The following is a 72,089-nucleotide window of genomic DNA, read 5'->3' as shown; positions in this document are numbered from 1 at the left end:
CGTGTTCCCATATGATATACCCAGAATTCTAGGTCCTGTCCAAAACTTTGTATTTCTCGCCTATATTTTTCTCTTTTGATAGTTGGTCATGTGAAGAAAAAAAAAAAAAGAATTTTATGTTTCTCTAAGCAGAATGATTTTTCCAATGAATAAAATCGTAGTCCAATGTTCCCAATTTAGAGCCTGAACAAGTAATCTTCTTGGTATGTTGCAGAACTTCAAGATCTCCTATGGATAGAATTTCCTGACAAATGTAGCAAAATGACTGCTCTACTTTTCAGGGTTTTTTCTTTTTAAATGGTGGACTTGAAACTACCAAATCTGATTTCCTTTCTTTTGGGCTATCTTTATTATAATGCATATTTTAAAACCTTAAGCTCTGTCGTTATTAACCAGGTCATTACTTCTGAGGTTACCTTTTAGGCAAATGGTATTCATTTAAATTTGGGTTCTGTGAATTTTTGATTTTACAAGAACCCTTTGGCTTCGGAAGGAGAATGAGAACATCTCTGGATTCTTTCACCCCTCTTTAACTGTGGGGCTCAATATACTTTCCACTGAAGGAGGGAGCATTGTCAAGTAGTTAACATAAGTGATTGGAAAAATCCCTGAACTTTGCATGGGCAGAATAATTGCACACAAATGCATTCTGGAATCCTATGGAAAATATAGTGCTGTTAACTGGCATGGTTACAGCACAATTTAGCAAGTATGTTAGAACAAATTACCCCCTTTAACCGTAAGCCATTCGGTTTCACGCTTTTTAATGAAGGTCTGTGCCACACACCAGAATACTTCTCACCTCATTACTACTCATAAAAAGCAATGATCCATTCAAAGATTCCTCATATCTCCCATATGAGTGGTAAAGATCTTCGCCTCTCATTCTGGCTCCGAAGACAAGGAAGCTTCTTCCCATCTTGTCTTTGAAGTTGATCATTAGAATGTTTACTAGATAAAAGAACTCAGAGATTTATCTGTGGAATCTCACTGTTGTCATGTGTTAATGTTCTACCCTTCTTTCAAAAACAAAACAAAACAAAACAAACAAAACAAAATAAAACCGGAAGACAGCTCTGTTCTTGTTTAGAGAATCCACGAGATTTGTGAGACTGTTGGTGAAAACTTTTCTCCTTCAGTCTTCACAAGATATTTTCAAAGAAACTCTAAAAAGCAGGAAGAATTTCACAGGCCACTGAAATTCAAAGTATGGATTCAATAAAAAGGCAGGCAGAGAAGAAAGCTGGTAGGCCAGTTTAGGAGGAACAGTTCAATTTTTAAATTATTTTTCCTCTCCCCAGAGGATCACCCCCCCCAAAAAAAAGTTGATTATCCTTGGAAACGCACTATCTTTATATGTGTTACTGATGAACAGATTTCACCTAGACTGGAATGTTGTCCCCACCGCCCCCCCTTAATTTCAGGGACAATATATAGTACTATTTAAGATACATTGGGTATGTTCAATTAAATTTGAGGTGAATGCACCGTTTTGGGATGGGGGTGTGAGTAGGGAAGGATACATTTTTTTAATAATTTTTTTTCAAGGACGTGGTAGGGCAAATCCAACTACAAAATTTTGTACTTTTTTTTTTTTAAACTCTGTGTAATAGGGGTGAAGAAGCCTACGTAGAAGAGAAAGAACACATCCACAGATTTTGTTTGTACAACATTACTGTAGTTCAACCAGCAAGAGACATAGCTGTTCATCTTTATTACATAAGAATTTCCAGTTTGGCCATTAGCTTAAGAGAATACAACAGAGTAACAACATTTGCAATTCAAGCAAAAGCCCACACCAGCACTAAAATAATTTGAAAGCAGAGAACCAGCAACTAAAGGCCATCATGTAACAAAACACTGCAATCTGGCACGTGTTATAAATTTAAATGATGTTTAAAATCAATTCCTCGGCAGGAAAAATACATTTAACGTAAACTTTTTGGTGACATTTCCAACTTTCTTTGTGGTATCTCTGAAAATATATCTGATCACCTGATGCAGTGCTGTCAAACCCTACCAAACACTTAAGCTGAGCAGTTTCTAAATTAAATTGGTATTCTCCAGGCGCTTTCCCAGAAACACAAGCTCAGGTCGGATCACACTCACAAAGCTACAAGAGGGAGATGTTGGTACTGTACTTTAATAGGCTTGAGGAAGCACGTGCTTGCGGAGACCAGTCGACCCCTACAATAGTAACTGCACAGCTTTGTTTCATTTGAAAACATAAATCTGTACACACATACTTAGGTAGACATATATCCATGTATATAGAAAAAAGTTCAGCTAATAATAAAAGAAAGGATGAACATTGGCACTGTAGATGTTGACAGCATTATGCAAACTTTTCAATATTCCCTTGCATGCTCAACTTTAACTTTTGTTTATAAAGTCCACTTAGACATAATTTACAACTTCTGTTAACTTAAGCTGGGTTCTGTAAAATCTGTCTAAAAAAATCAGCACAGAGTGCTTTTGAGATGTTACAAATATATCTAGATATCAAACACTGAGCCAATGCAAATTATATCCATTTTGGAAACTCTGGGTTTGTATTTATGTACGTAATATATTTTAGCTCTGATGTTTTAAAATGATGAAGCAAGCCTTGCTTTTTTCTTTTTTCTCCTCCGGCTTTTTCCAACTATTGCTGTAGTATCTATGAGAGACACTTAGGAGCCCAAGAAAAATAAAAGGAGAGATCCTGGAGGTTGTCACTATTTGACAAATTACTGGAGTTCACATTTTGTAAGGTGATTTGGGGAGAAAAATAAAAAGGTCAAGACAAAACTTCTTGCAAATTAAACTTCTTGCAAATTACCTGAAGTTTGTAATTTTATTGTAGCATAAAGATTTCAATACTTAAAAATGTTTTAAAACTGTATCTGTGGGGCGCCTGAGTAGCTCAGTCGTTAAGCGTCTGCCTTCAGCTCAGGTCATGATCCCAGGGTCCTGACCCCCCACATCGGGCTCCCTGCTCAACGAAGAGCCTGCTTCTCCCTCTCCCACGTCCCCTGCTTGTGTTCCCTCTCTTGCTTTGTCTCTCTCTGTCAAATAAATAAACAAAAAATCTTTAAAAAAAAACGTATCTGTTATTTCGTCCATGTACCACGTTTGCAGAAATCTGACCTTCTCATCCTCCTTCAGGACTAGTTAGAAATGTCAGGCAATTGAGATTAAAAGAACAGGGTAGGGGGATGGGTTAGCCTGGTGATGGGTATTGAGGAGGGCACGTTCTGCATGGAGCACTGAGTGTTATGAACAAACAATGAATCATGGAACACTGCATCAAAAACTAATGATGTAATATATGGTGATTAACATAACAATAAAAAAATTTAAAAAAAAAAGAACAGGGTAAATCCCACCTCTTGATTTGCTCTTCCAATTTCCAGTGCTTTCGAGACCAAAGAGATTGAAGCTCATCTTAACGTCCCCATTTTACACTAGCAGAAGAACAAAGCGCTCAGCTTCAGGTTTTGCTTTCCTTGCTTTCACTGAGACAAGAGCCTATTGAGATACCCTGAGTGGTGCCCCTTTGCCAATATGGTGAAAAAAGGAGAGCATCCTTAGTAGGCAGTACAAATTTTCAACAGGCTTTGGTCAAAGTGAAATATTTCGGACTCAGGATGAGAACTGAAGGGATTAAAAGAGAAGTAAAATAGTAGAGAATAAAATAACTTGATTATATATATATGTGTGTATACACACACACACACACATATTATTGAAGTATAATGAACATACAGTGTTATATCAGTTTCAGGTATACAACATAATGATTCAACAATTGTATAAAATACTCAGTGCTCACCATGATAAGTGTAGTCATCGACTATCACCAAACAATGTTTTTATCATCTTACTGACTGTATAATCTTATTGACTATATTCCCTGTGCTCTACTTTTCATTTTTGTGACTTATTTATTTTATAACTGGAAGTTTGTAACCCTTGATCACCTTTATCTATTTCATCCATCCTCCCACCCACCTTATAATATTTTAATGCAATTATACTTTTTGACTATGAAAATACGGATGTAAATCAATTGTTAATATAAAAGGGGGGGCAATTCCATATCAATATTCAGTTGGATACACACATGGAGACCATCTTAGGGGAAAGGTACATTGATATTTAACTTTGGCCAATAGGAGGTGCTAGAGAGAGATGGGAGAAGAGATAAAAGACCTGCTCCTTTTTGTTTTTTCTTGATTATACACCAATAGCGCTTTACTCTTGAAGCAGTGGGTTCTAGCCTCTAGCCTTTTCCCCATTCCCCAGAACCAGTCTCAGTATGTCCTCTCTGGTATAATTGGTGTCTGCTGGCCAGTCTCTTCCTCTGAGACCCGGATTCCAGCTCTGACCTCTCCTCAGAGCTCCCCGGTTCCACATACCCTACCTTCTTCCTTTTGTTCTCCCAACCTTAAGGGTCCCTGCCGTCTGCAGTTACTATCTCTCCTCGCCCAAAACTTGTGAAGCAGTTCTCAGTTCTCTTTGTTAGAACAACCAGTTTGGTTTCTGTTTTCTTTCTGGACCCTGGCTGATACACTCTCTTTACTCCAGAGAGATTTCTTAAATTGCTCAGTTTACGAAAGTTCTACTCCTGACTTCCCACATTCAGCTCTCTCTGCTAGGAATTTTTCCTGTTCCTGTCATCCTTCCATCCCTCTTTTACCACTTACTATCAGTTTTTGCCCAGGTAACTCCTCCTTGAAATATCACCTCCTCAGGGAACCTTCCCTGAGCCTAGAACAGATCGAATCTCCATTGTCTCCCTTTTCTAAGACCAGTTATATCACGTTGTTGCCCAATGTCCATCTTCCCTCCTGCTTCCATGCAAGGAGAGATCAGGAAACATACCACTTTCCTACTCAGTATCAAGCATGCTGGAGGCAATCAATAAAGATTGATTGATTACTGATTAAATTAATTTCTCATAATTAAAAAATTTTTTTTAAATTTTTCAGTTAAGTTATAATTTTAGATTTTTATTCTCTTTCCCTTTTAGTGATTGCAGGTATATGGGCAAAGAAATGTAAGATTTTCTTTTCCTTCTTTCCTTCCTTCCTTCCTCCCTCCCTCCCTCCCTCCCTCCCTCCCTCCCTCTTTCTTTCTTTCTTTCTTTCTTTCTTTCTTTCTTTCTTTCTTTCTTTCTTTCTTTCTTTCTTTCTTTCTTTCTTTCTTTCTTTCTTTCTTTCTCTCTCTCTCTCTCTCTCTCTCTCTCTCTCTCTCTCTCTCTCTTTCTTTCTTTCTTTCTTTCTTTCTTTCTTCTTCTTTCTAGAGGATTAAGTTCCCTCATAATCGCCATTAAGGCTCCCTCCCATTCCTGGTGTCAAGTTGCCCTAAATAAATATATTCTTTAAGTAAAAGCTGTGTGCTTGCTAAGTGAATATTGTGTTAAGGAAAGTCCTCTAATTTCCCTTCCAACCTGATGACTACCCCAAGCCTCTTCTCTGTAGACATTCTGGAGCTGCTACAGCTTTTGCTTTCAGACTTTAATTTTCTGTCTGGCTGCTATTTACTTTATCTGCTATTTCAGGGATGCTGGTTCCTACATTTTTTTTTTTTCTAGAGACCTACAAGGACATAGAAGAGCTACTTTTAGCTCAATTGATGCCATTCTTCCTGGTAACTAACCACCTCAGCCACTCAAGAAGAGGCCAAGTAAAAATATTCACCAAGTCATTGACATTTCTATATTAAGGAGAATATCCAAGAAAATATTCTTTGTGGCTCAAAAAATAGTGCCTTTATAATTGTGGCCAGTACTGTTTTCATACAAAACTGCAAAATGAAATAGTTTTGTTTATACAGTTCCCTTTCTCTCTCCCCCCCTCCACCACTAGCCCATGGCTGCAGTACGCCCAAGTGCATCATTGCCTCCTACTGCTGGGATGGCTCTCCCAGGTAGTAGCTGTCCAGGTAAGAGTAGCTCTTTCCCCATGCCCACCATTGGTCACCTGTCCCTGGCCCCTGCTTCTCTCAGGAACACTAAATGAAAAGCTAATTCATTCTAATGAGTTAGTAGGTACTGATGGTTAAGGAAATCAATTTTAGGTAGAATATGCTTTTGAATTTTCTAAAGTCACTATTCTTAGATTGTGCCTTTTGAATATGACTCAGTAACAAAATAACAGATATTTGATATCTCTCTTTTCTTTATTACATGTTGTGTTGTAACAGACTGCAGGGGATTTGCAGTACTTCTGAAGATCCTGTACTTGATGGTGAGCAAATAGAGCTTCAGAGGCTCAGATTTAATTTGCGTGGCCTGAACCCAAAGGAGAAGCCCAATGATGGTTTTTAGATATTTGGGGACAGAGGTAGCCTCTGGGACTAATACAAATCCCTGTCTACTGTGTTTTGAATAAAGTCTGCCCAGAAAGAGAATATTAAAAAAAATAAAGACTTTATTTATTTATTTGACAGAGAGAGAGAGAGAGAGAGAGACAGCAAGAGAAGGAACACAAGCAGGGAGAGTGGGAGAGGGAGAAGCAGGTTCCCCACTGAGCAGGGAGCCCAATGCGGAGCTCTATCCCAGGATCCTGTGATCATGACCTGAGCCAAAGGCAGACGCTGAATGACTGAGCCACCCAGGCGCCCCCAGAAAAAGAATCTTGTGGGTGTTACAAATATTTTTCCTCTAATGGGTTCCTACCTTTGTGTCCACTCATCTGGGTGACAGAAAGGAATATGTTTTCATAATACTGTCACTTATTGATCTGCTATTTTGTGCCAGGTAATCCATATGTACTCTCTTACATAATCTTGATAGCATTGTAAACTACGTATTGTAATCTCTAGCTTATTGTTGAGGAGATGGAAGCTTAGAGTAGTTAAGTAATTTTCCAAAGTTACATGGTTGGTTCAGCGGCTTGACCGGAATTTAGACCCAAGCTCACTTTAACTCCCACTCTCTCCTCTCCTGCTCCTTCTCCACTATGTCTCTGTCTCATTGTTTTTCAGGTATATAGCTTGATTCCCCAACTAATTATATGACTTTGTTTGTAAGTATCTTTAACTTAACTTTCGGACAGGGTTCAAGATCACTTAATGGAATTTCGGCCAGACTCTGATCTACAAATCCAAGTATCTTGCTTACATTCTTGAAGATGGGGCGTTGGTAATTTTATAGGCTCTGGTGTTTTATACCATAAATAAATTTTGTTCTGAGTGTTTTCAATGAGACTAAGCAGACTATTTGACTGCTACTTCTGTTCCGATGACTGTAATTGTTACGGAAACAAAGAACAGAAAACCTTTAAACCTATATAAGATGTAAACCTGCATAAACCCTCTATTGTTCTTCCCTGATGTGTAAACAAATATACATGGGTATAAGGAGTTTATAATGTTCGCAAATTAGCTTTCAAAGCACTTGCCAAATTTAGGACTTATTTACTAAATGGTATATTCTTAGATGAAGTTAAAAGAAGTTCTCTTCTGGTATTTCCAGCAATCTTGTACCTAGGCAAGAATTTAGATTCATGAAACTGTGACAAAATGCTAGTATTCAACCTCCCAGTCATTTTGAACAGGGGGTAGTGATGTGTGGGAGTTTGCTCATACTGGCTCACAAGAGCGGACTGTTAGATATCGAAGAATTTTGTGAGGTGCTTTTTAAACACAGCCATTATTAAAAATTGGGTTATATAAACTTACAATTAAATAAACTATGTTAAAAACAAAGGCAGTAAATACTCAAAATTTATCACCTCCCTATTAGTTTACCGTATTGTACTATCACCTCTGCTCTTGACATAATTTATGTCTATTGTATCTGGATGGTGGAAACACCATATAATGGAGTGCTCCTGTAGATTTCTCCCCAACGCTGCCTCAGGGATGCATGTTGGTAGCTTGAATTCCATCATTGTGAAAGCTCTTAAACCACAGAAACTGGCAAACGCTATGAGTAATGGCTTTATTTATAGGTTTGGTTTTTTTTGATGGCCTAGACTTCCAAAAATGATGGAAGAAGTGTTAATAATGCAGATCACATTGAAAAGTGTGTTATATCTGTAGTTGTTACATTGTGCATAGTGCAAAATTTGATGACACATTTTTTTGGTATTTGCAAATGATTATGAAATGCAGCAAAGGAAATACCCATGTTATTGGCAATGAGTGAACTTCCAAATTATTTCTTCAGGGTTTTTGCCTTTATCTTTTGTGTTAAGGCAAATAAAAAATATTAACCAATGTTCATTTTGGAACTATATTCATTCATCAGTTGTAACCAGAGATCAATTGTGGATTTAGGATTTTGGCAAAGTCAACATAAGCCTACTGTGAGCATCAATCAGCTATATGAAATTTGAAAAAAAAACAGCTTTGAAATGTTATTACTATCGGTAATTTCTGTGCTACACAGTCTTTATATCAATAAAATTTATCATAAACAGTAAACATGCACATACACCTTTTTTTCTTCTAGAGAACCTATTGTTAAACATGCACCAGAACCCTACTGACAAGAGTCACATGCAAGCCTTATTCAGATGCCAGTTTATTTTCTCTCAGTTGTAAGGTTTATTGTCTGCCTCTACAGGGCTGAGGATTGTCCTTCCCCGCCAGTGCCAACTAGAGTATTAGTACAGGTAGTGGAAGAAAAGGAAGTCCTACAAAGGCTATCATGGCATATTTAAAAGTCTTCTAAATGTTAATGGATGATTTGCCCAGAATGGATAAACATCTAATCTTGCTAATCTTTGGCAAACTTCCCCCCAGAATGAGTACAGTGTGTGGGGTGTCTATGACATGCAGGAGAGCTTTAAAATTCCTGTTGAATTTTGTTTCCCTCTGGATATAGTTAGTGAACTAAAGAGTATGTGAAGGGGGAGCCTGGGCAGCTCAGTCGGTTAAGCGTCCGACTCTTGATTTCGGCTCAGGTCATGATCTCAGGGTTATAAGATCGAGCACCGTATCTGGCTCCACGTTGGGCATGGAGACTGCTTAAAAATTCTCTCTTTCCCCCTGTCTTTGCTCTTCCTCCTCCCGTGTTCATTCTCTCTCTCTCTCAAACAAATAAAGAAATAAACAAATAGCTTGTGAAGTTTTCAAAATACTACTCAATCCTTAGAAACTTTAGTCTCCAACTGTCAATTTTGAAAGTCTTGAGTGGTAGAATCTAGAAGAGATGTTTTCTCATTATTTTCAAAATGTTAAATTTCTATCTCTTTCTTTCATTTCTTCTCTCTGATCTCCTAGCTTCTCTCTCTCTTTTTTTTTTTTGTATTTAAAATTTTCATTCATTTAATTGAGGGAACAGAGGTATTGATGATTCAGAGAAACATAAGAATATATGGAAATGTACAAAAAAACAGAGAAAGCAAGGCATAATTTTAAAAATTGTTATTTTAGATATTTACTATGAAGGGAATTGTAAAATGACATCTGAGTAATTATTTTTGAAGCCTTTCTAACTTGTTTGTGTACTCAGAACCTCTATCACTTTAAACACTGTAGGCAACCTATGAAAAAGCAGGAGTTGTTTCTAATATGAGAATGATGGATGGTTTAAAGGGCCCATCCTATTCAAGATTTCAGCTCCTACATGTTCCCATGCTTATTTGTCCAAGGGTTAATAAGGTATTTTTTGCAGAAACTATTAGGCCATGTTTTTCATTTCTAAGACAGGTTCTGTGTGTGTGTGTGTGTGTGTGTGTGTGTGTGTGTGTGTGTGTGCGTGCGCACAAGCACTTATAATAACTATCTTGAGAATCCTCAAGTCTGATCTCCTTCCTGGCTATTTGTGAAATGTTTTGTTACGTTATACAATGGGAAGAAATTTAAAACGACAGTCCATATTTGTTTAAAGCAAATGGTCCTCATCATGTGGTCAGTAAGGCAAAAACCACATTTATTTATTTGGTTTTATGAATCTAAATTCTTATGATTGTCCTAAGACCTGAGTAGTTAAACAACAGTCTTTGTTTTCCTAACAGCAGAATTGTTCTCTCAAGGATAAAAAGCTAAGTTATCCCACAGTTGTAAAGAGATAGTCTAAAGTAATCATCAAAAGAATGAAAAGTACTATAATTAAACAATTGAACCACCTTGACTAGTAAGATGTTTGGTATGTGACATCCAACAGCAAAATGAATTTAAAGAGAAATTAATTTACTACAATAATATTCAGAAGACATTCTAATGTGGTTCTAGAAAAATTTCCTGCTATGAGAATATTTCTGAGAATAAAATCTCTCTTTTTAAAATTTTTCTTGCATCTTAAGTTCTAAAAGCAGTACTAATTTTTGCTAGAAAATATATTTCAGTTTATTTTGAATCATTCTTCAGTATATATTCTCTTCATACTTTCTTTAGAAAAAACCTATTAGATGAAGGTTAGCAGGTTTTAGGTTGAGGCTTGAAACTGAAATTAATTTCTCCACAGAAGCATTTGTCTCTCTCTTACTTCATTGATAACAGTGAAAAGAAAAATGTGAAAAATTGTTCACCTTTCCATTGATCTAAGTTTCATGTTTGCTTATTTTTTTACTTATTCTACCTTTAGACCTTGCTGGTTTTGAGACCTGTGACATCGGAACTTAACTAGTTCTTTTATCTTCTAAAGAGAAGATGAAACTTGTCCTTTTGCTTTCTCTCACAACACTAGTGGCAGGTCCAACATAAGCCAGAATGCCAGTTCTTGAGGGAAATGTTGCTTATGAGTCTTTCTACTGGATTTATCTGAGATAGGCTTTTAGTATTATATGATTGTTTGTATTTCTCAATTTGGATCTTATTTCTCATATATTAAAGGAATCTCATGATTGCCAGGCATCCTAACATCCCACAAACCCAAACACTTCTTTCTTTAATAAAGAAACTGGTGTCTAAAGATCTTAAGTGACTTGCCAACATCATGAAAATAATTTGGAGCACAGTAGAAAATAGAATACAGATTTTCAAACTTCTGTTTCTGTGTTATTTCTATTTCATGTGGTCTCTTCTGAGGCCTAAATCATCTTATTTGTGATTCCTCCTTAGAAATTAACTAAATGCAAACCAGGAAATTTCAGTATTTTTAATATTCATTTGATAGTCTTAGCTATTGGATTGTTAGAACCTTCTACAATCCATAGGTGCAGGTGGATAAGGTTATCATCTATGGCAACGACTACTGACTTACTGAGCCCCAAATAACCAACCTTTTATGGGAAGAATACAAATAATTATTATTTTCCCTAGATAGAATTAACTGTACATTACAAGTTCCTAAGGTAAAGAGGCATTTTGGTTCAATCTGGTTTTTCTCTGTCTCCCTTCCTCTCTCTCTTTTCATTCCAGTTGAGGTTCTGCCACCAAAACACTCAGTCCTTGAATGATAAGCCCCTTCAACTCCAAAGGGAGTGAGTGAGCTTGAGTTTATGGCTTTGTAAAGACTCTCAGAACACTAGAAATGGAAAGTGCTTTGGAGATCATCACATCCACAACTTTCACTTTACTGACAAGATCCAGAGAGTTGAGCTGGCTTGTTAAGACCACAGATATTAACGGAGCCAGAGCTAGAACCTGGGATTCCTACTTCGTAATCCACTTCTCTTTCCACCACTCCATGATATAATGAGATAGTTAATACACACAGATGGTCTCTGACTTGCGATTAGACTTATGATTTTTTAAGTTTAGGATGGTGAGAAAGTGATAACGTTCAGTAAAAAAATACTTTGGAATTTGAATTTTGATCTCTTCCTGTGTTAGTGATACGTGGGGCCATCTTCTTGTGTGATGCGGGGCAGTGGCAGCGAGCCAGGGCTCCCCGTCAACCACACGATCTCGAGGGTCAACAACGGACCCATTCACAACCATTCTGGACCCATACAATCATTCTGTTTTTCACTTTCAGTATAGTATTCAATCAATTACATGATATACTCAGTACTTTAATATTAAATAGGCTTTGGTAGATGGTTTTGGCCAACTGTGGGCTAAGGTCAGTGTTCTGAGCACATCTAAAGTAGGCTAAGCAAGTTAATGATGTTTGATAGGTTAGGTGTCTTAAATGTATTTTGGACTAATGATTATTTTGAACTTCTGATGGGTTTATCAGGATATAACCCCATCGTAAGCCAAAGAATAGCTGTACTTCTTTTGTCCTGGGTAAGAAGTAGAAATTAAAAAAACAAAACAAAACATGATAGCCTGTACCATACTGCAGGCATTTTTTGTTTGAATTTATTTAGAAACATAGATGTAGATATCTATAATTTCATTTCATTTATACACATGGATGCAGACATGGAAAGATCCTGAGTTTCATTTAATTTGCTGAATCATTTCTTTAGCGTTTTTCAATTATCACAGAAGTTTAATGTGCTCCTTCCATAATTATAATAGGTACAACGGAAAGTTTTTGGCATAGAAAACATCTCTGTTATTAAATTAGTTATGATTTAATGATAAGAAAAGTATAATCAATTAATTTATACTTCACCTTGTTCCAAGAACTTTGAAGCAACTAAAATCCATGTGAATACCAAAGGAAAATGATGAAGTGTATGTTGTTTTCAGGGTCACTGTGTCAGAGACAGTTGTATGTGCTCATTTGTTGCCTTTTCTTCCTTAGTACACAGCGTTAAGTACATCTCCCAGCCTTCCCTGCCTATAGATGGGGCCAGGATATTGAGTTTTGGTCAAAAGATGCGAGCAGAAGCAATATATACTTTGAGACCCGGTGCCTGGTAACCAGTCTTGTGATCCCCACACTCTCTATTTCTGCTTGTCTCGCAGCTAGATGCAGAGAATGCAGTGGAGTAATATGAGGCCTTATAAAGATGGCAAAAACCATAGAAATCAAAGACAATCTATATTATTGAAAGACATTGGTCTCTAGTTTTCTTTTTCGTGGGGTTTTTATCTGGTTTTAATATTAGTGGATGTCTCCCTTAAACTGCAAATGACTTATCTTCTGCTGTATTAAGATATTAGGTTGTTAGTTTGCATAACCGTCATGTAATGGTGGAACCTTTACTTCCTGGAAGAGTTTGTGAGTAATTAGTATCATTTCTTCCTTAAATGTTTAGTAGAATTACTAGTGAATCCTTCTTCTTCCTTTTTACTTCTTCTTCTTCCTCTTCCTCTTTGTATTCTTCTTCCTCCCTCCCTCCTTCCTCCTCCTCCTCCTTCTTTAAATAACCGTGGTACTTTTATGGTTATTTTTTAATTGAGTGAGATTTGGTAGTTTGTGTCTTTCATTAAAACTGTATGTCATTTCAGTTGCTTATTTACTTGTTTGTGTTCCCCGTTAGACTGTTATAGACGCCTTGAGAAAAGGGAAACTGCCTTCTATGTTTAAGATTCTGGATCTGAGCATGGTGTCAGGCATATGGCAAATATTCAGTAAATATTTCTTATCAGGCACAGGGTAAATATTCGATAAATATTTCTTGAATAAATGAAGAAGTGGATGAATCATTTAGTGGGGATCATAGTGGGACCATGAGGAATTTCAGAGGGGAAAACCAGAGGTGGATCAAGAGGGGTTAAGATGAAAGAAGAAGAAGCAGCCCACAAAGAAAGGCCAGCACAAACGTAATCAGGAGGAGACAAGGGCAGGGCACGTTGTGGAATGACAGAGTATATATCTTGGGGTATTGAAGTAGAAGTTAAGCTGGATTAAGATAAGCCAGAACTAAGCCACAGGGCTTACTGAACAGAGGAGCTTGGATATTAGTCTGTATACATTGAGAAGTTATTGAAGGTCTTTGAAAAGGGGAGTTCTAAGAACGATTCTGTGATTAAAAAGATGTTTCTGGTGGCACAATGTGGGACTGATTAGAGAATGTGGAGATGAGAGGCAATGAAAGCAGTTAGGAGGCTGCTGAAATACTACTTCAGCGAGAATAATGGGGACTCAAACTTGGCCGTGCTATGAGTGTAAGAAAAAAAAGATTTTTTTCTTTCAAAAGTAGGATTCTTAAGATCTTTTTCACTCAGATCGGTGGTAAATGAAGAGATGATGGGTAATCCTGAGTTTGGGTGGACAAGTAATGCCATTAACTAAGACACAATTACAAGTGAAAGGGCAGGTTGGCTGCAAAGAGGAGCATAACCACCGCCAAGGAGCAGGTTCTAGAACTCAAGAAAATTGATGAAGATGGTGGAGCCACATGTGTAGTAGTAGAAGCCAAAGCCGCTGAAATAAATGAGAACTGCGGATGGGAAGAAGCGCTGGAACAGAGGCAATACTTCACATACGTAGAGAAAAAAAGAGAAAGCTGGTGAAGTTCTGGCAGAAGAGGGAGGAGAGATGAGAAAGCCCAGAGATGTGATTGTCTTTCAAGAAAGCATTTCCCTGAAATGCTGCTGAGTGGGAGGCGGTATAGCAGAGCCCGGAAGAGGCTAGAGTCAGGGTTCAGAAGGATTTCCTACTGAATCTCTGCTTTAACATTTGTTCGTTGCAAGACTGTGCACAAGTTATACCACTTTTACCTGGACAGTGAAGGCAATCTTATGACTTGTAAGGCAGTTGCAAAGAATGAATGAGAAATAATACATTTCAAGTGCTTCTTACTTCGTGTGGCATGTAGTTAGCTATTAATATTATCGACTATTATCAATAACCGAAGATGCTGCAGAGAGGTTGAAAAGAATGAGGGAGAGAAACAGAGGAAAGTTTTGCTTCTCTGGAAGGCAAGACCGATTACAAACCTGTAGGGACTACTCTTACTCAGACATGGGGTTTTCAGGTCTTTTTGTAATACAGATACCTTTGTAATTCTTACCTGCAGGATGTTTGGACAGTGTGTGTGTGTGTGCGTGTGTGTGTGTGTGTGTGTGTGTACACACCTGAATAAAAATAGTTAATTCTAAATAGGTCTGACAATTTATATGAAAAGAGGTTACAAGGAAGATATTGAGAAGTTTACTATTTCTCTATTTTCTTCTGGAAAGATATATGAAGAAATGCATCAGAGAAATGAATCAAAGGCAGATATATTCTAATTTAGCTTTATTTCTTTTCTGAAAATTGGTTATTTTATCACAGCGTATTACACTTTTTCTTATTCCTTTATGTTTGTATGTATGCATGTAAGTATGTATTTATTTAGTAGGCTCCATTCTGGGCATAGAGCCCAATGAGGGGCTTGAACTCATGACTCCGAGATCAAGACCTGAGCTGAGATCAAGAGTTGGACGCTCAACGGACTGAGCCACCCAGGTACCCCTCTTCTTATTTTTTCAAAGCAAATAAAAAATTTAGACTTTGATCATGATTTGAACTTCAGCCACTTGGCTTATGAAACGAGCCAGTAAATCAACAAAAGCCAGATGTCTCTGAATTCTAATGTTCAAATAGAATCTTTAGAATTAAAGCTCATTAAGCATTTTGACCTATCATTTGATAGTCTAATCAGATTAATATCCAGACATTTTTCTATGGAGTTTGCAAGGGAGATTGCGAAATGTGAGATAGAATCTCAGAAGTTGGAGCGTGGTTTTGAAAAATGTATTTTAAATGTCACTGAAAGTAAGGAAGGTCGTTTGGGTCAGAATAGAGTAGCAGGCGCACTCGTGTACGTCATCCTGCAAGCACGTAATTTACACACATGCATCATGGGCACTGGCTGAGTTTCAGGGTGAAATGTGCACACAGCGTCCTTACCCAGAAGAGAGCTTTAAAGCTCTTCCATCTTATTGTGATTTCTGTAAAGGAAACACAACTGCTTGCTTGCCTTTTTCTTCAGTTCCACATTGATTTCCGTTGAGCTCAGTGACTGACTCTCCTCCGCGGCCCCGACACAATGCGTCCAGAGCCGAAATCCCTAGCTTCATTCTGCGGGATAAAAAAAGATCAAACCAAGAGCTGTCTTTGTTAACTTTCTTCTCTGCTAACCTATGAAGGCACAAGAGCAGACCGTACCTTTGATTACTGATGCGGGTCTACTGTGGTCATCAAATATTATACAATAAACTGTTTACATAGCAGCCCTTTCTACAGGTTTTAAATCTTCGCAAGCTGCCGGTTTCTGAAGGTGAGTCGGCCAGGTGGCAGACAGAGAGGTGCTTGTGTGCTAGTTCGATGGAGGTAATTAACAGCCCAAACTGTCACAAGGTGACAGCCGGCAAAAAGTTCTTGCCCTGGGGTCACAGCTGGACTCCAACCACTTGCTCCTGATTTACCAGTAAAACTAATAATGTAAGTAATATTGGTATTAAATTATAAAATCAAGGGTCAAACTAAAATTCTGGTTTGTACCACACATTCACTAGCTGCAAATTAGCGATAATGTCTCGTAGTGACTCTGCCCTCTTGAGCGACCCCGGGGAAAAATCAGCAAGTGCCCATTTAGGTAACAGTATGTGGAGTTTGGTACACTTAAAGAAGCAAAGTGGTGTCTTTCACTTTGATTTCTTTCCATAAATGTAGTCATTAACAGGATATAGTTTAATGTTTAAGAAAATAAAACCCCCAGATATTAACAGATCATGCTTAGAGCAGGTTTGTTTGTTTACGATAAAGCATTTAGGGTTTTGTTGTTTTTTTTTTTTTTTAGGATTTGTTTATTTAAGAGAGAGAGGGTGAGGGCAGGGGGAAGGGCAGAGAGAGAATCTTAAGCAGACCGCACTGAGCCCTGAGCAAGGAGCCGAAGTTGGGCTCCGTCTCTGGACCCTGAGATCATGACCTGAGCCGAAAGGAAGATTAAACCACTGAACCACCAACGTGCCCCTAGAATTTAGTTTTTATTGTTGTGTGTTTGACTGAGTGCAGATAATAGATGATAAGCATCCGAGTATCCTCACGCTTAATTTTGCTTTGCAGATCACATTGAGCAACACTTTTATTCACAGTGTTATATTTTCCTTAGGTGAGCCTAGGTGAGAGGTCGGTGGGTAGCGAAAAGGAGAGAGTAGATGCATGAATAGATACACAGATAGATTGATAGATTCAGATACATACCCTAAGCTTATCTTTTAAAGTGATTTCAGTTTTTAGGGTGTAATCATTATTATGAGAAACTTCGGAAATTTTAAGAGAAAAATGCAGGGGTCTTGCTATTTTGAGTGAAAGCTTAACTTCCCAAATTTGATTATACCTTTTTAGCAAAGGTCACTTCTGGTGTTACAAGAGAAATGAGCGATTACAACTTCATGGAAACATTTTCTTTCATATATCTGTAAATTCCAAGATATTGTGTACCATTGCGAACTTATGACTCATCTGAAAAACAACTGTTAGACTTGTTTCTTTGTAAAATCAATGAAAATAACTTTTTAGACTTCTCAAAGAAATTACGTCAACAAGAAAATGTAACTTTTCTGAAAATGAGTGGCAATGTGCTCAGTGCCACGCAGAGATTTTAAAATGCATTTAGAAACATAGGGGCTCCTTTGAATTACGGTTCCACCTTTAGCCTCAGACATGTGGGAGGCTGAATGTAGAAACCTAGAAGAAGAAACCTAACAGGTTCTCTTTAGTTTCCTTATCTTTGGCACCTGAATAAAGCAAAGTAGTAAGCTGAATGAAATGAGCAAGCCTTTTTAAAATCTAATTAATTGTTTACTACATATTATAACCCTGTGTTAAGAATTCTAGAGAGAAAAACAACTTTAAGATCGTGACCTGAGCTCAGTCAGGTCACGATCTCAGGATCCTGGTATTGAGCCCAGCCAGGGGCTCCACCCTCAGCTGGGAGCCTGCTTAGGATTCTGTCTCTTCCTCTGCCCCTCCCTCTGCTCGGCTTTCTCTCTCTCTAAAATAAATAAATCAATCTTAAAAAAAAAAAAAAGAAAAGATGTGGTTTCTACTGTTTAAGAAGTGTAGTGTCCAGGTGGGAATAGACAGAATAAAATCATAAAAATGAACAAGAATGTAATAATCTAAGATGTGCCACAAGGCTGGATGAAAAGGCCGAGGTTGATAAGGTAAGTTTGCCTGGAGTGGACGGCCATGAATTTTAATCTACAGACATTGAGAAGCTATTAAAAGTGTTTCAAAAAGAGTACAGTGATAAGGTTCTTAGAAATTAATTTTGCTGTCAAGTGCAGAGCAGACTTTATTGAGCAACAATAAGAGGGAGAGAAATGGTCAGAAAGCTTCAATAACAGTTGTGGAGAAAGGAGATGAAAAGATAAAGATAGATATATATATTTAATTATATATTTATATATAGCTACACAAAATGTAGGGTCATTTGTTAATCATTTTATATTTCTCTTTGGCAAGTTACTTTTTTTTTTTTTATTAGAGGTTTTAAATAAACCTCTAAGCCTTTGAAGACATTTTATTGCCATTCTAGGAAAAGATTTGAAACCCACCACTGAGTCCCCATCCAGGAAACAGCACTGGCTCTACGGAAGCTCAAATGTGTGGGTCTACAAAGGTCTTGGTTTAGATGACTGCTAAAAAGTCCAGCTTGATATGCGTGAAGTGGTTAAGAACCATTCTGATACATCTAACACAGACTGAGATTTAGGAAGTTCATTGTCTCACTCAGAAGACATCTGCCCAAATACAGCTAGCCCTTCATGAAACAAAACATATTAGATAAAATTCCCAGCCTTTTATAGAAACTAGTAATTTCAATCCAAAGTGAAGATTAGAACACTAATAGAGACTCTTCTTAGAAATTATAACATTGAGGGCGCCTGGGTGGCTCAGTTGGTTAGGCAACTGCCTTCGGCTCAGGTCATGATCCCGGAGTCCCGGGATCGAGTCCCGCATCGGGCTCCCTGCTCAGCAGCGAGTCTGCTTCTCCCTCTGACCTTCTCCCCCTCTCATGCTGTTTCTCTCTCTCTCTATCAAATAAATAAATAAAACCTTTTAAAAAATAAAAAAATAAAAAAAGAGAAATTATAACATTGATAAACACTGGAGTTCAATTAGTCTAAACCTTCAAATGTGTAAATTTTCTTTCTCCCAAGCACTTCAAAAAGCTTTTTTACTATGGAAATTTTTACACATAAAAAATAGGGAGACCAGTAGAATGAATCTCTGTGTATCCATTGCATAGCTTCAATACCTACCATTTTGTCAATCTTACTTATCTTCCAATTTTTGTGGGAAAATTTTTTTAAATTTTTAAAAATCAAACCTTAAACATCATATCCTTTCATCTGAAAATCCTTCAGACAGGAAAAAGGCTCTATTCTTCCATTTTACTTATCAGTTATTTTATTTTTATTTTATTTATTTGACAGAGAGAGAGAGAGAGAGCACAAGTAGGCAGAGTGGCAGGCAGAGGGAGAGGGAGAAGCAGGCTCCCCCACTGAGCAGGGAGCCCGACGCGGGGCTCGATCCCAGGACCCTGGGACCATGACCTGAGCCGAAGGCAGACACTTAACCGATTGAGCCGTCAAGGCACCCCATTTACTTATCAATTTTTAACACACATCTTAGGAATAATAAATCTTTGCCTATGATATAAGTAGGATTTTTAAAACATATTATGGTTTTTAAATGTTTATGTTTTTATTTTGGTCATGCAACACTTGTGTGTGTTTTCAAAATTATCATCCTTTCCCTTTTGTTGCTTCTTAGGCTATAAAGTAGTTTACCCATGTGTTTTTCTATTACCTGTATGGCTTCATATCCTACACTGGATCTGATTATTTTGGAATTTATTCTGTGAAAAAAATCCAGTCTTAAGTATTTGCATATGATTATCCACTGGACAATCGGGAATCCTTTTGATGAATTCTTTACCCTCAGGTTCATCCAACTTTATAGAACCCTTATTTCTGCCACTTTTCTTCGCTTAGTATCTTTCGTCGGTCACTATGCCATAAGACTTGATTATACAGGTCCCATATTAAGCAACTGGGATACAGAGAAAGGAGTAGCTGTAGATCTTATAATCCCTGTGGGGATATAGACAACTAGACAAGCAATTGTGATATGGCACACCAGGTCCTACAGTATGAACTACTTTGTGAGTACATAGACAGACTCAGCCTAGACCAGGGTGGGTGTGGGTGAGGAAAAGCTTCCAGAAGGATGTTCAATTTCACTAATTTTTTTTTTTAAGATTCTATTTATTTTGAGAGAGAAAGAGAATGCGCGTGTGCGCATGAGTTGGGGGAGGAGCAGAGGGACAAGCAGACTCCCTGCCGAGCTCCGGAGCCTGATGCGGGGCTCCATTCCAAGACCCTGAGATCATGACCTGAGCCGAAATCAAGAGTCACCTGCTTAACCTCCTGACCCACGCAGGTGCCCCCAATCTCACTAATTTTTAAGGATAAAAGTGGAAATAAATTAGGGAAAGTAGTATTGAGGTTGTAGGGAAAGGACTCTGGATTCCAGTAAAAGGAAGCAGCATGTATAAAGGGCAGAAACAAGAGACAGAATAATACCTTCAGAGAATTACCAGCACTTCCTTATAACTGTAGAGAACACAAGTCTAGAGACATAGCAGCTTATTTTTATGGAGAGTTTACTGTGTACCAGCCATTGGACTAAGGACTTTACAAGCATCACTTCTTTTCATCCCTACAAACATGCTAATGTGACAGTACTATTACATTCATTATTTTGCAGGATGTGAAATTGGGAACCAGAGACATGAAGTAACTTCCTAGAATCACAGAGCTAGTAGTGGTAGAGCCAGGATTTGAATCCACATTGTCTGGATCCAGGGCCCAAGTTCTTAATGGCTCCACTGTTTTATATTAGAGAATCTGGTGAGTCACCAAATGGTCTTCAGCAGAAGGATGTATTTAACTTTTTAGAGGTACCTCCGGAGGAGAATGTGTTAGAAAGGCCTTGATAGATGTGTGGAGATCATTTCGGAGCTTAATGCAGGCTGGATGGGAAATAATAGTTCTAGACTTCACCTGAGCGGTTGTAATGGGGGGGGTACAAGGATGAAGATATTAAAGAGGTGGGATTTACTCTCTCACTGGATGTGGAAAGGAAAACTGGAAAAATGGGTTTGGGCTTGGGCAGCTGAGTGGATTGGGGTTAATTACTGAATTAAGTAACTAATGAACTCATTAATTACTGAATAAGCCAACTGATGGTAATTTATAGAAAAAGCCACAACATAAAAGTTGGGGTATCTTGATGAAATGAATGGTCTATATGATTATTTGGGCAGCAGTTGGGAACCAATGTAGTTTAATTATAAGATGATAACATTTAGTACATAACTCTGTCAGGTAATGAAGTTGATTTTGGCCTGCGATGTTTTCCTCAACAGTGTTCATTACTAATAGAACATGTGGGCAATGACCAAACATGACCAAACACAGATGTCCACTAGAATTCCACAGCCTGCTGAACTGTGTTTTATAGGGCTAATCTCTTAAAGCATTTTTGGCTTATAATCCTTAATAAATAATACCTTTCCCTGGAGGATATCTAGTGAAAGATTGTTGGGGATTATTTTTGCAGAATTAGAATTGCCCAATATTTTCTTAATGTACTGTTTGACAAACATGTCAAAATAAAAATCAGCTTTTACAATTAGGCTAAAGAGGCAGTTTTTTTTAATTTAAAAAACTTGCTTTTCAGTCACCATTTACTGGCACTTACCAAATACGGTATTTGTTTGGAACATACTTTTCTTTGAACATTCATGTCTTCCTGACTCAGTCTAGACTGTTATAATTTGCTCCTTATTAGGCTTCTTGAGAAAATGTAGTGGGTAAAGAAGATAACTGTTCAGCTGTTTAATGTGCTTTCATATAGAACAGTAGTTCTAAACCGTTCTAAAATAAGGCTTCTTTATATTACTTTTTATAGTAATGCTCTAGGCATTTCAAGTTTTTTTTTTTAATTATACTGTACTTCATTATCGAGGTGTAACATTTTCTTAAATTTCATATCAGGGTTTCTGATCAATATGAAATAACCAGTGTTGCCCAGAGTCAATATAATTCCAACCTAAATTAAAGAAACATGACCTTAGGATTAGTCTGTGCTACTTCACCTTAGGTAAATGCAATATTTCAATTAAAAAATATTAACAATGATTCACCAGATTTTATCAGTTAGGATTCGATTCGGTTGAACTTAACAAGGCCCAAAATATCAGTGGCTTGAAATATGTTTCTTTCTCTTTAACCTAATATCCCAAAGTAAGGATTCTGGGGTTAATAGGACAACTCTGCTCCATGAAGTTCTAAGGAAAATATCCTCACTACACTACCATCCTTAGGAGTAGTAGGCTGATAATGGCCCCCAAAATATCACTTCCTAATACCTGAAACCTTAAATGTTACCTTATTTGGGAAAAGAATCTTTGCAAATGTGAATAGGTTAAGGATTTTGAGATGGACAGACATGTTGGAGGATTCATGTGGGTCCTAAATGCCATCACATGTGTCCTTATAAGTGAAGGCGGCAGAGGGAAATTTGACACACATATAGAGGGGAAGGTGATGCAAAAACAGAGCAGAGAGAGATCTGAAGATTCTGGTTTTAGAGATTAGAGTATTGTGGCCATAAGTCTAGGAACTCGATTCTAAAATTTGAATTCAAGGAACAGATCCTCCCCTAGAGCTTCTGGAAAGAGCATGGCTTCAAACACTCTGACTTGGGCCCAGTTATACTGAGTTTGGGCTTTTGAAATTCAGAACTGTGCAAGAATAAATTTCTCTTGCTTTAATTACTAAGTTTATAGTCATTTGTTGCATCTGGCACAGGACACTAACACACGAGGATATGGTATATATTCTCATGGTTCAAGATAGGCAAATATCTCACCTATGTTCTGAATGAGAATATGTAGACAGAAGGTATGTATTCATTCACTCACTTATCATTCAACCAATATATATAGAGAGCCTGTTATATGCCAGGCATTGTTCTGTTTGGGATACATCAATGAAAAATACAGACTCCTTTCTTTTTGGAACATTTATGCTAGCGTTGAAGATAAATAAACATAAAATAAGTAAATCCATATATTATGTTAAAAGTTTAAAGAATTCAATGGAAAAAAAGAAAAACTATAGAGCAGAATAAGGAGGATTAAGATGGCCATTCAGAAGTCAGGCAAGTTGCCATTTTAAATACATTGGTCATGGTAGGCCTTGTTTCATTGAAAAGGTGGGATTTGAGAAGTGACCTGAAGGTGTGAACATTAGCCAATAGCATATGTAAGGGAAGAGCTCTATAAGAAGAAGAAAGGACCAGAGTGGGAACTTTGAGGTATGAGAATACCTTCCATGTTTTGGAAACAACAAAGAGGCCAGTGTGATGGAGTACAGTGAAAATGGTGGATGAGGTCAAATAGGCAAGGAGAGAACAATCAAATAGGACCTTAAAAATTATAGTAAGATCTTTGATTATTTAAATGGAAGGTATGAGCTGAGAAGCAACATTATCTGATTTAACTATCAAAAGGATTATGATAGCTGCACTGTTGAGGACAGATTGTTGGGGGTCATTGATAGACTCAGAAAGACCAATAGGAGATTTTTGTAATAATCCAGGCGAGATATAATAGTGGTTCACGTTAGAGTTGTAACAGTACACATGGAAATAGTTGGTTTCTGGATAAATCTTGACGATAGAACCAACATAATTTCTGAAAGATTGACTGTGAGGTCTGAGGGAAAAAAGAGGAATGAAAAATGATTCCAAAGACTTGAGGTTGACCAAATAAAAGGCTGGCAATATTATCAAGTCAGACAGGAATGCTGTAGATTAAGTGAGGGTTTGTTGGGATGGGGTGGGAGTGTCAGGGGAAGGCCAAGGTTTGAGCTGGTAGACACCTATGTGGAGATGTCGAGTAGGCATTTGAATATATGAATCTGGGAGAGAATCTGGAAGAGAGGTCTGAGATGGAGATATCCAAGAAGACTTTTTGCTCCCAGCAATAACAGACTACCTAATTTCAGGCCAATACACTTACCAAGAATAATTAGAAAATCTGGGCAAAATGTGAAAATAATTGTTTGTAGGTGCTCGTAAGCTACCAAACCAGCAACGATTTGAGAGGATTTCTTCAGACAGAATGAAATGATGCTGATAGATGCATGCAACTACATGATGGGGGGAAAAGCACAATAAAGGGTAAATACCTTAGTATCTCTAAATGAAAACTGTAAGAATTGTCTTTTGGATTTCAGGCATATGTAAAATTATGGTATATATTAATAATTACATAAGAAAGATGAGTAATTGGAGTTATACTATGCTGAGGTGTTTGCAGTATCTGGAAGGTGGTGAAGTTACTAATTTATATCAGATATTAATAAGTCAGAAAGGCATGCTATAATCTCCAAACTAATCACTAAAGTGAGTGATTTATCACTAGAAGAAACAAAGCGAGACCTAAGAGGATATAAGACATTTGATTAATCATCTAGAAAGAAAGAGAAGAGGAAATGGAACGGAAAGCAGGCAGGGAGGCGAAAAAGAAAGCAAATGGTAAGATAGTTGATTGAAATCTCAATATATTAGAACTTACATTAAATATAATAAAGACTCTCATTAAAAGACAGGTATATCAGATTCTTTTAAAAAAGCCACCTATGTGCTACTGACAAGAGATATACCTTGAATATAAAAATGACAAAAGATTGAAAACAAAAGGAGGAAGAATCACACACAGTGCAAACTAACCAGAAGACAGCTGGTGCATCTAAACTAATACCAACCTTGATTTCAGGCAAGAAACATAACTAGAGATAGAGTAGGACATTGTGTAGTGATAAAAGTTCAGTCCAGCAAGATGATTTAAGAATTTTAAATTTGCATGTACTTAATACACATTGACAACACACAAAGCAAAAATTTCTAACATAATCCCCAATATAATTCTAAAAAATACATGAGTCCAAAAAAAAAAAAAACCACTAATGGAAAGTAGAAAATATTTTACACTGAATAGTAATGAAGATATGATATATGAATACCTTGTGGGGAACTGAGACAGAAATTTATAGCTCTCAATTTATATATTAGAAAAAAAGACTAATAATAAATTATTTCAAGTGTCTGTCTCCAGAGGTTGTTTAAAGAATAACAAGTTAAACATAAATAAAGCTGAAGATAGAAAATGATCAAAAGAACAGAATCCATGAAATAATTTCTTTTTGAAAAGAAAATAAAATGGATAAACATCTGGAAATATTGATAAAGGAAGAAAAAGAATTACTAATGTTTGAATGATCACCACATGTTCTATAAACATTATAATGGCCATAAGAGGACAAACATTTCTATTGCAATAAATTCTAAAATTTGGGTGAAATGTCAAGAATGTGAGGTCCTTAGTAAGGAGGGGTCTGAGAGTTGCCCACCAGAACCCTTCTGTTCACCAGCCATTGACCAGATCTATAGACTGTAAGGAAGGTGACCACATCTATAGACTGCAAGGAAGATTGAAATTTAATCCTCAGTTTCACTGGCTCTATCCCCATCTTTTTATTATAGTATTTTTTAATTACTAAGGAGGAAGCAGATAGAAATTTAAGTGGGAAGCCCTCGAATTCTCTGATACACGAACATTTTTTCAACTACTACAGTTTTAAATCTTGGAGGGACTATGGACATTTATTTAGCTTTCTGGTATCAATTGATAATTCAGCTAAACTGAGATGGCTTTAATAATTTAAAATAAAGTAGAGGTGAAGGGAATTAACATTTATTGAGAGACTATCATAGATCAATCCTTTGATAAATTGTCTCATTAAACTTTTAATTATCCCATCAGGCAGGAATTATCATGCTTATTTTATTGGTGGGTAAACTGAAACTCAGACTGGTTAATAATTACTTGAATTTATATAGCTAATAAAACCAGACATAAAGTTGGGTCAATCTAGGAATAAGACTGAACACACTATTTCCACAGCCTTTAAATGTATTGGAAATATATAGATTTTTAATTCTGAAATAAGCCCTGTCCTCTAGCAGTGTGAATTAATCTCCCTTTTTTTTTGCTCCCCTGGCATTTCATATGTTTGTGCTATAACATTTATCACACGAGTTTTTAATGTATATTTATTTATCTATGCTAAGTCTCTTTTCCATGACTTTCACCCTTCCATAAGTGTTCCAGGAACTCTTTAGGAACTATGATTTATCTTGTTCATTTTTGTGTCCTATTTTCGACCCAGAGGGGCACAGAGGTAGTGTTGTTGAATAAATGAATGAATAAATGAACTTTAAAACCCATTAAAAGTTTAAAAAGGACACAAAAGGCACTAACTGTTCAGAAAAAGATTGACATATCAGGCTACATTAAAATTAGAAAATTTCAGAGAAATTGCTTCCAATTTCATTCTTACAATTAAGAAAGTATTACAGAAATTTCCAGATATTTTCCAGACATTCCTGAAATGTTTCAACTGTTTCAATGTCTTGACAGAAATTCATGTTGCTTTAAGAATACCTGTGCAGTAATTAAGACTTAACCCAGACAAAATGTTTAATTAATTGCAAAATGATAGATTCCATTACAAGGACAGCATTTCTTTTGCCACAAATTCCGCATGAAATTGTTTCCTTGGTCTGAAAAGAATTTATTCATTCCTACTGGGACATCATTACCATTTTAATTTAAGTCAATATGCCTTTAATTTTATTAATACTCCCATTGTCACGATCCCTTCTTTCAGTTTGCTTTTATTTCAGAAAAAAATACTAGTTCTTAGTGTAAGAAACATGTTTTATTTTTTTGTGATAGAAATTTAAAGCATTTATTAGAATTATTAGCTATTATGTGACCATTTAGTAATTTATGACTATTCCCGTTACAAAATTTAAACTTTGCTGTCTTAAATTTGTGAGTGGAAGAGTAGCTTCAGAAACGTAGGCATCTGTTCTCTGAATTCCAACGCATGGACCTTAGTTGGTTTTAACAAAACTAGTTAAATAACAATATTTTCGATTTTTGACTTGGGAAAAGAGGAACGAAAAGAAAGACTATTTTTTGAGTCATGAGAGCTTTCCCATAGTTATTTTGTTAGTCACCAGAGCAGTTTGACTGTAGGCGCTGTAACCAGATTGCCAAGATGAAAATGTTAAGGCTCAGAAGATTTCAGTTTCTTGCCCAAAGTCATAAGCTATTAAGGAGTAGAGCCTGATATTAAATCCTTAGATGTGTTGCCTCAAAGCTCACGAATCTGCTTTTGTCAAGGTCATCATTAATTAACCTTCATTTGCCATCATCTGCCTTTCTCTACCAACTGGTCGTATTTGGCACAATTGTTCACCTCTTCCTTCTCCTTCTTTCCCAAAGTCATTTCCCTCTATTAAATGCTGATTTTTACAGACCAGAAATACAAAATAAAGTAGAAATAGCCCCCAGTTAGAACTACAGGACTGATAACACCTGACTCCTGCTGCAGCACCTTTAACATATTCTTAAGGCTGGGGAATTAGGAGGATTTTGAACCTGCATTAACCTGCCTCCCCCGCAATCTCTCCCCGAGTTATAAAGAGTCATCGATGTGAAGCGCAGATAAGACACCTCTCTTGCTGCACCAGTGAAGGGCATATCATCAGAAGAACTTGTTTGGATGGCACATAACCCAAGGATGACATTTCACATGAGGAGAAACTGGTACCAAAACGTGGATGGGGAGACTAAGGTGTGACAGGACAAGAGCTAGGACGGAACATTTTCCTCTCTCTGCTTACAGGACCCTGTCAGGAGTCCTCCGAGCCGTGGAAGTACCAGCTAGTTTCTCTTCTTTAGGGTCCTTATCCTGCTTTCTCTTCCTTTTTTTTTTTTTTTTTTTTTTTTGCTCTTGTTCTTTCCTAAAAAGTTGTCATCACAGGACACAGGCTATTTCCTTGAAGCCCTCACTTAGCTGCCTTGGGAATGACTTGGATAATGAGCCCCTGGAAGGCATTGATTTCTCTCCCATCTTTTTCTTTGACTTGTCTCTCTTAGAAGACTCACCATGGACTCCTTTTTATTCTTTCATGGCTTTTTCATATTCCTTCCTGGTATCCTCAGCCTTGCAATGTCATTCCTCTTTCTTCTCTTTGGACATTCCCTTCCAGGTCTTGTTTGCCTTCTTGGAAAGATCCATAATACTGATGCTAAGGTGCTCTGACGTGGTCTTTTCTCAGCCAGCATTGAGCCATGGCATCTGTGCATAAATATGTCCCTTAGGGGCCTAGAGGTCTTTGCCTTTCTCCATCTCCACAGGCTTCTTGCAACCCTTATGAACCTTGATCTTTTTGAGGTGTTTCCTCTTCTTTTCATTCCAGTCACTGTCATCCTCATTACTGGAGGAACTCGCAGAGGCATTGCTGTCAAACATCTCTGCCATTTCTTCCTCCTCTTCACCTGAGTTGAATGCCTTATTGGTTCCTTCTCCTGAGTCCTCTCTGTTGTTGATGGCATTCTATAAGTAGGCATCCTTTATCAGCTCCAAGTGGGCAGCACGCTCATCTTTTGATTTATCCTCTCTTTCAATATTTCATTTTTGACGTTGAACATTGTGCATTAACAAAATCGGTTTCCCAGACATCAGCCTCTTGATGCTTCTGACAGTGTACTGAGTGCCCTGCTTGGTCTCAATGTCAAAGTCAAAGGAGCAAGAGGTGAGGTCACAGGTCCAGTTGACAAGAGAGATCTTGTGAGAGCAGATGTGCATGTGTGGCTTGTAACCCTGGATAAAACCTCACTCCAGCAGATACAGTAGGCTTGATCTTGCCTTCTAGGAGCAGGTGATGCTCCAGGCCCCTGAGTGCCTTTGGAAGTTGCTGGGAACTGTAAGCTTGTGGTTCATTAGTGTTTTCATGACCCAATTAACCATCTCTTGGAGAGATGTTGGCACATTCTTGGTGATGTGTCTGTCAAAGTGCTTCTCCATCTCTTCCTCATTCATCATGGGAGTCAAAAAAATGTCCTTGAGGAGCCTGGGTGGCCAGGACTGTCAAGCGTTGGAATCTTGATTTCAGCTCAGGTTATGATCTCAGGGTTGTGAGATCAAACCCCACATCAGGCTCTGCGCTCAGTGGGGAGTCTGTTTAAGGATTCTCTCTCTCTCCCTCTCTCTCTGCCCCTCCCCCCACTTGCACTCTCGAGTGCTCTCTTTCTCTCTAAAAATAAATTAATACATCTTAAAAAGAAAGAAAGAAAGAAAGAAAGAAAGAAAGAAAGAAAGAAAGAAAGAAAGAAAGAAAGAAAGAAAGAAAGAAAGAAAGAAAGAAAGAAAGAAAGAAAACATCCTTGTTTTTGGAGAAAAGGAGGACCAGGAAGTGGCAATAGGTTTGGTCCTGCCTGTTGGGAAGATCCAAGCTGACCACAAAGAACATCTGGTGCTGATCCTTGTAGGGCAGCAAAAAGAGATTAAGTATCTTGGTATAGGGGATCTTACAGTCAAAGGTCTTGCTGTGCAGGTGCAGAAAGTTGAGGTAGATCCAAATGTTCTCAAAACCATAAGAAGTCAGACATTGCAGTTTCTGGAAAATGCATCTCCAGGCCTCCAGGATTTTGGACATCTTAACAGGTACTGGGCAAAGTCCTCAACCAGGTCCACATCATCCTCTAGAGTGAAACATAGACGTGCACCTCCATGAGAGAGACTTTAGAATCAACATTCTGGTGGAATTTGGTGTCACCTCATTCTTGCCTCTGGTGCTCTTGGACATGCTGCTGAGGGGTATTTCAAAAAGCAGCCGGTTACCAATGTCAAAGGAAAACAGCAGTCCACCAAACTTCACTGTCCCTCACTTTTAGCCCTTCATACATAGGACCTTCTCTATTAGCTCAAAACAATAGTGAGTTTTAAAGGAATCAGAGTTTCTTAAATCTGGATTCTCATAAGCCATCATACTTGTAGACGTGGCTGTTCTTTGTGAGAAATTTAAGTCTCTGATCCAGAACTACACTGCATTAGATGACTTCCATTAGCACTCCAGCCTGGATGTTGTCCATTTTGCCTGTCTTGCTACTCTTAAAGATTGCGCCCAGGTGGCTCAACCTCAGCCAATTATCATTCATGGGGCCTTTCACCTTCTGATAGATACCTTGAACTCCAGAGTTTCCGCTATGAGAATAAAGATTTGTCTTAATTGTTCCCCACTGTTTTCTCAATAGAGCATAGAGCCCGTTTTGCACTTAGTAAATATTTGTGGAATAAATGAAAGAATTAAGGAATGTAGGCCTTTCATAGTACAGCTTGGCATGGCCCACGTGTGGGTTTATGTCACAGCTGTGTCTGTATAAACATCAACAGTACCTCACTAATGATGAATATTGTTTCTAGAAATGACACCGATGTTTACCCCATCACTTACATAAAAAAACTAGGGGCTTCCTGTTTCTGGTTCCACACATAAAGAGCTTGGAAGGTGCCACTTAATCTTAATAACAAGTAGGACAGTGAACAGACAGAAAAATCAACAACTCTTCCAGGATCCAAAGGAGAAATGAGAACATAAGGCAAACCAAGGCCCTCGAGTTTGGACAGACAGGTGACTATTCATAGTCTCAGTTTACTGGAGCAGAGACCTCATGTGTGGAAATTGTCATGTGAACCACGTATTACTGGAGCCTAACTGCCTTAGAAGAAGGGAAAACTAAACTCAATCACTCTAACTTTTCATGTGGATGAAGGGAAATCTCCAAACCACTGTAGATGTCCTTTACCACCAAAGGAATGAGGAAAAAACTAAGAAACACTTGTGAACTTCATAGTCCAGAGGCATATAGGCTTATTAAAAGACTGAGACCTAATCATATGACTATAGAACACTTTCTGTTCCCCACATCTCACCACCACATTAGTAAAGACATATTTGTAGCAGTTCCTTTTACCCAAGTACATATAGTGTGTGGCTATTAAGAAAAAATTACATGGCATTCCAAAAGGAACCCCCACCCCCTGCAATATGAAAAGATGGAACAAGCGTCAGAACCAGACATGGCAGGGATGTTGGATTTATCATACCAGGAATTTAAAACAACAATGATTCATATGCTGAGGGCTCTAATGGATGAAGTAGACAGCATACAAGAACAAATGGCAATTGTAATTAGAGAGATGGAAATCCTAAAAAGAACCAAAGAGAAATGCTAGAGATAAAAAACAAAAACAAAAAAATAAAAAACAGAAACCCTATGAATAATGAATAATGCTTTTAATAGGCTTATTAGTAGACTGGAAAAGACAGGAAAGAATCTCTCAACTTAAGGATATGTCCATAGAAACCTCCAAAACTGAAAAGTAATGAGACAAAGACTGGAGGGAAGAGAAAAGAATATCAAAGACTGAGGGACAACTATAAAAGGTGTGACATATGTGTAATGGGGATTCTAAAAGGAGAAGAAAAATAGAAAGGAACAAATAAATATTTGAAACAGTAATGACTGAGAATTTCTCCAAGTTAATGTCAGACAGCAAACCATAGATCCAGAAATTCAGAGAACATCACGCAGGATAGATGTCAAAAAAAAAACCTACACCAGACATATAATTTTTTGAACTCTAGAAAATCAAAGATAAAGAACAAATTCTGGAAGAAGGCAAAGATACACCCTACCTGTAGAAGAACAAAGATGAGAATTATATCTGCCTTCTTAAAAACCATTCAAGTGAGAAGAGAATGGAGTGAAATATTTAGTGTCAAGAGAAAAAAACCACCAACTAGAATTTTCTACCCTGAAAAATTGTTCTTCAAAAAGAAGGGAGAACTAAAGCCTTTCTCACACAAACAAAAATCGAGGGAATTTATTGCCAGTAGAGTTGCATTGCACGAAATGTTAAAAGAAGTTCTTTACAGAGGAGGGAAATAATATAGGTCAGAAACTCAGATCTACATAAAGAAGGGAAGGAAGAGCACTGAAGAAGAGATAGTAAAGTTTAAAACTTTTAATTTTCTTATTCTTAATTGATATAACAGATAACAGTTTGTTCAAAATAATAATAGTAACTGCATTTTTAACAGTTTAATTGAGAAACAATTTGACAAACATCATTGTATATGTTTGAGGTGTACCGCATGATGGTTTGATTTATATATATTGTGAAATGGTTAACACAATAGGTTTAGTTAATATCCATCATTTCATACAGATACAATAAAAAGAAAAGAGATTCTCCTTGTGATGAGAACCCTTAGAATCTACTGTATTAACAACTCTTCTATATATCATACAGCTCTATTAGTCATTATGTTGTACATTACATCCCTAGTACTTATTTGTCTCATCCCTGGAAGTTTGTATATTTCCACTACATTTCTCCAAATTCTCCACCCTCCACACCCTGCTTCTGGTAACCACAAATCTGATGTCTTTTTTCTGACTTTGGTGTTTTTTGCTTTGTTGTATTTTGTTTTGTTTTTAGATTCCACATGTAAGTGAGATCATACAGTATTTGTCTTTCCTTGACCTATTTCATTTAGCATAATGCCTTTAAGCCTATCCATGTTGTTACAGATGGTAGGATTTTTCTCATTTTTTATGGCTGAATAATATCCCATCGTGTGTGTGTGTGTGTGTGTGTGTTATTGTAAATAATGCTGCTATGAACATGGGGGTTCAAACATCTTTTCAAATTTATGTTTTGGTTTCCTTTACATCCTTAGAAGTGGAATTGCTGGATCATATGGTAGATCTATTTTTAATTTTTTGAGTATCCTCCATACTGTTTTTCCATCATGGCTGTGTCAATTTACAATCCCATCAACAAATGCAAAAGGGGTTTCCTTTTCTCCACAGCCATGCCAGCATTTGTTCTCTCTTGTCTTTTGGATTAGGGCCATTCTAACAGGCAGGTGGTGATAGCTCCTTGTGCTTTTAATTTGCATTTCCATAACGACTAGTGCTGATGAATATCTTTTCATGTACCTGTTGACTATTCACATATCTTCTTTGGAAAAATATCTATTCAGGTCCTTTGCTCTTTTTGAATTGGATTATTACTGTTGTTATTGTTATCAAATTTGCTATACAGTTGTATGAGTTCTTTGCATTTTTTGGATATTAACGCCTTATCAGATATATGATTTGCAAATATGTTTTTCCCATTCCATTTGTTGTCTTTCATTTTGTTGTTGATGGTTTCTTTTGTTGCGCAGAAGCTTTTTAGTTTGATGTGGTCCCACTTGTTTACTTTGATTTTGGTGCTTGTGTTTTATGTGTGATTTCCAAAAAATTATTACCAAGATCCAGGCCAAGGAGATTTTTTTTTCCTGGTTTCTTCTAGGAGTTTTATGGTTTCAGGTCTTACATTTAAGCCTTTAATAATCTAATTGAGCCAATTTTTGTGAGTGGTGTAAGATAGGGATCAACTTTCATCCTTTTACATGTGACTACCCAATTTTCCCAACACCATTTATTAAAGACCCTGTTTTTTCTCCATTGAATATTCTCGGTTCTTTTATCAAAAGTGAGTTAAAGTGTAAATGTTTGGATTTGTTTCTGGGCTTTTGATTCTGTCCTCTTCATCTATTTGTCTGTTTTTATGCCAGTACCATACTGTTTTAATTCCTGTAGTTTTATAGTATAGCTTGAAATCAGGAGGTGTGATGCCTGTTTCATCGTTCTCCTTCAGGACTTCTGTTATTCAGGGTTTTCTGTGGTTCCACATAACTTTTAGGAGTATTTTTTTTTATTTCTGTAAGAAATGCCACTGGAGTCTTGATAGGGATTGCATTGAATCTATAGACATTTTAGCAATATTCAATATTACTTTTTCCAGGGCATGAGCATGGGATATCTTTCCATTTATTTGTGTCTCCTTCAGTTTCTTTCATCAATATTTATTAAATATTTTTCTATGTCTATTGAGATGATCATATGATTCTTTTTTTCAGAAACAATGTATTTGATTATATGTGCTTATGTATATGCCATATATATGCATATATATTTATATACATGCTTCCATATGCTATAATCAGGTAAATTAATGACAACAATGATTCAAGGCATGGGAGAGAGGAATTAGGTTTCTTTCATTATTAAAAGGTGCTCACACTGTCCATGAAGTGGTATAGTGTTATTAGAAAGCACACCTAGGCTCATAATAAATATATATTGGAAACTCTAGAACAACCACTAAAAAAAGTTTTAAAAAATAGTATAACTGATATGCCAAGAAAGGAGAAAAAATGGAATTATGTAAAATGTTCAATTAAAAGGCAGAAAAAGAGTAGGAGACAAAAAGTAACAAAGAACAGAGACAACAAATAGAAAACAGTAATAAATATGATAAATATTAATCCAACTATATCAATAGTCACCTTAAATATCAATGGTTTAAATTGAACAATTAAGACAGAGACTATCAGAGTGGATGAAAAAACAAGATCCAAATATATGTTGTGTATAAGAAGCCCACATATAAAGACCCAAAGACTAAAAGTAAGTGAATGAAGAAACATATACCATGATTACTCTAATTTTTAAAAGAGCAGTTGCTCTATTAATTGCACACAAAGAAAAATTTCAAAGCAGGGAAGTTTACTGGCAATAAAGAAGGGCATTACAAAATGATAAGGGGATCAATTCTCCAAGAGGACATAATGACTTTTAACATGTATGTGCCTAATGATGGAGCATCAGACTATATGAGGAAGAACTGCAAGGAGAAATAGATGAGTCCAAATCAGAGTTGAAGACTTTAATACCCCTCTATCAGAAATGGGCAGATACAGTGGGAAGAAAATCTATAAGGACGGAGTTGAACTCAGCAACACCATCAATCAACTGGCTATAGTGGACACCTACAGACTACTTCATCAAATAACAGAACAGACATTCCTCTTAAGCTCACATGAAGCATTCAACCAAGACAAACCACATTCTGGAAGATAAATACACCTTAGCAAATCTGAAAAAAAATAGAAATCATACAATGTCTGCTCTCAGACCACAATGGAATTAAGTTAGTAGTCAGTAACAGAGAGGTAAGTGGAAAATCTCAAAATACATGGAGAATTAAACAGCACAGTTCCCGATAAATCAAGAATCAAAGAAGAAATCTCAAAAGAGATTTAAAAATATCTTGCACTAAATAAAAATGGAAACATGGCAAAGTTTGTGGGATGTAGCAAAAACAGTCCATAGAGGGAAATTTATAACATTAAATGAATATATTAGAAAAGAAGAAGGATCTAAAATCAGTAACCTAAGTCTCCACCTTAGAAAATTAAGGAAAAAAAAAAAAAAAAGAAGAGCAAATTAATCCAGAGAATAGAAACAATAAATAAAGAATAGAAACAATAAACAGAAATTGAAAATAGGAAATCAATCAACAAAACCAAACACTTGTTCTTTGAAAAGATACATAAAATTGATAAGCCTTTAGCAGGGCTAAGGAAAAAAGACAATATAAACTGCTAATGTGAGAAATAGAAGGAGGGACATCTCCACAGATCTCTTGGACATTAAATGGATAATCAAGGAATAGTATGAATTAACTCTATGCCCGTAAACTGATAATCTAGATGAAATGGGCCAATTCCTTGAGACACTTACAATGCCAAAATTCACACAAGAAAAAACAGAAAAACTGAATAGGCCTATATTTATTAAAGAATTTGAGTGGGTAACGAATAACCTCCCCAAATAGAAAACTAGGGGCCTGACGGATTCACTTTTGAATTCTACCTAACATTTAAGGAAGAAAATATACCAGTCATTTACAATCTCTTTCAGAGGACAAAAGCAGAGAGAATACTTCCTAACTCATCCTGTGATGTTAGCATCACTCTACTACCAAAAGCAGACAAAGACATTATGAAAAAAGAAAATCACACATTAATTTCTCTTTGAGCTTGGATGCAAAAATCCTCAACAAAATATTAGCAAATAAAATCCAACAATGTATTAAAAAAGAATTATACCCCATAACCAAGTGAGATTTGTCCCAGGTATACAAAGCTGGTTCAACATTCAAGCATAATTAATGTAATCCATCACATTAACAGGCTCAAAAAAGAAAGATCACATGATCATATCAATAGGTGCAGAAAAAGCATTTGACAAAATCCAACACCAATTCTTGACAAATACTCTTAATAAGCGAGGAATACATGAGAATTTCCTCAACTTGATAAGGAATAGCTATAACACCCAAACCCCCCCAAAACAAACAAACAAACAAAAAACCCTATAGCTAACATACTTAATGATGAGAAACTTGAAACTTTCCCACTAATATCAAGAACAAGGCAAGGATATCTCCTCTCACTTCTTCTTTTCAACTATCATATTGGAAATTCTAGCTAATGCAATAAAACAAGAAAGGAAAATAAAAGGTATACGGATTGGGAAGACATAAATAAAACTACCTTTGCAGGTGACATAATCATCTACACTGGATATCTGGCTTTCCCAGGTTCAAGTCCAATCATGTTCTCCTTTCATTGCTCCCTATTATTTTTTCTTCCTTCTCTTTCTTTTTTTTTAATTGAAATGTAATTAACATATAGTGTTATATTAGTTTCAGATATACAATATGATAATTCAACAACTCTATACATTACTCAGTGCTCCTCGGGATGTGTGCTCTTAATCTCCTTTCTCTATTTCACTCGTCCTCCCACCCACCTCCTCTTTGACAACCGCCAGTTTGTTCTCTGTATTTATGAGTCTGGGTTTTGGGGCGCCTGGGTGGCTTGGCCGGTGGGGCGTCTGCCTTCGGCTGGGGTCATGGTCCCAGGCTTCTGGGATCGGGCCCCGTGTCGGGCTTCCTGCTCGGCGGGAGGCCTGCTTCTCCCTCTCTCACTTCCCCCGCTTATGTTCTCTCTCTCTCGCTGTGTCTCTCTCTGTCAAATAAATGAATAAAATCTTATAAAAAGAAAAAAGAGTCTTTTTTGTTTGTTTGTTTGTTTGTTTGTCTCCTTTTCGGTTTATTCATTTGTTTTGTTTCTGAAATTCCACATATGAGTGAAATCATGCGGTATTTTTGTTTCTCTGGAGAGGATGTGAAGAAAAAGGAACACTTGTGCACTGTGGGTGGGAATGCAAATCAGTGCAGCCACCATGGAAAACAATATGAAGTTTCCTCAAAAACTTGAAAATAGAATTACTATATGATCCAATAATTCCATCACTGGGTATTTAGCCAAAGAAAATGAAAAGTCTGATTTGAAAAGATACATGCACCCCTATGTTTACTATAGCATTATTTACAATAGCCAAGATATTGGAAGCAACTCAAGTGTCCATTTGTTGTTCCTTATTATCTTCAGATGAAGATATAACAGACTCTTTAAGACTTTGTCCAGTATCTTTTCTAGTGTTCTTTTTCCCATCACATATTCTAGCACCCCATACTTCACCTGGTACAAACTTCTTTCAGAACCCCTAACATGCAGTGGTATATCTCACCTTCAAGCATGCTTTATCTTGTGCCTCAGGATACTCTTACTTTGGTTCTTCACTTAGATACCACCTATTTATCCCTCAAAACTTAGCTCAGGCATCCCCTTCAAGACATGTCTTTGAAGGTCAGCCTTGATCAGGAGATCCTCATAGGTGTTCCGCTAAATACCACTGGACTCTGTCTACTTAGTCCTCACCACTCAGGCCTGAACACTATAGACTTTTGTAAACACTCCTCTCTCTGTTCAATCTCTTATCCAACATCTTCCTGCCATTTTTTTTTTCCCCAGTAAAGCTCTTCTTTCCCACTGCCATTAATTCAGATTATATTCGTTTACCTCATAGGTTATTTGCCTCTGACTGTTCTTGCTCTGAGAGTTGAAATCCTTCAGCACTTTTTATGTGTACCTCAAATTTTATCATAAACAAATGTATAACATGGATTATAACTCCAACTGAATCATTAATTTCTTGGGAGAAGAGGATGCATTTTAGATGTCTATACCTTTCTATAGGATAGAATTCTGAATTAAGAACCTAGTAGGTGCTTAGCAACTATTTAGTGATTGATTTCATGCTATATGTTTGGAACTCCTTATTGGCATTTTCATGGAACTATTCTTAGATACAAATACTATTGGAGGCTCACACATTAAGGTATTCCATCTTATTTGGGCAGAACCTTGTGGATTTCTACATTTTGGTTTAAGATAAGGTATAGTGTTGATTTCCATGGATCTGTATGTATGTTTGATTAGAATCTTAATATGTTAAGAGCTCAAGATGTCAGGCTGCAGAACCAAAAGTTTAAGCACTTGAGCACTAATTAACCTAGTTTGGAATGATCCCTGGGTCTCATTCCAACCGAATAACCTCAGGCAAGTCACTGAATTTCAGTCTCAGTTTTCTCATCTGTAAAGCAGAGATAATGAGCTACTATTCCATAGACCATTCGGAGAATTAAAAAACATGGAATGTCTGTCGACTTGTAAGGAAAGAATTGTCAACAGTGAATTGTATATCCGAGGAAACTATCCTCTAGAAATGAAGAGGAAATCCAGACATTCTCTTATGAATGGAAACTAAAAGAATTTGTCACTAGCAGACTTACCCTTTAAGAACAGCTAAAGGAAGTTCTTCAAATGAGAAGGAAATGACAAATGAAGGAATCATGGAGCATCAGGAAGGACAGAACAATGTTAAGAGCAGAAATATGGGCAAATATAATACAATCTTTCTCCTCATGTGTTTTATAAGTATATAATGCCTCTCTTTTCTCCATTATAATGTTTTAGATTTTAATTTAATTTGAATTTGATTATGTGTTTAATTTAGTTGTACTAATAGCAAAAAAAAAAAAAAAAGGCAGGGCTCTAAAAGATTTAGTATAATGCCTGACACAGAGCATAAGTGCTTGATTTATACTAATTTTTGTTATAAAAAGGATTTAAAGAATAGAGCACCAGGGTGGCTCAGTTGGTTAAGCCCTGACTCTTGATTTTGGCTCAGGTCATGATGTCAGGTTTGTGAGATCGAGCCCCCCCCCGAACCCTTCCTTGGTCAGACTCTGTGCTCAGTGGGGAACCTGCTTGAGATTCTCTCTCTAAAATAAATAAATAAATCTTTTTAAAAAAGGATTTAAAGATCAGGTCTAAACTTCTCATTTTATCTCTAAGGAAACTGAAATCTAGAGAGGGCAAATGACTTGCTCAAGACCACTAGTTAATGAAAGAAATGGCCTAGATAAAAATGCAGGTCTCCTGAATACCCAATGCTGTCCTTCTAATTCCCATATTACTCTGCAGTCAGCTGAGGCCTCCCTGAAGGCCTTGTAAAGACTCTGCTTCATCTTCTTGTGGGTATATAGTGCTCTTGGGAGCACTGGATTTGTAAAATTTTGAAATTAAAATAATAAAAACATGGGGAATTGTTGAGTCACTAGACTGTTCACCTGAAATTAAAATGATGCTGTGTGTGTTAACTGACTGGAATTAAAATAAAAACTTTAAAAATTGTTTTTAAGAAAGGAATAAAAACAAAAATATTCATTTCATCATATCCAGTTCATTTGTTTTTCAAGATGACCTATCACATTGTTCTTTACATGGCCAGTGACAAAAATTTCATTTGAATTTACACTGACTTGAGTTCTATTTATCTTTTCAGAAATGCAAACATTATTTTGAGTTAAGTACAGTGGTATTTTTATCTTATAGGAGTTTATTGTTTGATTTTAGAGGTTTCTTTTTAAAAATCCTATTTTGAATTTAAAACTGCTCATGAATTTCCTCTTCCAAAGTAGATCCTACATGCAATTTTAAAGAATGCTTTCTTAAATATGGAAAGAATGACTAATTCCAACTTATGTTTGTGGTTGAATGACAGAAAGCAAAGAAATTCTCCATGGAGTTTACAAGAGGAGGTCAATAATAATCTTTTAACAGAGATTTGAAAATTAAACTGCATTAATTATTAAGAAGGATACTTTTTCCATATTTTTATGAATATTCAGCTGTAACAATAATGATTTGTTTGGCTCATTTGGAATCGCAGATTTTTTGAAAGTGAGGGAAATTCTTTCACAAGGAGAGCGAAACCAACTCTTGTGCATATGTAGGAAATGAATCCCAATTCCTTCTTGTTTCTGTTTCTTTTTTTCTCCCCAAAACTGCATAAATGAGGAAGTAGTGCCAAAGACCTATTAGTAATAGTTATTTCCTAATTGCAGTGGGAAGCATCCTGCATGTTTAAATAAATATTGTTAACTCTGACCCCTCGCTTTGCCAGGACTGATAAGGCAATTGTTTGACCTATATGAAGCACATACAGTATACACAGAGTGGAGTGCAGCAGGAAAACAGGAAACAATAAATCAGAAATTAGAGCACTGATTGTTGTAGCTAATTACATCAGGCTTCTGCTTAATTTCTCACTCTGTCATTCTAACCTGATTTTCTTGCCAACAGACTTTGCAAATTGCTGGTGTCACGTACATTCAGCAAATAATAATCCTTAGTTACTGTGACTGACAAATGAATGAGCAGGAGAAGATAGTTTATTATGCAAGGATGAACTGAGACATTCACCAGATACCTGCCTGGATGCTTTTTTAATTCACTTACCTAGATGTGCTGCATGATGCATTTCTCCAGGAGCAGAGATTTTGGCATCAAGACAGCTTAATTGGATTTGTGGTTTGGTTTGATAATATTGAGTAAGAAGAAAAGATGGCACTGTAAAAGGAAGGGAGGGAGGGGATTGGCTTGGGCAAAGAAAGCGATAACTTAGCTATTTAAGTCAAATCCGAAAGTAATATGTTTAGGGCGAGTGAGATTAGTCAGCAAGTTATTGAATGCTAATCTCGTCTACACAAAGATTTGGTGAGCCAACTTGGTAGTTTCAACCCATTATGGTTTGATTATTGAAATTCTAAACCACATGTGTTAAAAAAGTATAAAAATGAGATGCTCCTGTTCAAAATTAATTGATGACTCCCAGATTCTACTTCTGTGTGTAGATAATGCATGTCAGTTCAGTTTTCCCTGATCCCAGTCCTGGTGTTATTTTAATAGTCTAAAATCAACTTTCCTTTCCTTTATGATTTTATAAAATTTACATGGTTTCCATACTTTAAATAATTTTGCTATAGTCCCTGAAGATGGAGTAGGGGAGATCTAATTGAAGAGAATTTTCAGTCTTTTGTTATTTAATCAATTTTCCTATTCTGGGTCTATTTTCTACCTTTGTTATAGTGTTTACTAATCAGATCATCCAATGCTGAGCAGATGCCCAGCTAGATACAACTTCACCCAGGCTCTCTGCTTCTTTGATGCTTAATAAAAATCATATTATTTTTGTTTAACTGAAGGTACCATGTATGCAAGTTATTTAGAATGAAAATTGTTTCTCAGTTTAAAATCAAATTTACTTAATCATTCTATTTCCCATGGGCTCTGATTTTTACCCCTGTCTTGCTTTAGCACCATTTCAGGGGAAGAGAAGGTGAATTTAACACAGAGATGTGAGGAGATTACATAGAACCTCCCTCAAGTTTCAAAGGATGTGGCAAAACTGTGGGGTTCTACTTTTGGAACAACTGTTTCACTTGGAAAAGCAAGAGGTCAGAGTTAACTATTTATTTAAATGTGTAGGTGATGTCTTACATTCCAGTGATGAACTTGGAATGCAGGCCAATTAAGCAGCCCAGAAACAGTGGTAGAAGGGCCAAAAGAAGAGTATAATGTGCCAGCATCGTTGCTGGTCCAAAGGTCAGAGGGAGCGGAATATTTCATTCCTTGTGTTATGTCTTCAAACTAATTCTTGTGTATAAAATGTTTAAACCTCTCCAAATCCCAAGCTGACTTTCCAAGAGTCCTCTTAATGTAATTTTTTTCATGTCTTCAGACAAATTTTATAAATATATATTAAACAACCATTGTATGTAGAGTGTGCCATTTGCATGTCCACTGCAGGGACGACAGCTTAATTTGGAAGAAATGTATCACAGAGTCATTGCCCTGAAGAGCAGTTGAAGGAGGCAAACTTGAACCTATAAAACCAGAATTAAATAACACAAACCAGAAAATAATCTTCAAGATTCCTAAATGCATGGTATTGACAGTTAGGGCTAGGGAATTTAAAGGGACCAAATTTTTCAGAGAAGACTTAATGGAGATAATTTGACATGAACTTGGAAGGATAAGTAGCATTTGGATAGCTAGAGTGGAAGGAGAAGTCATTGTAAGCAGAGAATTGATTAGACAAGGGTGGGTGTGGAACATGGCCAACCGGGAAATAGGGAGGTGAGTGATAAGATGGGTAGGCGGGAAATGTGGTTGGATGGAGACAGTGGGCCGGATCCTAAATGTTACAGGAGGGGTTTAGACTCATTATTACAGGTAAGAAGACTGCACAGAGGTCCCACAGTGAAAATAGATTGGGGAGAGGAAAGGCTGGGACCAGCCCATCGAATTACAAAACTATTAAAATAATCCAGGTTTGATGTGACCAGGGTCTGGTCTAGGCGGTGATAAAGAAAAGGAAAACAAATTCAAAAGCTATTCAAAAGCAGAGATTGACAACATGATGCGATTCCACGTAGGAAGGGGACAGATTTGACACCTGGAAGAATTATCTTGGCTTTGGCAAAAAAAAAAAAAGAAAAGAAAAGAAAATTTAGAAGAACAAGTGTTTAGAAGGAAAGATGAAAGGGCATCAGTTTCCAAGGAGAGAAGAAGGGACAGCGTTCTTTTCTGGTCTTAGCTGCAATAAATCTTCCAGATGCCTCATTCCTTATCAGTTACAGACATTTGTATTAGCACAGCTCCGTTTGTCCAAAGCACAGACTTGTCTGAGGACAGTGGGTATGACAACTGTGCGAAATGTGTCAAAACTAGAAAGGTGTGTGGGGGGCAGATGACAACCTGATGAAATATTATCAAATGCTACCCCTTGAATACCAGAGGTAGCATGATAGTTGGGGGCAGGGAAGGGCACATACCTTTGTAAGAAGCCACCGCAAAGAACAGAGCCCCCCCCCCCAAATGGAGATGTGTTTCCCAGTTTCCTCTTGTCCTCATCAACTACAGTCAGCTCTAATCTTAACGGTGCTCCAGGACGCTGGTTCTTGCACCTGCCCTGCTTGGATCTGGTGTCATCTGCCAGTTGACTGGTATGTGACTGGCCTGCCGCCCACTCTACTTTTGCTCAAAGTACTAGGCTTTGGGTGGGGTCCAGTGTCTGACCTCATCTTGCCCTCTAATGATTGACTTCACAATTCCTGAGTCATCAGTTTCCATTGGAGGGAACTAACCAGTCCAGAATGTATAAATATAATCTTCTATTTTCTCCCATGTCTTTCACACCCACTATAACATTATCCATAAAAGGCTGATACTCTTGCTTCTCCTTATGCTTTTACTATCTTCCTCCTCACTGCCTGATGGTTGGGGCTAAAAAGCAAAGTGGAAGCGTCCTTCAACTTTTTTGCACATATTAACATCTAGGACAATTTTAAACTTTTGTGCAATGGAAGAGGGTATGATTGTTAATTGCATGTCTTCATTATTTCTTATGAGTACAAGAAGGAGCTCAAGCATATGTCTTTATCCAAGATGGTTCTTATTAATCCAGATATTGTTTATAGCTGCAGAGAGATTCTGAAGACTCACAACCACCTTTTTTTTTTTTTTTAAAGACAATTTATTCAAGAGAGACAAAGAAAGAGTGAGAGAGAGCACGAGCAGGGTGAGGGGCAGAGGGAACCCAGCTCAGGGCTCGATCCCGGGACTCTGGGATCATGACCCGAGCAGAAGGCAGACGCTTAAAGGACTGAGCCACCCAGGAGCCCCATCATAACCACCTTTGACTGTAATAGGAGTGATCCTTCCGAATGAAACCAAGATAAAATTTGAAGGTGACTTTTGTAGATGAGCCAATTAGAGTTTTAAGGAGTCTGAGGCTTGGTGTGCAGTGTCCAGGGAAGTTAAGACTTGAGGTAAGTCATTAATCTGGTTTCAGTTTTACCCTGTTTAAAAGACATTGTTAACAGAACTTATATAAAGATCAAGGTACTGGGCCAAACTTTGATTCTAGAATGGAGGCTGGTCAAGATTGGCCTGAATTGACATTACAGGAAAGCTTGTTTTATTCCCCCTTTTCTTATGGACTTTAAAACATTCTTTCTCCATGTAATTTTCACCGGTGAATGATTTGCTGTAAGTGGGGCGCAATGTAATAAGTCAAAGTTTTTATTTTATTTATGATTCCCAGAATACTTAACTTTTAAAAGAGCCTCAGAATCTTCCTTTTTCCCCCCTTAAATTTGTAATATTTTTGCTTTCTTGGACCCCGATGACACCGCAAATGAGAATATAACGAAAAGCGTATGCTGCTCATTAGTGCAGTTCTAGCGCACCTGTGTGGTACTCGGTCTATAAAAGGCTGGACTTAATGCCTTAGGAAGCACCGTATAAAAGAGGTTGCTTCAGGCAAGATCCCTCGTGGGAGGAATATTGTTTTCTCTTTAAAAAATATTAGTTCTAATAGTCTCTTCCTGTAAGACCTTGAGAAGAGAAGGAAAAAAAGTTAGAAGGAGAAAAGCACAATTCTGCCAAAATCCAGTGAATCCCCCTCATGAAAACACATTATTAACAAGAGCTGTGATCTTTGCACTTTGCTAATTTTAATCCACAAGCAGAGAAAACTTGATTTGAAGCGTTTGTGCCCAGAGATGTTAAAAGCAAAATTATTAGAAGCTGTGGTTCACCGGGGAATCTAAGGGACTCCAGAATCTCCACACCCATCAGCTCCATCTACTACTTCCCTCCTCCTCCATTCACACCCCAAATATATGTGCCATTTATTTTTTTATTTTTTTTAAAGATTTTATTTATTTATTTGACAGAGAGAGCAAGAGAGGGAACACAAGCAGGGTGCGTGGGAGAGGGAGAAGCAGGCTTCCCGCTGAGCAGGGACCCGGAAGCGGGGCTCGATCCCAGGACCCCGGGATCATGACCTGAGCAGAAGGCAGACGCTTAATGACTGAGCCATCCAGGTGCCCCTATACGTGCCGTTTAAATAGGAGCAGTGCACTCGCTATGCACAGAGGCTTAAATGAAATCAAATAAATTAATTTCCAATCAGATTGTTGCCCCCAAATCATTTCTAGTCAAGCGAACTGGACTCAAAATGAAGGTCCTATTGGAATGCATAAAACAATGATCTCTGCAATAGTCCTGCTGGCTCCCCAATACAATTCTGTTCATTGTCCTCATCTTCCTAACAGAACTCTGCTTTTGTTCAAGGGAGCATGCCCAGCTACAAGATCACCTTCCCAGGTCTTTCCTGCTGATACAGATGCCACACACACGTCACACAGCTCTAGCCAATGAAGATCAAATAGAAACTTTGAGTGGGGCTTCTTGGAAAGTTATTTCAAAAGAGTCAACTGACTTTGCTCTCTTTCTTTTTCATGTCTGGACGGAAAACACAGTGCTCGAGGTGGAGTGGTCATCTTGTGACGGGAAGAGAGGGGTATCAGAGAAAAACCATGTGCCGCAGATGGCTGGAGAGAAGACAGAAGAGGCTCAGGTTTCTAAAGGCATTGAGGAGTCAACACACCATTCCACAACAACATAAAATTCTTTGTGCAGCCAAACCTCCAGGCACCTCAGTGTATTCACCAACCCCAGAAGCTCCCTGAACTCCTTAGGTTAGGGTTATGGAGACTTCATTACATAGGTATGATGAATTATATCATTGGCCACTGGTATTGACCAGTGGCCAATGATATAATTGGCCACATTGGCCATTCCATCCATTTCCAGCCCCTCTTCCCCAGAGATTAAGGGTGGGGCTAAAAGTTCCAACCTTCTAATCACTTGGTTGGTTCCCCTAGCAACCAGCTCCCCATCCCTAGAAGCTTGTAAAAAGTCACCTCATTAACATAAGCTCAGGTATGGTTGACCAGGGCTTGATGCATAACAGAAGACAGTCCTTCAACTTTATCACCCTTGAGCTATTTCAGGAACTGGCAACAAAACCCAAATATTATAATAAAAGATGCTCCAATAGTCCTTCTCAGGAAATTACAAGGGTTTTAGAAGCTCTGACCTGGAGCTGGGAACAAAGACCAAAATATGTATTTCTTATATTACAATATCACACTTCCTGTTCCAAAATAGTAAAGATATAATCCTATATTTTCATTTCTAGTGGGTTTATAAAAAGAATTTTATAGTGTAATTTAGTCAAGTTTATCACTCTTCTGCTTCATGACTTTTTTTTCTTGTATATTTTAAAGAAATTCTTTGCTACTTCATCATGATGATGTTATCTAATAATTTTCCTCTCGAGATACCATTGCTTTGTTTTTTATATTTAGGCTTTTAGTCCATCTGGAACTTGTTTTCATATAAAGTATGAGGTAAGGATCTAATTTTGCTTTATTTTACCATACAGATAAGAAATTATCAAACATTTTTCCTTTCAGTCATTTCCAGCCTGTTTTGTAATATTACCATTTTTCTGTAACATGTTTCTGTAGGTGAACTCTCCGTTCGGCAATCCGCGTCTATACTTGCATAATTTCCATGATGTCTTCATTATAGTAGCTTTATTTTAAAACCTGGTATCTGGCTGATCAATACTGCCAGTCTTTATATTCCTTCAAAGTTATGTATTCTATTTTTTTTTCCATACTTAAAGACTGTAATTTTTTAAAGTCGTTTTTTAGGTTCACAGCAAAATTGAAAGTAAAGTGCAGAGAGTCCCCTGTAGTCCCTGCCCCGACATATGCATATCCTCCCCCATTACTAGCCTCACCCACCAGTGTGGTACCTTTGTTCTAACTGATGAACCTGCATAGACACATCATAATCACCTAAAACCCATAGATTATCTTGAAGTTCACTCTTGGTGTTGTACATTCTATGCATTTGGAAAAGTGTGTATTAATACGTATCTATCATTATAGCATCGTACAGAGTAGTTTCTGTTGCCTGTTTTTTTCCCTGTCAATAACGCTTACCATGTTCTTTGCGTGTCTCATGGTATTTGGCTAAAATCTGGACATTTTAGATAATATAGTAAAGCAACTGTTGGTGACAGTTCTCCCCACCCCCCACACGAAGGCTTGTTGTTTCCATATTCGTTGTTTTGTGACTTGGGTGGACTGTTTTAGTAAAGTCTAGTTCTCCTCCTGAGAGCAGCCTCTGATGTCATTTTGCAGCAGACGCAGCCTTGACGTGTGTATAATCAACCCTTAGTAGAGAAAGGATTTTGCAGTGCTCTTTTACCCTGATTTTTCTATTAGCTGACTTCCTCTGTTGATACCACAAATTGCTGCTAGCTTCCACTCAGTGCTGGTGGATTGCTCTATTGTTTCTGACAATGCCTTGGGGCATAAATTGCTTCACAGTATGACCCCTTAAATTGGGTCCCCTAGGGTCCCCTTCATAGGGGTGATCTTTGTGTTGTTATTTTTTTTTAAGATTTTATTTATTTATTTGACAGAGAGAGAGAGAGAGAGAGCGAGAGAGAGCGAGCGCATAAGCAGGGGGAGGGGCAGGAGGAGAGGAAGAAGCAGGCTCCCCGCTGAGCAGGAAGCCTGTTGTGGGGCTCCATCCCAGGACCCTGGGATCATGACCTGAGGCAAAGGCAGATGCTTAACCAACTGAGCCACCCAGGTGCCCCGCAGGGGTGATCTTTGAAGAGAAACTTTGAGATTTGTTTCCACCGTAGGAGTTACCGTTTTTTACTGTCTCTTTCTCTGATTCTCCCTTTTAAACTTCTGGTTTATCTACCATTTAGCTTGTTTCTCTCATGAAGTTACAAGTCTCCTCTTAATTGCTCACCACCAAGATCTCAATTGTTTTCCACAACCCCTTAGCCATGAACTTACCCATACTCTGTTCCAAATGCAATCAGTTAACCTTAAATTGAGTTGTACTGCTCTTTGTTCTTTTAAGCCCTCTCTCCCCCTAAGCAAAACTACTGCACCGCAGTGCAGCCCTAACCAGGACAGTAGACCACTTCTCCCAGAGGGATACCCCTGGTCTATGAGTAGAGCTCTGAGTGGAGATGCTAGACCCTGGTCTTCTCAATTAGCTCCTCCTGGCATGGAATATTTGCCCTATAAGTGAGCCTGGGCAGAAGCCCTTGAGTCTCAGTATCCTCAGCCTACTGCCCCTGGATTGGAGCTTCTTTTCTATGCCTGGGAACTGTTTCAGGAAAGGAGACAGGTTCTCTTGGCCATGCCTGCCTAGCATAAACCTGGGGGCAAGGGATAGGGCCTAAAATGTCCCTCCCTAGTTCCCATCTTCCAATTAGTCTTGGCCCCTGAATGGCTTATTTGGGCCTCTACTCAAGAATAGGAAAGCTGCCCCAAAAATCCAATTTTCAAGCACATTTTAGACCCTGTCTCCTTCCAGCTACTACTTACTGCCCGCTGCTAGGTCAGACCGTAGCATGACTCATAGCTGTGTGCTTTGGCTCTGTTTTTAATCCATTATAAATGATTATCTTGCTTTTGAGTTCTACTTTATCCTTTTAAGTTTTAGTTTCTTTATCTCTATTGTTGCCATGTGTCCAGTGAGCAGGAGATGCTTCAAAGTATCAACTCACCATGCAGTTTTGTCTTGTAAACTTTGCTGACTTTATTAAGAAAATAACTTGTATTTCAGCGCTGAAACTAGCAAAATTACTCCTAAATTTATTAGATGTTCACAGGGCTTATTTTTATTTAATCACGTAAATACCTGCATAGTTGCCATATTATTTTCACAAATTTGAACCAGGTTATGTTGGTGTTGATTTTATACTTAGGGTAGGTAAAACATTAGTCGATTAAATTTACTGAATATTACTTGATGATTTTCTATGTACAAGAATGATACGAGGGAGTTATATTAGTGGGGTCATTTATAATCATTTTACTGAATATAGATTTGGGGAAATTTTGGACATAAAAATGGCTGTTGGAGGACAGATACAGACCCTGCTGTGAATGAATTTTTAGGGCTAACAATCCAGTAGGATGAGAACACTCTATTACAGGATTTGCTATTTGGATTGGTAAAGCGGGGGTGATCCTTGAAGAGAATCTTTGAGTTTGTTTCCACCCTAGGAGCTCTCTTTTTTAGTGTCTCTTTCGAGATTCTCCCTTTTAAACTTTTGGTTCATCTACCATTTAGCTTGTTTCTCTCATGGGGTTACAAGCCTCCTCTTAATTGCTCACCTCTAAGATTTCAGTGGTTTTCCACTATTCAGGGAAGAACATTTATGTTTACATTTACATTTATTCAATGTTGAGAACATATAGAGAAATTCCTACATCTGAGTGTATATATTTTCCTTAAATAAATGCATATTTTACTACCGGAATGATTAAAATATGAAATTTCTCAGTAGGATACACTATAATTAAATTTGTAACTTTACTTACTAACCACACTAAATATTTTATATTACTAATTATTCTGAAGCTGGAAGAATGTTCTTTTATATTCTGCTCTCTACACTCTCTCCCCCAAGCCAGCATGTTGCAAGTCACATAAGAAACTCAATCTAATTTTAAAGAAGATGAAGTTATATATTACTGAGTATTTACTTTGTCCCAGACGCTATTAAGTTTTTTAAGTACGGGGGTGCCTGGGGTGGCTCAGGGTCCTGAGATCCAGCCTCATATCTGGCTCCCCGCTCAGTAGGGAATCTGCTTTTCCACTCGCTCTCCCTCTTCTCCCCCCACCCCCAGCTCATGCTCGCTCTCGCTCTCTCTCAAATAAATAAATAAAACCTTTTTTTAAAAAAAGGTTTTTTTAAGTACAGTTTCTTGTTAAAACTTCACACTCATCTTAAGAGGTAAGTACTATGATTATTTCTGTGTAATCAGTGAGGGAACTGAGGCACAGAGAAGTTAACTTGATTGGGTCCACAGAGTTAATAATTAAGGTTTTGACTGAAATATAATCCAAGGCATTCTGGCTCTGATGTCTGCTGACTCTGTACTCTACTCACTTCTGATAGATACATAGAGCTCTCCCTCTCTCCTATACATAGTAACACTATATAGAGTGATATAAACAGTGGCGAATGAGGCATCACCCTATAATCCAACTCTTCATTATGTCTACTACAAAACATATGGGTGACACGAATAAACAGAAATTAAAAAAAACAAAAGACAAAAAAACAAATTCCAGAGATTTTTCTTTCTGGTAGAAAAAGGCACATTAAATCTTTCGATCTCTCTCTCTCTCTCCCTCTTTCAAGTAAATAGACAACAGATAATTAAGGGCATGGCATAGAACTGGTATTGTGTGTTTGTGATTCGCTAGCTATAAAGATTATTTCCTTTGAGACAAAGGCAAGACAGATGTGAGAATAACAAGAAGAATTTACAAAAGAGGAATTTAAAAAAACCAAAGTATGAAAACAGAAGTAATAAACAATTGGTAAGTGGAGAGATTTGGGGCATGTAACGTTAATAAGGAAGGACTTCTTGGTGAAAGAAGAAGAGCTGAAGATTAAAGGAAGAAAATTACAATGTGTGGGATGGAACAGACGACGCTATTACATGTGTAAGTGGAAATCTAGGGAATGTTCAGAAAGAATTCTTCCAAGCCCTTAGAGACCAACAAATTGGGCCATGATTGGAGAAAAAGGAACACCCTAAATTGTTTCAGGGAACATATAAGTGTGGTATTTGAAGAACAAACAGAATGGTTTACATGGCTCATTTTTGAGAGCTATAATCCTGAGAACCACTGAAAGATTTTTTAGGATGGCTCTGATGGGATCTGCATGATGAACACAGGGTAATTATGCTGGTGGTGCCATGAGGAATCCCACTGAGAGAGGGAGCCATTCGGCTTCTGAGGGGCTAGGACATGAGAGCAATTACAACACATTATAAGCAGAAATGTGTTACTTTTCTTTAAAACATATACAAAAGAGGAGATGGTCCAAAGACTCAAGGGAATTATCACTGACATTGATGGGAAGTGAAGCAGTGTAAAAATAAAATACAAAATTGAGTTGTCAAATTGGACTTCTGGAGACCTGAAATAGATACAAATGGAAATTTACATGTACAATAGCAGATCCTAAGGGGTTGAGGTACAGGTTAAGAAAAACCTGGATGCAACTTGCATATAAATGGAGAAGGTCGGTTAAGGGGATCCCGAAAGGAGCAGGGAAAGAAAAAATGTAATTAAGGGGTGTCCACAAGACGATGTAGGGGAGAGAAAGAACTGGAGAAAGCTAGAGAAGAATAATCCCTCCAAATGTGCCCTCCTTTCCTTATTGAGCCATCGGTCAGATTTTCATATTCAAAAACCTATGGATTGAATTAAAAGAAATATTTTGGGGCTCCTGGGGGGCTCAGTCGGTTAAGCAGCTGCCGTCAGCTCAGGTCATGATCCTGGGGTCCTGGGATCGAACCCCGTTTCAGGCTCCCTGCTCAGCGGGGAGCCTGCTTTTCCCTCTCTCTCTGCTGCTCCCCCTGCTTGTGCTCTCTCTGTCAAATAAATAAATAAATAAATCTTAAAAAAAAAAGAAACATTTTAACTTTGACAGATCTCCACTAGAGGTTTTTTTTTTTTTTTTTTATCAAATATGTGTTCTTTTCTGGTTTTCCACCTCCTACAAAGATTAACCTTAACTTTTCAATTGAGCACACAAAATAAAATAAATAAGTGAATGTACTCAACAGAAGTTCAACTCTAAGTTTTAATTCACTGTTTTATTTCTGAAAGTATAATTGTTTTAGGCTTTCGGTCGTCATGTTAGAGTATATTAAAATACTGAGGGGACGATTTTACAAAGACTGAAGAAGAGGTAGTACATTCATTACATTCAATACGTTAATACATTATGGAAAATTAGGAAATTTATTTCCTTACAGTTCTTCCCTCCTCTTCTGCCCCCAGAAGTGTTTATTTCTTAGGCAGAAGCATCATAGCTAGGGATAATTACTTTGGTCTTTGGGAACATTTCCCAGATAATAACATGGTGCCCCAGAGACCTGAGAAAAGAACATTGCGCATATGAAATTGAGTTCTAATTGAAGCCTAATCACTGACTCACATTCGGATTCCTTGAGAAAATTACTTAACCCATTTCTGGGTCTCTCTCCGCAGCATAAGGAGAATAATGCCAACTTTACAACAATGTGGGATGGATTAGCAATTAAATGGTGGCCAAAATGCCTTGAAAATACAAAGCTACACTATATAAATAAACGTTAAATAAGAATGGAGAAAACAAGAGAAGAAACAAGCTTGGGAATATGTTGGGAATAATTCTTGGAAAAGCCCCTCGAGAGGCCCGTCTCCCTGCATGGGCTTGTTTTGCACAGCAGCTAAGTCAATAGACCACCCTTCATAGGTAAGAAAGGCTGAACTTCACACTGGATAAGCACAAATTAATTTGGTACAGGTGTGTTTTATACGCTGAGGGAGAATGTTCACAGTGTCCTGTAACCTTCGTACACCCAAGGTGGTCTGCTCGGTGGAAATACTAGGCTGTCATCTAAAACCCGTCAGAACACCAGCTGGATATAAGGGGTTAGAGCCCTGGATGCTGACTTATGTTTGGGATCTCGAACACATCAAGAAGACGTGGAAAATACTCAAGAAACATTTCGGAAGGAAGAAAACTTAACACGGGTCTATGTTTCCTTACCCCCAAATCCCAAGGTCTCCTGTGTTGCAGAATTCTGGTAATTTTTGGGAGCAGATGTAGGGATCTCTGTATCCATCTAAGTATGTATGTACCTATGTGTGTACATATCTATCTACCTACCTACCTATCTAGATCATCTATCTCTCATTTATCATCAGAACCAGTGAAGACTAAGGCATCGCTCTATAATCCAACACATATTATCTCTGCTACAAAACACAGGAGTTGCACAAATAAAGACAAATCATAAATAACCTCACATCAGTTAGGTCAAATTTTTCTGGTAACTGATTTATGAAATTATTGTTTTCGGCTTTTAGAATTCGGCTTTTGCATGGAAGAATTGCAAAAAGGGGATTGTGGATCTGTTACAAACAAAAACAAAAACAACATAGACCTCTGAGGTTGAAACTGGAAACTTAGCCTTGTGTAGGGTAGTGTGCCTTATAGTCTGAACTGGACTATCTAATTTTGGGAGGGGGAGAACTGTCTACTTAAGTGTGGATTATACTTATTATTTAATGGCCACATTTCATTTAGCTCACTGTTAAAGAGATTTTGTGATTTCTCTGAACCCGAAGTCCATGGGCCCATATATAAGCTCCTGGGGTAGCATGAATCCAGATACCTCCTGAAATAGTGTGCACATATCCGTGTGTGTGTGTGTGTGTGTGTGTGTGTGTGCGTTTCCAGGGAGATGGTCCATTGCTTTTCTTCTTCTTTTTTTTTTTTGGCCTTTAAATATCCAAGCATCCCAAGAGTTGGAAAAGTTCTCAAGCTTCTGCTTTATCTCTATAAATGTTAATGACAATAGTTTAAAAGGAAGGTTTACATTGGTATTCTAGTAATGCATTTCACGCTCCTTACTATGGCTAGGAAGGCCACATGTGGTCCAGTCCAGTGGCCCCCCCCCCCCCAGTCGTCTTCCCTCCCCCGCCCCCCCGCTTACTGGGTTCCAGCCCCACTGGCCTTCTTTAGGTTTCTTGTCCTCAGAAAACTTGTTCCTGCCTCAAAGTTTTTGTACCCGTTGTTGGCTCTGCCTGGTGCCCCTGACCAAGATCTTCCCAAGGTTGGTTGCTTTTTGTCATTTAAATCTCAGCTCCAATGCTACCTCCTCCAAGAAGCCTTCTCTGACTACTTAATTTAAAATCACTCCCAGTCATTCCCCATTGCACCATCTTGATTTATTTTCTTCACAATACGTAGAGTCACAACTTGCGTGGCTAGACATGGTGGCCCTTGGCACTTAATCCTCTAACTGAAATAATCTTGTTTATTTATATATTTACTCATTTATTTTCTGATCCCCGACCCTAATATGTAAATTTACTGCTGTCCTCTCTGCCTAGAGTAGTGATTCCCATTTAGCAAGCGGGTCAATGAGTATTTGTGGAATAAATGAATAAATGAATTGATTACACTTATGGCAATAGTAATGGTGCTTATTGTAGAAAATCAGAACTGGTGAGCAATGGCCAGTTAAAAGTTATTTAACCTTTTTACAATTGTTTTCTTCATAAGTAAAACAGATATCATAGTACCCACCTTGCAAGTCTATTGTGAAATTTATTTTATTTTATTTTATTTTAAGATTTTATTTATTTATTTGAGAGAGAAAGAATGAGAGATAGCATGAGAGAGAAGAGGGTCAGAGGGAGAAGCAGACTCCCTGCTGAGCAGTGAGCCCGATGCGGGACTTGATCCCAGGACTCCAGGATCATGACCTGAGCCGAAGGCAGTCGCTTAACCAACTGAGCCACCCAGGCGCCCTATTGTGAAATTTAAATGAGTCACTACATTTAAAACACTTGGCAGACTAGAATACATTTGTTAAATATTATTGTCATTATTATTGTCATTTTACAAAAATTAAAAAATCACTTAAGTGAGACTAAAGGCATATTGAACAAAATAAAAATGGGTACCCTCTAAAATACATTACTTAAGATTCCAGATAGGGGCACCTGGGTGACTCTTGCTTTTGGCTCAGGTCATGATCTCAGGGTGAGATCGAACCTGCTTAAGATTCTCTCTCCCTCTCCCCCTGCCCTCCCCCCCACTCTTGCATGTGCTTTGTTTCTCTCTCTCTCTCTCAAAAAAAAAAAGATATTCCAGATAAAATAATCTAAAGGTATAGATAACACAATGTCATATTAACATAAATTTTAATTGCTAAATGTGCATTAAAATGGAAAACCCTAAGAATTTTGGATTTGAACATAGACCATAAAAGTATTATAGTAATTTAAGCACTATTCTGGATTCCAACTTTTGAGAGTCAAAACACCTGAAACTAAATACATGCTTTATTCTTTTGTTGTATACTGACAAAATCTATAAACAGAATACTAAGTAGTTAATCTTCATAATATCTAAAACTCCAGAATTCAACACTCTGCATTAGTAATTCTCTGGAGTATGTGTATATCTTGAGTATTCATTTGTCTTTATAAAAGAATCACTCAAGAGTATGCTGACTAACTAGATAAATGAAGAATGTGATTTGAGAGATGTGCTCTCAGAAACTAATTTTATTTTGGAAAATTTTGCTATAAACCTGCGCTAGTAGGGTTAATGAGTGATTTTTTTCCATCTACTTAGTTCTAGCTAAAAAATCATTTCCACATCAAATAGCAGTTCTCATTAAAATGTCTGTTGATGAGTTCTCTCTCATTATGCTGAAAAAATGTGGTTATAAACCAAATTTCTAAAACCATTGCATGTGTCCTAATCCAGTTCATTAAATATCATAGCCTAAATATTTCTTTCTAATGTTTTCTTTCAAGCAGTGCATGCACCAAGCTTGTTTATATCAACTTTGAGGGAACTATTTTATGGCTTTATAATATTTTAGAACTGAAATAGTCCTTAGACATCATCTGGTTCGATTCTCATCATTTAAAAATGAGTGAACTGAAGGCCAGAGAGGAAGACGTGTCCAAGATCATCACGAGAATTAATGGAGGAGCAGAGGATAGAACTCCCATCTGACTTTCCTTCTTCAGATCTCTAACCACGAATTCCCAAGGGGCAGTGACCTCCTAATGAGCTCAGCACGGGCTGTAGGCTGGGAGTAACTTCTTAGTGAAAAAAATCATAATCATAATTGCTCTTAGGTTGTCAGCTTTTTGAAGAACCAGAGAGATATTGCCCTAAAAAAGGGAGAACCCAAAGAAGGAAAAATGCTTTCAATTGCAGATAAGTTCTCCAGGGTTACTCCCTGTCCTCCTTGTTCTCCAGAAAATTCTTTGCTGCATGAGTTCTGGGTTAGACCCCTGCTAGTGAGTCTGTTTCCTTTCCTTAATTTTTTTTCTTCTCCCTCCTCCCTCTATGAAATATTTTGTTATCTTTGGATAGAGTCTAGCAAGGAATTGAAAAGACTCAACAAAAACATCCAGTTGAGCAGAGCTTTTACATGAAATTTAATTTTAAAAACTTGAGTTAATTATTTAGATAATACGTGTAAAGAAAATGCCAAAAGTGTTTCTCCTAAAATAGCCAGAAACTTAAAATAAGAATTCCATTTTTACAGGGATCATGCAATCCGTCAATGCTTTAATCCACTTTACTCAGTCAGATGTACCCTATTGTTTGCCTCTTTTCCTTTCCTTTTTTTTTTTTTAGACAGGGCCTTTCGATATCTATCTGTAGGATTTCGAATAAAATGTCACAAGAGAAGAGTACTGAAATACACCATTGCCGTTCTGTAAATCTTAGGTGTTTGTTCTCAGAATTTATGCCATATTTTCAACTGGAGATTGTAATCTTAGTTTGCTCACTCTGAAGGCAAGATAAGATTCCAAGCATTTCTAAAATAGTTGGTATAATTTATTGTCACTGCAGTGCAGTCAGATTTAAACCCTTCTGGACCCTGATGCCACAAAACAGCTATTCAGAGTTCAAAGGGGGTAGGCCTACACATGCGATTAAGTTATCACTAATGGAACTCCTATAACCCTTGCTGCTCCTGGTGTTCCAAAGATTACGTGACACCCCAAAGCCTTCAGATGCCTATTATGCATATTTTATTGCATAAATCACAGGTGTCAAAGTAAAACCCGTTCAATGAATTGCTTCCTGCCACTAACCCAAAAATTATTTTCAAAATAAAAAATCATGTTTCCTCATGAATACAAACTTCTCCTGACAAACCTCTAGTGCCAAATGTGGTTTCCATTTGCTGTTTTTGGATTTATTTGACTGTGCCAAAGTTCAGGTGTGCCAGCTCTTTGTAATAAGCCATTTGGATGAAAGCTTGGCTAGCTCAAAGGATCCTGATGTATTTTATTGCTGCCTTTTAAGATTATTGTTCAGAAATACCAAGTCTAATTTTGAAATCAATTAGCCATTCGGTCTGATGAGGTGTTGGCCCAGCTCAGGTTCACACCCGCTGTCCACAGATTATTGTTCACTTGAGTCAGATCCTTAGGACCGCGCTGTTCCCCAGCATCTGGTAGACATATGTTTGATGTTCTTGCAGAATGAGCTGATGGTTTAAATAGCAAGCCCTAACGAAGAAAGCTTTGTACATTTGCCGCTGTTAGCCAGGAAAACAAACTTTTTATAATACTCTGTAAAAAAGAAAAAAAGGGGGCGAAAGAAAAAAAAAAGGAACCTTACTTCTTTCATATTTTCTAATTTTTCTACAATCTGTGTCTAGGGAATATAAGTCTTCGAAATATAAATGGTTAGAATGAACAGATGTAATGAGAAAAGAATCGGATGATCTGCTGCCTACTAGTACCAGACAAATATTCTGCTCTCTTTGGGTCCTCCCTGGACAGAAAATGTAATATCTTTCCCAGGAAGCTGCTTCCAAAAGGGGACCATACCTTTCTATCACAGCCAATCAGCACTTGTGAAGGTGCAAATTCTGCTTGGCGGGGGCAGTGCTTCTGGGAACAGTGCCAGAGGCCCCGGCACCACCCATGCTGTTCAAAAGAAGTGGCAGATAGTAAAACATAAAGCTAAACTACCCCTGCCCCAGTTTCCCACTCACTGGCCGCCTAACATTTGGGTAGAGAAGGGAGATCCTGACCTGTTCTTTTGCGAGACGTCACTGATACGTCGCGTGGGCTCGTTACAGAGATCTCCCGGGCAGCCAAACAAGAAGAGGGTAGATACTGGCATCTTCCATGACTTCCGTAGACAAGAACACTTGCTTATTCTTTTCCCGACTCTGGAATAAAGTAACAAGGTCATTTGTAAGTGCAAAATAAAATTAATTGGAGCTATTATTTTGTACCAGCGATAATAAGGCTTTAGTGGGCTGAGCGGAGGTCAGATGGTACGGAGGACCGTCTACTACCCGTAGCTTCATTGTGTTCTACGGAGCTCTTAGTGACTCGGGAAGGTCAGTGCGGCTGGCGGTATGTTCGTCCCATCGGTCACTCACGCTCTTAGAGGAGGTGCGTTAGTTTTCATTCATTCCATCAACGCGTACCTGTTGAATGCCTACTGTGTGTTGGGCACCGGGAAAGCAGTGAAGAAGAAATAGATCTGGTCCCTAACCTCCTGAAACTGACAGGCTAGAGGCAAAGAGAGATGTTAAAGGAATAAGAACGAAATAATTGAATGTCAGCCTTCAAATAAGAAAAATTAGGAAAAGAAGTGCCAGTTCTTTATATCAATTATTACTTAAAATTTGAACATTCAAACAACTTTTCTTAAAAATCACTGCATGCTCTGAATGTTTTGGATAAGAAGGAAACAAATTTTCAATGGGCAGGAAGTATAGCCTGTTTGATATTTTCTGGTGTATTTTAACCAAGTATTTAAAACCCCACCCCGACTTATTGAGTGTATAGTACGTATGCATCCCTCTACCATACTTTACCACATTTAATTCTTGCACCCAAAATGTGGCTATTTATTGATGAAGACACTTGAGGATCAGAATGATTAAGTAATATGTATCTCATCACAGAGCCTGTAAATTAGAGCTGAGATTAAATGAAGGTAATACTGGCTCCAAGGTTCATGCTCTTTCCAATATGACATTATTTCTCAACAAACTCAATAATGATAAAAGATAAAAAAAAATCTTTTCATTATCATTGAATGTGCTGGTTAAGGTGCTTAGCAAATTAGCTCTGAACTTGCCACTACCTGACACCAACACTCCTCAAGTGTGTCCAAATACAAACGGTGCATCCTCGAACAAGCTTCTGCCGCCTTTACCTGTATATAAGAAAAGGCACAGATGTCTCCAAAAGAAATACGCTTACACTCTTAGAGAAAGCCGAGTACATAGTAACCTAATATTTTACACATAGTGTGTATAACTCTGTGCCGATAGGTATTGTTCTTAAGTCTTCAAGATGGGGCTGTGAGAAGCAGCATGTGTGTCACCCCCAGAGGAGAATTTGTTTTCCTTCGCTAAAACAGAGGGAGGAGGCCTCAAGAGAAGAGCTCCTGAAAAGGAATTCAGTGACCTTTCTGTTGCTTTTGTTGAAAATACACTGGGACTCTGATCGCCTTGGTTGCTCCGAAGCTTTGTCTCACCTTCCAGAAGACACGAAGAAATACGGTGATTTAAAGGGGGAGAAGGGTATTATCTGGAACCATAGAATGTGACACTTATTTGTTCTTTCAAATTTCTCCATCAAAGAATGTGTTTTGAGGTTGATGTCATAATAACAAAGCATGGCTTACTTAATCTTTCTAAAAACAAAGATGACCAACTTGGACCACAGCATCAGAGTAAGATTAAGGCTGTAACTACCACCATAAATTACTACTATTAGAAAGCCCTGCTGTTGTTGGTTACTGGCTGAATAACAGGCTTATCACAAAGGATGATGAAGGTGAAGTGGCTTATTCTTTCCTCTTCCATGCAAAACATCTCGCCGATTTTTATTAAAGATAGAATATAGCTTTGATATTCAACGAAGGTGAGCTTTTAACATTTCTAAAGGCTCTGTGAAATCGAAGCTTGGTGAATCTTCAAAACCTCAGAAACTTAGTTTCTATAATTCAATACTGAAAAAATGTAAATATCAGAAATTTCTCTGCCTTTGATTTTTTTTTCTACCCCATAGTAGACCCTCTGATCTCAAATGTAAGAGGATTCTTGGTAGATTAAAAACATGACCACTGAGATTACTATTTTTCCCTCAGTATTAAAAAAAGAAACCACATTGGAACAGGATAATGAAAGGGTACATTTTATAATTTTCAGCATATGACTCCTTGTCAAGGTGACTGCAATTCAGTCGCGTAAAATAATGGTACTTGCTGTTATTGCTGATGATAGTATTCGTCTTCCAGTGAAATGCAAGTGTGGATCTTCTGAAACACGACAGTCCAAACTTGCTCTTTCTGTTTCCATACATCTCGTATATCTCGTGCATCCAGCCATCTATTTGGCCCTTTTCTTATGACCAACATAATAATTTTAACTTTCACGTTGGCTAGAAATCAGTGAAAAACAATGAGGGACTACCACATATCAATACCCACCTCAGCCATCTCTGTTAGACATTAATATGTCCTGCCTCCTGACTGAAAACCAGAATCAATCATGATCCATCATTTCAGAAACAACGCATCAATGGGAGCAATGCGAAAATCTATTTGAAATTTTCCTTAATAAAGAGCTTGTATTCCACATTAACAAAAATATCTAGAACACAGTAGAAAGATTTATTTTTCATGCCAACACTACAATAGTCTTTCTGCTCGGTTTTAGTTTATTAATTTGTGGATGAGGTAAGCATTTTGCCATCAGCAACCATAGTGAGGAACTGTCACTAGATATACCTTCCAGAATAATTCTGTTGACTATAAAACCCAAACCAGTTTTTGAACGTTTGTTTCTAATTTTCAGGAAGGCGTCAGAGATGAGTAATAAATGTCTTCTTATTTTGTGAAAGGACAAACAATGTTAAATATGTGTAATCTTTTTATTATTATTTCTAAGCTGTTAAACACACAATCTCTGAAAAGTACAGCTGGGATGGTGGGTTGTAAATGAAGACCAAAAAAGAAGGTAAAATGACCTGGCTGAGTTCACAGAGTGGACAAAACTGTGGTCATACACAGAATTTTCTATTTTTGTCTTTCGATTAGAAAAGCAATATGCATTTATTGTAGACATTTTGGAAAAATGCAGAAACACGTGAAGAAGAAAACTTAAATCAACTAAAATCCAAGGTTGATACTTAACCAGTGTTAATATTTTCTTAGAGTTCAGTATAGTATTTTTCTGTGTTGGTTGGTATTTGTGTCTGTGTACAACACAATTTGAATCAAAGTATATATAGCATTTTGTATCCTGATTTTCTTATGAGAATTTGCAAGTCACTGAATATTCTTTGAAGATACAATTTATAATGATTATAGGCTCTTGCAATTAATGTATATATTGTAATTTATTCAGCTCATCTTTTGTATTGAGTTTTTAAGTTATTTTTCCTATTATAAATAAAGCGGTTATGGCTATCCTTACACATAAATCTTAGTGTGTATCTCCAAATTAATTCCATATTTTTAATCTCCAGATATGGAATTGCTGAACCAAGATGCATAGATGTTTTTAAGGATCTTGATTCATACTGGCAACTTAGTTTTTCAAAATCCTTTAACTTACACTACTGACTGTGGTATATGAGAATGTCTGCTTTACCCAAACAACACTAGGTATTATTTATTTTTTAGATTTTCCAAGGAGAAAATGAGAAATCTATATTTCTCAGCTTAAAAGCAAAACGGAACCTTACTTTGGATGTTGAATGACAACTTCTATTTCTTTTTTTAAGTTGTCTGTTTCTGTCTTTTGTGTATAATCTTATTAGTGTGTTTGTCTTTTTGTTTATTCCTGGTTCTTTACTAGGACTGTGTCACACATCTACCATGTGTGCTGTCGTGTTTTTCTGATTTGTCATTTTCTTTTCATATTCTTTTTGTTTGTGTTTTTCTGCTTCAGATACTTCCGCTTTTTGTTGTGAAAACATTCTGCTTTGGACTTTATGATATTTTTCTTAGCTCCTATGCTTAAGTTCTATACTTCAAGGTCAGAAAAATACTCATTTATATTTTCTTCTTGGTCTTTTACAGTTTTTTTCCTTCTTAAATATTAAGATTGTTAAACCATCCACATGGCTTAAACCTTGTTGTTGTGTGGTAAAAGTAGAGATAGAACCTCATTTTTCCCCCTGAAAATCTCAATTCATTATTTTAATGGCCAAGTCGTTCTTTTCCAATTGCTTTCAAGTGCTGTCCTTATTCTATACAACATTTTTATTTCCTGCGGGGTTTTCTGTTCCTTAGAACTCTAGCCTGGTTTTATTTTTGTGTCCACATCACCATACTTTATTAAGTATGGTAGCTTTATAACACATTTTTATATCTTACTGCAAGTCTTCACTTATAAATCTTGTTTTTTACCTATCTTGGATTCTCATACCATACATTTAGGAAAAATTTGTTTCGTCAAAAAAATATATACTTTTGAGATTTTGATTCAAATCCTGGACTTGAGTTCTTTCACCAGTGTTCTTTCTTCGATTGTGCTGGTGTGGGGATTTGTTTATTTTATTTTATTTTATTTTTTTATACAGTATTTTCAAAATGTTGTCACATTTCCCCTACTCCATCAGGTCAGTAAATCAGAATAAAAGGAAAACTTAAATCACAGAACCAATGTGAGATAGAGAGCTGAGAGAGTATGCGTAATACTTGGCTTTTTTTTTATCCAAAGCATTTATATCATTCAACATAGAGTCCCCAGATTTTTAGGGCAAAACTCACTTGGTCCAAGTTACTTAGATACAGAAGAGATGCATGTAAACGGATAAATAAAAATTTCAAGTGGACAAGGGGATTTATTTTCAGCTTATGTATATCTGTAGATCTTGTAAGTTTCAGAGGTTGTGTAAAGCTATTAATACAGCCACCTCTCGGAGCAAACTTGTGTGTAAATACAGTTTATTTCACTCGAAGCCTGCCCCCGTGACTGATGGAAATTGTAGTAAAACTTCCACCTGGGTTGTCAACTACGGGAAACTTTCTTATTTATTTTTATTTGTCACAGCAGGTTAAGCTCACAAAGTCCAGGTGTTACATGGCTTTAAATCTGGACACAGGCACAGGAATAGTCTGTTGAAGGTAGTTTACTTAGGGTTCCTAAACATGAAGGGACTTAACAAAATGGATTTTATCCAGCTCTGTGGGTCAGGGTGTAAATTCAAGGTACAGTGACCAGAAACAGAAGAACACAAAAGTCGTACCAATAGAAGAAACTTCTGGTGCATGTGCTGTGACAATTGTACATTTATTTATTTATTTTTTCTGAAGCTAGCAGGAGGGAAGGGAGTGACGAGGCAAAGGAGCAGTGGGTTTTCCTGGTAATTTACCTGCTTGTCTGCAGTTCAGCCAAAGGTGGCCATCCCCGTCAGTGATCTTTCCGGTTTTATGCGAGCTAACGTGACTGCTTGCCACTGGCAGATAAGGAGGTTCTGTTTCAACATAAAATTTTATAGAGCTTAATCTTCCATTATTTTATATTTATTCCACTTTGTTTTTTTTCATCTTCATTTCCAAGGCTCTGGTTTATCTATTTATTTAGAAAATCCATTGTCTTCCTATTTCTTTTCTTTTTTTTAATTTTTGCTTTGTTTTCTAATGACTTTGCTCAAAATAACAGGGTAGTTCTTTGTACAGTAATTACAAATATCTAATTTATTTAATTAGTCTGTCATATTTGCCATATTTTCTCTGTTTCCTTCCTAAAGCAGCTGAAAATGAAATTATCTCTCTGCCTTTGCCCATACTTGAACGGATGTCCGGATCATCCATCCAAATGCTTCTACTTCTGAGTATACAACTAATTTGTATCCAATTAATGCACAACTAATTAAAGTTGATTTTTGTATGTTATTCTAATTTTCATCATACTGTGCTTGTATTTCAATACTTTGGTATTTCATAAGCTGTCAGCTTGTGATACATTCCAGTTATAAGAGACTTTGGTTGACTCTTGTAGGATGTATATAAGTGCATGTATCAAATTGACCCATCTGGATAGCACAAAATTCCCAGACAAGCCCGTTTGAACTGAGCCACTTTCGTGGTCTGCTGTAATAGTTTATTCTGTCCTGTTTTACATTTATATTTGACATTTGCTTTCTACTTCCTGTACATCAATACAAGAATTCAGGAATCTTTTTCTAAATTACCTCTTTAGGCTAAGTCTACACTTGCCGATCTATATTATATTCATCCAAAACTTGAGACTTAAAAAAAAAAAAAAGAGTTAAAACTCCAACTTGATTCCACTATTATCAATTCACTGTAATGCACTTACTTTTTTTTTTAAGTAATTTGGCCCAATAACACATTACTCTATTTCAAATAAACCACTTGATACTGAAATAAGAATTGGTAGAAAATTCCCTTATAATGAAACTTTGTCAAGATAGAATTTTGTTTTGGAGTTCTCCTCCCAGATACCTTCAGAAAAACTTTTAAAAGGTGATAAGGAAGGAGGCATTCAGCAACTCCATAAGTGGTATGCAGGCAAAGTCATGAGAACATACCAGTTTCATCTAACTAGTTGCCAGTCTAAAAATTTTATATTTGACAACCTGTTTCTTTTAAAACAATGTATTATTTTTTATCTTACCTTATTCACTAGTTTGTAAGAAAGTGTAAGGCAGATTGATATATGAAATTATTTTTAAATGAGTAAACGAATGAATATTATCTAAGAGTCTGCAACATATTTTATACCTCTTTTTTTCTATACTTTTCCTCACTTCCATTTTAATAATTGGTGCATGATAGTGGAAAGTTGGAAAGTTAATTATGGATATCTGTTTTCTTCTATTCATCGGCTGTGTGGCCTTGAATAGATCATTAAATCTTTCCAATCTTCAGTTTTTCTTTTTTATAAATGGAACAATAATATCTACCTCTCACATCTCACATGACTAGTCATAATATAGATATGATGAATTTAATTTACACCTAGAAACCACAATATGCCTATAAGATAAATGTCACTTACATCTTGAATTCATTCGTCGTTGTTGTTCTTGTTGATAACTTATGGTTTTTGTTTTCAATAGTGTAACAAACTATAAGAGAGTTTCAATTATTTTCTGATTGGCACATATCTAATCTTATATTTCATAGCCCCTGGGGATTTGCAACTTCCTTAAGGTGCTTTGTAGTATGTATAATTAAAAGAGAATTGAATTGAAAGCTTTCAACTTTGAAAATGTTGGGGTTGTTTTATGATACTTCCTAAGGGGGCGAAATGTAACTAACTTGAGTGTTTCATAAAAACCATGATTTAGAATTAATGCTCCAGACTTTTTCTATCCTTCCTTGACCCCCACCTCATTCCCACCCCCAACACGTCTGTGGATGGAACAGAATGTCACAGTGACCACTCACTTTGTTAAGTCATCTATCATTTCCTTGGCAAGTTAAATTGGCCGATGTATATGATGATTGGACCTGAGGCAGTTGCCTCTCTTTGAAGCTCCAGGCATTTGTTTTCAAATAAACTGACTGAATTAGTGAGTCCCCGTGTAATTTATGATTTTTCATTTACTTGACTTATTTCCATGATGATTGGAGATTAGTCCATTTTAAAGAAGACAAGAGAAATTGGGTTTGAGAAACATTAAAACTAGACCAAAAAAGCATACCAAGATCAAGTAGTTCAAAATTACGGTGACAGATTGTCCTTAACTCGTGACCCACTCAAGAAAGAGAAAAATACTAAAGTACTTTAAAAAAAAATATTTTTTTTTGCTAAAATATTCTTACAGAATTTTTATTTTTGCTTTATAGGGATTAAAATCTGAGTTTTCTATGCACTTAAAGTCCCAACCAAACTCTTGGTTATGGGGGGTTTACAGTTTAAAATGTGAAAAACTCCCAGTGTTTATAGTTAGAGTTGCGCCTGCTTGGGGATTAAGATTTGAAGGCCACAGCCATGTCACTGGATTAGAGTTAGGAAGATACATTTTGGTAAGACTGAAACCAATGCCAAATTCATGACTCCCAAATTTATGATTGCACTCTTAGACTGCCTACAAATTCATGACTCCCAAATTTATGATCGAACCCACGACTTTCCAGCTTACAGATTTAAGTGCATGCACTAATAAATAAAGATTCTTGAATCTCAGAGGAAGGTCAGTGGACATCAAGGTGCAGTTACCATTTAAAATACTGAGTTAGGAATAGCCAATGCAGTGACATTACATCTTGGCTGGGTGTGGGTGAGGGTACTATAGCACTTTACAGACCATTAAAATATTAATGTCCATAAAGTTACATAACTTAGAATTGGAGTGGACCCATTTTATGTTATTGGCCTTCTGATTTTTTGACTTTTTAAAAATAATTTATTTTCTTGGGCGCCTGGGTGGCTCAGTTGGTTAAGCAACTGCCTTCAGCTCAGGTCATGATCCTGGAGTCCCTGGATCGAGTCCCGCATCGGGCTCCCTGCTCAGCGAGGAGCCTGCTTCTCCCTCTAACCCTCCCCCCTCTCATGTACTCTCTCTCTCTCTCTCTCATTCTCGCTCTCTCAAATAAATAAATAAATCTTTAAAAAAAAAAAAAAAAAAAAAAAAAAAAAAAAAATAATTTATTTTCTTAATCTTGGTCTCTTTTTGAGCCCCAAGGAATAGTAGTAAGACTTGTCCCCTTGGGGGAAAAAAATTCCAACATCAAATTCAGATATTCCTTGACCTTCACCCAAGGGTTATGTTTTCTTGACTTTTTTTTTTTTTTTTAATCTTAAAATTCCAAGTAAAATGCTGGGATAATGCCAAGTATCTGGATGGAAAGATCAAACAGATGTTTTGTCTATGTAATGACAAATAGCTCTAGACCAGCCTTCGAGCCCCTTCATCACCTTGATCCAGCTTACATTTTTCTTTATGCTTCCTTTTTCTCCAAATAATGATCTGTAGTTCAGCCAATCTGGAAAATTTACTCTTCTGCTTCTTCCATTTCTTAGTTTTATTTCCTTTTTGCCAGATTGCCTTCATTTATTTTTGTCTACCAGCACAAATGACTTCCTCCCTTGTTCTCTGGCTTGTTTTATACCATTCCTGTGGTATTGCCATATACCTCCTGCTGTGATGACTGTGAGCTTATTGCAGACCTTTCCAGGCGATCAGGGGCCACTGTGCCTTCTATAATCATATTCCATCTATAATCTATATCTAACCTATAGAAAATGTCCAATAACTAGTTATAAAATTGTCCATTTGGTTATAAAGTTGTCCATTGGTCAACAAAATACTGGTTGATCAACCTAGTGTTTCACCTATTTATTTTTTCTAGGGGTAAACAATTTGGGGTTGTATAGATTTCTTCTCTAGTGTATCTTTCAAGTATTGATAGGCAAACAAATATCTATATAGGTATCTAATATAAACAAATGCTACATTTGGTAAATTTGAAAACTGAGGAGTCAACAGAAAAAGATTTCAAAGGTTTTAACTTAATAGGATTGCAGATGGAATTGTTTTTTTATCAACACAATTTCATAAGATGAATTAGGGAGCGATTTACAGAATTGTGAAATGGGAAAGAAAGGGTTGCTACTTTCTTTAGTAATTTCCAAAGTTATCAGAGATTAAAAAAAACTGGAGGCCATCAAAGGGCTTGTATGTGCCACAACTGCATAAAAGCATGGCACAGAGATAATATTTTAGGACGGGCTTCTTGTTCTCAAAAATATTATTTCTAATAGGAAATGTTAGAATATTTTTTCACTTTGATTTTTTTTAGCTGGCCCAGATTTATTGGTCTTAACTGATCTATATAATATTGTGCCTCCAAATGATCATCTATCTTCCCAAAATGTATTTTCCATTTTTCAATACTCTTTTTCTCTCTGTTGTACCTCCTGGCCAGAGGCAAGGAAGTGTCAGACCTTACATATCTGATGAGAAAGGACATTACCACAACCTCCCACACAACTAGGAGCCTTCCACTTATTCTCTCTTCTCCAAGCCAGTACTCTTCATCTTCTGCGGGTCTTCATTCTCTAGTGATTTTTCCCAAGCCGAGCTTCTAAGCTCATTCCTATGTATTAAAGAGACATTTATTAAATGTACATCTCATTTGACTAGACACACAAGCACATCACCAATGAATGAGTTGTTTTCCTTGGGACTGAAGAGTCTCATGGGTTTAAAAGTTGGCTCTCCCTCGTACTTCTAGCTGCAAACCCTGGGACAAGTTATTTTAATCTCTTGGTAGCTCAGTTTTCTCAACGTTCATTTGTCAAGCATGGCTAATAGTATCACTCTCCTAGGAGTCATTTGAGAATTAAATAAATTAATACATGTGAGGTGCTTAGAATTCTGCTGAATGTTTGTAAGTGTTTAATTAGCATTAGCAATTCTCTTTTCCTCATTGTCAACATTTTAAAAAATTTATTCAAGTAGTATGGAGGTTTCTTAAAATATTAAAAATAGAATTGTCAGATGATCCAGTAATTCTACCCAAAGAAAATGAAAACACTAATTTGAAAAGATATATGCACCCCTATGTTTATTGCAGCACTGTTTATAATAGCCAAGATATGGGAGCATTAACAGTTCTTAGGAGCGATTAGCCTGTTCAAAGATATCTCAGTGAGATTTAGCACACTGTTAAGATCAACCTTACAGGCCAAATGAGAAGAATCCAGAGGCCACAAGTAAGAACTCAACAGGGAACAAACAAAAAGTAACAACAACTGACTAATATTTACACCCCTTCTTCATTTTTGGTTCAACTAGTCTGCTACATTCTTATACCCTCAGTTTTGGAATGAAAGTGGTGGCCCATTTCATTATTTAAAATTTTAATGTAAAGTCATGTTTTCATAGTTATTTTTCCAGAGTTGTTTTTGTAATGGGACAAGAGTAAGCTAAGTATAGTGAAGGCTGTTTCTTTATGTTCTTCTACTGAGTCATAAACCATAGGAATTTTTAAAGGAACATTTTATTTAGGATTTTCTTATTGCTATATTATTTGTGTAATAGTAGTTTAAATGATGCATTCACTGTAATTAATTCACCTCTGTATTTTGTAAAATAAGTCTCTATACATTCAACCATAGCGTGTTTATTATAGATGGAGCTCCAATTTACAAGGCTATTTATTCCCTTTGGTCCACTTATTTTATAGTCGTTATTGTCTATTTATTTATTCTAGTAACAGTCATAAACCTGCTATTTTGAGGGAATGTTGGAAGCTGATGTGTGCTTTGGAATGTCTGGCTTTGAAAGTCTATTTAACTTTGAGTGATTTGGATCAAGAACTTTTTTGCACAGAATACTTGTATTTATGGTCTTACTGCCTTCAGGCTGTCTCCATTTTAATTTTCTTTTTTTTTTTATTTTATTTTTCAATATAGCCAATGCTGATCTTCTTCTTTATTTTCAGAGTCTCACTGCTTGAGAACTGATGGCAGGTCATTTCTCAAGTCCTTGGGAGAGAGATAACTAATTCTATGATGTGTAGTTATTGGTTCTACCTTCCCCTCCCGCTCTCCATTCATCTAATCTTCCCTGTTCCTTCTGCTCCTTCTCCTCTTTCTTTTCCTTCATCCATTCTTCCTCCTCTATGCTCTCTTTCTTTAGTTGTGTGGGTATGTGTTAGCTTGTTGCAACATCTACATTCTTGACACAGTGTGGGGTATTTTATTTTCATTTTCTTATTTAATTCTTATATTTTAATCCTATTTTTTGACCATGCTATCTTTGCAGGTCCCACTTGTCAGAAATCTCATCATAAATTCTTAAGGTCATACATCTCCTATGTATACGTTCAAAATTCTTTGGTAATATCTGCAAGCAAATATGATCATTTATTTATTTATTTATTAAGATTTTATTTATTTATTTGACAGAGAGAAAGAGAGAGAGAACAAGCAGGGGGAGTGGTAGGCAGAGGGAGAGGGAGAAGCAGGCTCTCTGCTGAGCAAGGAGCCCTATGTGGGACTCGATCCCAGGACCCCAGGATCATGACCTGAGCCAAAGGCAAACACTTAAAGGACTGAGCCACCCAGGTGCCCCAAATATGATCTTTTTTATAAAGCAGAACTTGTTAGTGTGCATGGTTTATCTTGGATTTCATTTTCACCATATTATTGCAGATAACATTTTGGGATCATAAACTTTTGCAGCATATTATGTTTGGGTAGGCCTTGAGGCAGAGCCATAAATTTTCCAACATGGAATTTATTCTAGATTCTACTGCATAAATTTTCTAACATGGAATTTTTTTAGATTCCCAGTTGGATTTTAGGTTCCATATCAAGGGCTATAGTGCATCCCAAGGGACTTGATCAGGTTCAATGGATTCTTCTTTTATTGCTACTGAGATATAAATTATTAAATGCTTAAGATCTTAACTAGAAAGGGGATGTAGAGTTTTCCATCCAAGGTTCGCCTTTTGCTATACCCTACTGGGGGTTTACAGTGTCATTTAAAGATACCCAGGTTGCCAACATTAGCTCATTTACCCTGAATAAGTAACTCTCAATTTGTGGAGGTACCACTCTTAGGAAACATTTGTCAAAATTACTGGGGAGCTTGATTGAGCTTTAATGGGCACAAATGTAGAATGCTAAAAGTTCTGTAGTAACATGAGCCAATCCTGTAAATGAGTTATTCTGAACAAAATACCAATTGCATCTTCCTTAAACACTGAGGAGTCTTGTTCCAGTTTTGCTAAAATGTAGCTATGAAAAGACTTCAAAGAAGTCTATTTCTTACTGATCTATTGAACAAATTGGATTTTAGAAGGATAACCAGTAACCCGTTTCATTTTCTCCTGTTGTTCTTTCAAATCAGTTTTGCAGCTTGTTTTTCCCTACACCTGTGATGACTCTTAGACTTGATTCTTAACTTCTAGGCACTCTTTGAAAATAGGAAGAAGAGGGGCGCCTGGGTGGCTCAGTCGTTAAGCGTCTGCCTTCGGCTCAGGTTATGATCCCAGGGTCCTGGGACCAAGCCCCGCATCGGGCTCCCTGCTCGGCGGAGAGTCTGCTTCTCCCTCTCCCACTCCCCCTGCTTGTGTTCCCTCTCTCGCTGTGTCCTTCTCTCTGTCAAATAAATAAAATCTTTAAAAAAATGAAAATAGGAAGACTGATCCAGTACAAAGTAATATTACAACCTTAAATTTCTCCTTTCCAGCAGCTCAAGTCTGACTCAAATTGGGAGTATTTCAGTGGGTGAAAAAGGTTGTCCTTTTCCTCACCCATTTCCTTCCCCACTGGCTAATTTCTCTTAGTACAGATGTGATCAGGCATAGGGGCCCCCCTGCTGCAAGAGAATATCTAGAACTGACTCCTTATGCCTGAGGTCTCCTCTCTGGCTAGCTGTTTATGAGACTCCATTCTACCACTTGGTTTCTTGTGGGCCATTCATTTATTAGATCAAATGGGTCTTCCAAACTGATCTCCTTGAGTGGAATAATTGTTAAATGCATCCCCAGGCGAGTTTATTGCTGCAGAATCTACATCTGCTCCATAAATGTCTTTGTCCCACTGCTGTTGGAAAGCAGTTACTTTCCAACGTGATCCCTTCTCTCACCTTCACATATCTCTTGGTGAGAGTCCTACACCGGTCAAGACCGAGTGATGGTGCTAAAACCCTTTCTGTCCCTTGAATTCCCTCCTTGTAAACTTAGAATACTGACACACTTCTCCAAGACACTTCATACTATCAGAATTTTCAGCCTCAGAATTCTATACTCTGAAGTTGAGCAGGGGCAAAGGCTGGAAGAAGCAGGGTAATTCTTTCAAATGTAGTTTATATGGCCTAGACTTTGCTTTAGAATGTGGGCCCCATTATTCTCAGGTTTGGGGGTTTACACCAAAACAGAGGCAGAAAGAATCCCACCTAACAGCCTGTCATGCTAATAGGAAAAACTTATGCAGTGTACTACCCAGGCTGTGGAAGGAAGTTTGTGATCAATACCCACATGAGGAGTAGCATGGCGGTAACAGGTAGTAGGGTTTACTCCCAGGAGAGAGTGTGTAGTATGGTCTAGCTTCAGGGATATTAGTCTGAGTCAAAGGGCAAGAGACAAACAAAAGAGAAACAAGTGCTTCCTTTCATAAAGGATTCTTTGTGTAGGCCAGACAGATGGGTAAGTGGTGGAGGCTCTGGATGTGAGTCAATAGAGCTCCTTCTCAGGTCTGTGCTGGTTTTTGTCTTGTTAGGCCAGCAGGACTGGAGTGAGGACCCTCAACTGAGGTAAACCGCAAGAGCTGGGTTTCAGAAACCAGAAGCACACACCACTGCAAGCTATAGTATACAAGATAGCCCCTTCGATAGTGGAAATGAAGGAGCTCTATTGAACAGAGCAGAACCCCAGGAGCATGGACCAAGGCTCAGTACATAGGCAGTAGGTAATATGGGCATCCAACATTCATAAAGTGATGACTGCTGTTTTAACTCAGTTTCCCTAGAAAATGGAGCTTGGTTTAAGCATTGTATTAGTCAACTCAGACTACCAAACAAAATACCATATACTGGGTGGTTTCAACAACAGAAGTTCATTTTTTTATAGTTCCGAAGCCTGGAAGCCCAAGATTAGGGTGCCAGGTTCTGGTGAGGACTCTTTTCCTATCTTGTGAATGGCTGACTTCTCACTGCGTCCTCTCTGCTATCTCATCCTATCACAAGGGCCCCGTCTTCATGACCTTATCTAACCCTGACTACCACCCAAAGGCCC

General features: G+C 37.4%; 1 pseudogene; it reads right to left on the bottom strand.

Moving 5' to 3' along the window:
- Window positions 1–15,955: 15,955 nt before the first annotated feature.
- On the bottom strand, window positions 15,956–59,229 carry LOC113925433 (annotated as a pseudogene).
- Window positions 59,230–72,089: the final 12,860 nt, after the last annotated feature.

Source organism: Zalophus californianus, chromosome 2 (genome assembly GCF_009762305.2).
Source record: "Zalophus californianus isolate mZalCal1 chromosome 2, mZalCal1.pri.v2, whole genome shotgun sequence".
Lineage (NCBI taxonomy): Eukaryota > Metazoa > Chordata > Mammalia > Carnivora > Otariidae > Zalophus > Zalophus californianus.
The sequence above is the reverse complement of the archived record's forward strand: the minus strand, read 5'-3'. Positions and strand labels throughout refer to the sequence as shown.